The sequence below is a fragment of the Lagopus leucura genome, unplaced genomic scaffold, assembly GCF_019238085.1.
Source record: "Lagopus leucura isolate 7727_CA_CO unplaced genomic scaffold, USGS_WTPT01 Super-Scaffold_100008, whole genome shotgun sequence".
NCBI classification, from domain to species: domain Eukaryota; kingdom Metazoa; phylum Chordata; class Aves; order Galliformes; family Phasianidae; genus Lagopus; species Lagopus leucura.
In genome coordinates, this window is record NW_024962265.1 from 6,701,080 (window position 1) to 6,765,925 (window position 64,846).

A 64,846-nucleotide genomic window follows, 5' to 3' on the forward strand; every position below is an offset into this window, starting at 1 on the left:
AGAGTTGGAAGGGATCTTAAAGGTCATCTAGTCCAACTCCCCTGCAATGAACAGCGACATCACAGCTAGATCAGGTTGCCCAGGGCCTGGTCCAACTTCACCTTGAAAGTCTCCAGGGACGTAGCATCAACCACATCTCTGGCAACTTGTTCCAGTACTTCACCATTCTCACAGTAAAAGATTTTTTTCCTTATATCTAACCTAAATCTCGTTAAGCTTGAAGCCAATTCTCCTTTTTCTACTACAAAAGACCTTGTGAAAGAGTTTGCCTCCTTCTTTCCTGCAGCTTCCATTTAGATACTGAAAGGTTGCTATTGAAGCCTTCTCTTCTCCAAGCTGAACAAGCCCAGCTTCCTCAGCCTTTCTTCATAAAAGAGGTGTTCCAGCCCTCAAATATAAATATAAATATAAATATAAATATAAATATAAATGTAAATGTAAATGTAAATGTAAATGTAAATGTAAATGTAAAATTGAGATTGAGATATGTATAATTAATCTCTATACATATAACTAATGTGTGTAATCTTTCCCTGAGTTTAAAGACAATGTGAGAGATTGCCACCAGTGGAGAACTTCAAAATGAACTGGTGGTACATGTAACAGGTGACAGTCATGAGCCCCAGCAATCAAACCCACCCCTTGGTCTTCTCCATTTGGGATGTTTGGTTTTGGCTTGAGCTCATCACCATAGCTAGCAGTGACGATACGACTCAAGGTTAATTTCATTTCAGCCAATCTCCTTGTAGGCATTAAGCAGTTTGCTAACCCCAAATTTACTTGTGATGAGATATTATTCAGACAAGTGGCAAGACTTGCTTTATTTCTCTTGAATTTGCTCATAACTTACTGATGAGTTAAAATGTGCTGGCTTAATGTCTCAGCAAGCTGAACATTTCAAATGGAGAAAGTGAATTTCAGCCAACTCTTGACCTGTCTTTGTGTCATTCCTGCAAGAGAAAAATTTCCTTCAGGTGGTTGATGGATATTATAATCTTTTCTTAGCAAAAGACATCGAATTATATTTAGCTCAGGCATGCTGTGCTTCCAGCAAGGGCTAAGCAAGTTGATTATTTGGAGAGCCTACTTTGCAGCATGCCATCCTGCTTGCATGTATATTATCCCTTCTTTCCTCACCACTGTGCCTTTACAGTACCACTGATTCTCCAAACATCTCCCAGCGCCCTGTTTGTCTGCTGGGGGTTTCTTGTAGCCTAGTGTTTCCCTGCTGCTCCTCTTTGTCATCATGCTTTAAGCCCTAGCCTGTATCTGCTCCCCCCATGCTAGTTGCAGAAGGAAAATGTTCATTGTGTCAGAGTACGCTTTAAGCTAAATCTGAACTGGTAATGACCAGCACAGCTCCATCATGTTTAAAGCATGGAGATCAGAAATGATGGACTGAATCCTGCTTCCCGCTGACCTTTTTTCATAGCCTGTCCAAAATTTAAACAAAAATCAGCTGAAGTTCTGGCTTCCTCTACTTAATATACCCTGTCTATAGATGCATAACATACATGTTCTATAGAAAACCATGAGTAGGATATGAAAAGAGTGTATCTAAATCACAAAACACAAAACACAGCAGCACAGCAGAACTGAGATGGAGCTTAATGGAGGGCAAATCGGAGAAGAGTTATGCAGATGGCAGAGGACCAGCTCCAAGAGAAGGTTTAAAGGGATACACAGTAAGAAAGCAGTAAGATACAACACTGTTTTTATCTGCAAAGCATAAGGATTGAGCTTAAAAAGATGACTGTGGTAGTCGGAAGATTCCAGGTTTTTTTTATTCTCTTGTATTAGACATCACTGGGGATAAGTGATGAGATTAGAGGGACCATCAGTCTTACAGAGTTATGGAAGTCCCCATATTTCTAAACAAGAAAACAACCTGAGTAGCAAAAAATAAAAAGTTACTTAATTGTAAGCTAGTTTAAAAAAATTCACAGTGACTCCAAAATCTCACTTCTAGGAGGTTGTGAAAAACTCATTCCTTGCTATACTTTAAACCCCATAGGACTAAATGAGGTAGAGACTGAGTATGCTCCTCTCCTTGTGGGACAGAATATGATGTTGAAGGGTTACGACAATGGTTACCCTGTTAAAGGATGTTGGACAATGAGTAGCTGGGGAAAAATAGCTTCCGAAAGCTGCTATGAAGATGAAGGCAGTGAAGGGCTAAACTTAAATCTTTCCCAATGAATTCTGCCCTCCTGCTGCAGCATTTCAAAACAAAGAGCACGATGATAGCAAAAGTCTGATGGGTGCATACATGTACTCTTAATAACAATTGAGAGTCCTTGTTCAGATTTTCTGTTTTCAGCTATGCAAATAATATTCAGACTGAAGTCCTGGGCGTGGGAGCCAGCAGCTCTTGTGAACTGGGTCTTGATGCTGCTGTTGAAATGGGTACAACCAAGATGAGAATGTTTATTTAGCTATCCTCCAGCTGGGCAGTGAGAGCTGGGAAAATCTGAAAGTTGCTTAATACACAAGTTGTGTTTTTTTTTTTTTACAGAAAGCATCCGTAGTTTCTGAGGAATCATATTCTTCAAGTTAACTGTGTAACAGCCAGTTGGCAGGCTTAACAGCAATTGATGTAAAACTTCCATCTGAGCTGAGGTTGTTCTTAAGACAGAAGCAGAATCTCTTCTGTCTGTAGTTTAATGGATTCGGGATTAAAAACTGTGTCATTGTTTGTAAGTAGCCCGTTGTGCAATGCTGACACTCAAAGATTCTGAGCCAAAAAGGTGTTTTCATCTGATGCTTTGTGAATGATCAGGTTCACTTATGATCTACACTGCCCTCTTTTACACAACTGGACTTCAAAATTTCATACATTTACAGCAATTTTCCATTTTTTATTCTCGCCCACTAATATTAATGTGGTGTGATCACACAGCAAATCAGAAGATTATGTAAAACAAAAGCGCAATGACAAAACACTTATTCAGCTTCACTGATCTTATTTTATAGATCTCTTTCAAATTTACCAAGAAGGATGCCAGACTCAGTGCAGCCTTTTTAAAATACTACAGGCCTGCCTCATACTCATTTTTACCTCAAAAGGCAAGTCACATTCAAGGAGTAAAATAAAAGGATTATCTTGTGTCTCATATGCAGCAGGTGCATCCCTGGACCGTCATGGCCTGATCCAGCACCAACCAGTTCACAATACACCTTGCTGGGACTTGATGAGCACTGAATCGTGATCTGCAGAAATACACATTCTTCAGCCAGCTGCAGGGCAGTGCACAGGTTGGCATACAGCTGCAGCAGATTGCCAGAAGCCCTTTTGGAAATGAATGTGCTGACTGCCCAGTGTCCCACTGGGGATTTTCCCCAGCAGCTCTGATGTTCTCAGCTTCTGCACAACTGGCACGTGGGAGGGGGTTTCAGCCTTCCCCTGGCTACTTTGCAGCCATGTTGCAGCTCCCTGCAGCGATGGGCAGGCCCTAGCATCAGCCAAGCAAGCTGTGTTTGGGGCATCATCCTCTGGCTGCCCCTTCCTGCTCTGCTGGCTGAGCCAAACCCCTTCCAGCCACACACCACAGATGGCTAATTAGTATCACGGGGAGAGCAAAGCTGCTCTCTGGCCTTCTGTGCTGGAAAACAACTAGTCATTTTGCAGATGACATCCATTGCCGTTCTGCCTTTGCAGCGTGCAAATCCAAGCAGCACAGACCTGCCCTCGGGCACTGGTGAGCTGAATGGAGGACGCAGATAAATGAGGCGTGCAAAAGAAGAGAGCAATGTCTGGAGTGTCTTGTCACTGAGAGTGTGGGTGAAGGGCCTCGTGGAGGTGCCAATTGCTGCCCTTGCTGGATGTCCTCTCTGGCTCCCATTCACTCTTCTCTTGCTCCACAATTCCTGATGACCCTTGGAGATTTTCCTCCGGCAGGAACAGTTGGTTTCCAGGATTTTTGCATTCCCACTGACCTCTTGTCTGAACCCTACCCAAATCCATCTAAAAAAATACCATCAGAGCTACTTCAAGGCACCATCACAGTCTCTGACCCTTCAAATTGTCTCTTGTTGTTTGACTATGCATATGGGAACTGCTGAGTCACAGCCTGAACCTCTGATCACCTGAGGCAAGCCAGGAGTCAGCCAGAGGAGCACAGGTGAAGGCAATTCTCCTGTGCTGCTGGAAGGGGTGGAGCCTGGCTCCACCTCTCCTAGACCTATTTAAGAGCTGGATAGCAGAGGGGAAGGATCTCTTCTGGAGATCCCTTCTTCTGGTACTTTCTGTAGGTGAGCCTAACATAAATGGGTAAGCCTTCCATTTATTCTCTCTTCTTATCCTAGTCTACTTTGCCTAACTCTCTTGTTCTTCTTGTGATTATAGCATCTTAATATCCAGTGATTATACACTATGTTAATTACAATGTGCCAATTAGCTCTCAGTACAAATTCACCCAATTCCTTTGACTCAGAGCCCTTCACTGACCAAGCCTCCAGGGCCCATAGGTTTGGGAGCTCATCTGTGGATCTGAGAGTCACAGATTTGTATCATACAAGCACAAAATTGCCCTCTGAAGCTGCTGGTGTCTGGAGAATTCCCTTCTTCCCTCACTTAGGCTTGAAAGACACCCTCACAGGATTTTCACACATCGTTCTATGCATTCTGCATACTTGCTGAACAAAACCTGACCTTCATCTCAACAGAGTGACAACTTGTAACTAATAAAAATAAAATCAACTTAAGGGGAACATAATGAGACATTTTTGAAATATGTAATTGCTGTTTGGTTTGTATTTCCCTGCAAACCTCTGGGTGCTTTATATAAGCACTTCAAAAATGCTAACATTTCATTAATATGTTAAAAAATATCATCTGCTTTTCCTCTGTTAAAAAAGGTTCTCTTCCTGGCAAAATAACAACAACAATAGTAATAATAATAACAATAAATCATGGATAAATAAAAAATACCAAAACAATTATCACCTCTCAAAACGATTACTTTGGTAAGTGATCTTTGTTTGGGGAAAGCCAATATTAAAAAGAATCTATATAATGGCCTTGATCAAAGCCAGATGATTACTTCAAACATAGTTCAGAACCATTTTCTGTCTTCAATCTAATTTTGGCTATGTCTGCACACTGCTTGGCTTTCTTCACTTTGCAACATCCATGCTAGATTCTTGGGAAAACGGAGAGCAGAGGCTGTGGCTGTGGCTCTACTGAACCAAGGAACAAGTCCAGCCTCTGACTGCACAAAACTCATCTCATATAGAAGCAAGTGCAACAAAAACTTCATTTACTGAGTCTAGGAGTCATAGCTATCAGCTGTGAGTGAGACCTACATAGTAAAATTTGGGCCCTGATGGCTGGGACGATGCTGACTGCCTATGCAATGTAGGCAGTTTGGGACCAACGTGCTGAAATACACGTGTGTATTCATGCAGTGCACTTGTTTGAGATTTGTTTACAGCGCTGGAAGGAAACACAGATGTGGGGTTTGCTTCTGCCTCTGCAGACATTTTGCTGACTCAGATCCTTGCTTAACCCTCACAGGCCACGATCTAAAGATATAATTGTAATTTTCATAAAAGCAGATTATCAGAACTTTACCCACAGTTACCCACCTACACAAGCTTTAACAGAAGGGTGTCATTTTTACAGACATTTGGATGATGAATGGGCCCATGACAGATCTATTGCCATTGTACCTCCATACCACTTCCACACTCCACGTATCATAATTTGAGTTCCACAATTAAAACATCCTCTTTTTCTTACACCCACAGCTCACAGGTGCAGCTTTCCACTGCTTGACTTGCAGGGCTGGGTTCTGCTGGCTGCAGCTGGCTGCCCAACTGAGCCCAAAATGCGTCTAGCAGCTGTCTTGCTCTCACAGATTGCTCCAATTTCTATGAAAACAGTTTTAAATAGCTGTTTTCCTCTCACTTTCAACTTCACAGTGATATGATCAGGGTCATGACAAACCACAGCATGGGTGTGTTTTGCTCTACCTTTGAAAACAAATATTTGGCAAGAACAGAAGTCACTGGCATGCTCAAGGTGCTTCAAGCTTGGAAAATGTGGCCCTTTATTTACATGCCTCGAATATAAAAATAACAGCCAAATTTCAGCAGCAAGAGTGAAAATCTCATTGCAACTGTGTCTGTCTGCATCAGGTGTGGGTGGCAGAGAAGCAGCTGAGGCTGCTGTGCTGCAGAGGGGACCAATGCCTCCCATCTACACCCAAACACCCTTAAAACTGCTGATCATGGGAGCTGGTCTTATGCAGACAGAGAAGGCAGGCATAGACTGGGGGTATTAAGAATGTGGATTCTAGCAGATAAATAGATGTCAAACTTGGCTGGCCCGAAAATTGCCCAATGCTGGCTCTGCCCGTCCCATGCTCTGAGCTCCCTCCTGGGATTTTAGTTATTTTGGGATAGCTACCAATTTCATAGCTGCATTTTGAGATCCCATGAAATCTCTCAATTTGCAAAAACTCCTTAGAAAGGCTGTGGGGAAGCATTCACTGATAACAGTGTCACATCTAAGGAGCTCTTGGCTCAGCACAGCCACGTGCCTCCAACGCTCCCAATAACACACTACTCCATCTCCACCCATAGGCACAGGCACAGTCAGGTCACATCCCCCCAGGTCCTTTGGACAGAAACTTTTTGTAGTTCTCTTTCCAGCAACAGTAACCATTGCTTCACAACTTCCTCCTATGCTCCACAGTAGGTGTACAAAACGCTTTCTCTCACCATGTGATGCTGGGAGACAGAAAGCCTCTCTTTTGCCAGAGCCTACAAAATGGTGGTCTCAGCAGTAGGGAGAAAACAGCTTTTCAGGCTGCTGAGTTTGCTGGCATCAGCAAATGTTCACTTACAGAATGAGACTGCTCCAGAACGCTGCAGGCTGATGGCAGCTATTTTCTGCATCAGCTAATTGGGTATGGGAGTCCCACCTGGTGCACAACGCATTTCCAGAGTAAACATTTTCCTTCCCCCTATTTTTAAAACTGTAGATGACGTGAGCTCCTTTCTCACTAAATAATTTTGCATAGGAAACCCTACCAAGCCATGGTACAATGGAAATTTTGAGGCTCTGCTGAGCTCATTTGACTCATGGCAGCAGTGAGTTTATCCTCATGTGACACACAGCTCCATGGTCACACCTCAGGCAAATGAACTCATGGCTGAGGACACAAGACAACGTGGAACTCAAAATAAATACATGTTCTTGGCCACAAGGAAAACAGGTTCTTTAAAAACTGCAGGCAATGGGTTTCACTCATTTACTGAAATTTTTTGGCAATGAAATACATATTTGTGTTTTTTGTATGTAGCTTTACCTCACTGCAAAATGATACGGTAACTTTGGATAGGAAATGCAGATTATCTTGCTCAGGTAAACTTGGGAGGAAAATGGAGGTAGGAAGAAAGTTTCAAATAAGTTCTGCTTGGCCAGGTCCCCAAAGTTTATACTCTCCTTCTTTGTGAAGTGCTAGAAAATCGTAACAAGATGGAAGTGATGATGTGCAAAGGCACACGTCTGGAAGACAAGTAACATCAATACCAAAGCACAGCCTTCATTCACTACCAGCTGACACTCAGCCACCCCAAAACTGAGATTTTACACTTCAGACCATAACTCCTACTCAGTTTCTTCCTACTGAGCCACTGTGAAGCTCAGCTCAGGCAGCATGGCCCAGACTGGATGGTGACATTATCTGCTGCAAGTGGAGGGAGATCTGGTCAGAAAGGCAGTTTGATTGATAACTGATAATTACTGAATTAGGAAAAGAAATCTGGTGCTTCTCAGAGGTTCTAGCTGCCACTTTGCTTTTCTTCAGTCTTCGTAGAATGGAAAGTTATGTGCTATATGAAAGATTGCTCCCTTAGTTCCTTTCTCAGGGAGGAGAAATCTGCCCAGTCTTTTCAACAAAGCTGCACCAGTGGGCAGATGGATTCAGCCCTGCAAATAGGTACAAATAAAACAATTGGGCTATAAGAAAAACATACAGCATTAGTGTAAAATCTGTTCATTCATTTGACACATTAATTTCCATGCAGTCCACCTCCTTGTTTAGAGCAGATGTACCCAAATATCTTGCTAATACCTATCTTTTTCTATCCATCTATCTGTCTACTTATGTTTGTGACAAGAAATACTGAAAACTTGCTGAGAAAACAGGTAGGACAGGCTTAATTCAGTGACTTCAACACATCTATCTCATCCAGTGCAGGCTGACTCGACACAGGACCTCCAGCAGATGCACATCCTTCCAGGCCAGCTGGAAGTTCCACAGGGTCTCCTGGGGTGCACTAAATGGCACTAGAGATGCTCAGACTAGTGAATCAAATCTAAGTTTACCAGACAATGCAAGACTGTCAAGGGTCAGAGATGAACCCTTAGCTGTTTTTTTTAATTTGTAACACATTACAAGTTTGGTCATTACTCCTGGGAATACAGGAAAGGCTCTTCCCTCCTGCTTGTGCTACATATGTGCACTCTGATTCTCTTATTCTTTTCCTTGTCTTTGCCAAATCTCAGTAACTTAGCTTTCAGTTACACCTATGAAAAAAAAGGATCTTGCAGTTTGGCCCATCCTCCTAGGAAAACAGAGGCACAATGCCTGCTCACTGGACTGCTCAGGGACTGCATCAGTGCCTATGAAAATTACAGCATCATGAGTTCATTAACCCCAATATACTGAAACAGAAAGCATGCCTACAAGTAACCAGGGGGAAGTTCTTTACAGAGAGAGTGGTGAGGTGCTGGAACAGGCTGCCCAGAGAGGTTTGGATGCCCTGTCCCTGGAGGTGTTCAAGGCCAGGTTGGATGGGGCCCTGGGCAGCCTGGTCTAATATTGAATGTGGAGGTTGTTGGCCTTGCATGTGGCAGGGGGGTTGGAGCTTCGTGATCCTTGAGGTCCCTTCCAATCCTGGCCATTCTGTGATTCTGTGATTTTCTGGTTGTGTGACCATCCATTGTATAAACAGAATAGCAAGGGATTTGAAGAATGCCAACCAAAATAAAATGTATCACAGTAAAAGATTTCTCGATCTTAAATATGAGAGATGAGAGCTCAAATTATATTGAAATCCTCTGAAAACTTCAATTTAGCAGAGTAAGCAGAGGCAGCAAAATCTCTGGCTACCTTTGGATTTTGGCAGAATATAATGCAGGTAGACAGAGATGCATCAAAAGAGTTTAGTGATCTATCAAAAGAGATTAAATAGTTTATGTTTTAATTTCTGATTGCTTCTAAACAGCTTTAGACTGAGTGTATGTGGCAAGATGCTGCAAAGACAACAAACAAAAGAAAACGCAGGATCGTTCAACAGTTATTCCCAAACAAAGACCTGTGGTGTATGAAATAAACCCCACAGTAAATCACAGATACAGATCAGATGAGGCATTCAAGAACTGTGGGGAACTATCTGACCTTCCTGAACCAGCAGGAAAAATTCACGAAATCAAACAGGTCCTCACGTTCCTCAAACCAGTCTGTGCTTATGCTGTATAGCTGCAGAATCTATCACATCATCACTCTGGCATTGGAAATTTTTGTTTTAATTAGAGCATAGCATACATTTATGCCCTACTGATCATCCCATCCGTGACAAAGATTACAAGTGAAACTTGTTATTCTGTCCTTTGTGCACTACAGTCTGGCTTTAAAAACACAGACTCAGACTGTTTTTCCAGGATTTGGCTTTATTCAGTAATAGAAAAAGGTTATCTGCAGCGTCCCTGCCTCTCTCTTTTACCACTAAAATGAAAGAAGGAAAGGCTTTTAGGCAAGCCTTGCTGCTGCCTACGGAAGGTGCAGCCAAATAACTCTGTATGAGATCACAAGCTGATTTTTGCTAAACCTCAGGTTCTGATAGAACTGCATGAAGATACAGGCACGTGCCAGGTTTTGTCAGAACTCACATAGCCACAACCACCAGCAAGCTGCGAATGCAGCCTTGGAACCCTCCTTTCAGCTCCCAACCTAAATCTTAGCAGAGCTCAGAGGCAGCTCATGCAACATGGCTGGAGTGATTTAAACCTGCCTCACGTCAGTAAAACTCGTGCTTGTAAATTACAAACTCTACTGGTGTCGGCCACACTCAAAATCAATGGAGAACCTAATCTCTGCTCCAGTTGGGTATTGATTGAACTCCATTGACTTAAATTCAAATCTACTAAATCAATAGAGCTCCCTAGCACCGACACAAAATCTCAGGTTAGAAGTACTTCTATCAGTGTAGCTTGTCCAAAGAAAAATCATTTTAGCAGGATTAATTTTTTTTTGCCTGGGTTTCCCTGTGGACATGGTTGGACGATTGCAAGTGGGCAAGTTAGTTCCTGAAGGCATTTGAGAGGGAACAGCATCACTGCAAGGAAGAAACCTCCACAAAAGACTGGAAAAAGCAGAAGGCAGGACACCCTGCCTAGTCCTCCAAAGCTTGACCGTCCGTTTGCTGAGTGCTTGTGCATAACAGTGTGTGTGAATGCTGCCAGTTTTCTGCCAGAGTAAAAGGAAAAAATGAAATAACTGAACCGCCTTGCAACAAAGGTTTGATGTTAGAAGCTGAGTCAACCCATCATGGGGGTGGGTTTAGGTCAGCCCAGTGGACCTGGAGAGGAATGCGTTCTGTGCCAGCTCCTAGCAAGAATATCTTACTGGATTCAAGGCAAAGAATAATAATAAGAAAATCAGAAGAGCAGATGCATACAAATAGTGGTGATGCATAGTAAGAGGCAGAGTGTTTCCTAGCAACACAGGCTTTAGGTGGTTAGTTTTGGTTAGCAGTCTCTGGCTAACAGCTGCAATTTTCATCTGCTGCTCACTTGCCCACCCGTGCTGAAAGAGAGAAGAAACAACAGAGAACATAGGATAGGATCCATTTACACTAAAGCTCATTTCTGAAAGTGAGATTCCTGCTTGTGTGGGCTCCTAACTCTGATGGATCGAAAGCAGCTCCAAATACCCATTCCTGCCACATGTGATGAGCTCAGAGCTGGACCTTGTGCTGCAGGACACACAGCTTTCACCTCCACCCTTCTTCCCTACCATCATCCCACAGCACTGGAATCCCCATGGTAAAATCTGTTTTTACTGTCAGCAAGTAGAGACCCTGGACTTCACCAGTAATAGGGCAGAGCCCTCGAGTTTTATTTATTTATGGGATTCTTCTGTGGCTTTACTCATGTTATTAGTGAATAACAGAGGAGAACTGTGTGTGTGTGCGTGTGCCTGTGCAAGTGTGTGCACAGGTCATAGCTAATAGGGACCCTGGCTTATCTATTGCAAGGTAAATAATTCACGATTGCATGTCTGTTAGTAACCTTTTCTGAAGGTGTTTGAAAAAAAAATGTGTTGTAAGGTTACTACAAAGGCAATTCCTAATAAACTCTGCAACCATACCTTCAGACAGTACCTGTGAGTAATATGTGCTTGGTACCAGTGTCTGCTCTGGGTTTTTTACACTGAGGGTTCAGCTCCACACTCAGGCTCACGAGTTCTGCTTTCCCTGTAACAATTTCATTCACTCCTCCCCAGCTTGTCAGAAACCTCAGGTTCAGCCTTGCTCTCCTGGAAAGCTCCATGGATTTTAAGTCCAGTTTCCTTTCTGTAAGAGGAAAGAATGCAAGAGATGCTTTAGAGAGCACGTAAGGCTTCACATTGTCCTTAGCTCCACTTTTCTGCCAAAGAGGAAAGAAATACATAGCTGCTGAAAATTGCTGAAAGGCAGCAAGAGCAGCTGCTGCACCCAAGCAATCTGGGCTTGCAGTCTTCTGCCCTCCAGCCTCCTGTGTTTAAAGTGTTTAAAGCTCAGGACCAGTGCTTTGGTGATCCATGACACTCCTAGAGTTGGTGGCAGCAGCTCCTCTGTCACGTTTATTTTCCCCGTAGCTAGGATTCTCCATAGCTCCTAAAAAGAAGGCCGGAGAACAAATCTTATCAGCCCCAGAGCAATCTCTCAACAGAATCACAAGACGTGCCCAGCCATGAGAAATGCCAACCCTTGTGCATTGCTAAGACAAAAGCAGCAGAACCACAGGACAGGAAGCCATGGGAAATGGGGCTCCATTCACCCCCTGTGCTGGCTGCTTATATGCGACATTCAGGTTTTATCTGCCACCACACACTGTCTGAGTAAGAGGAGAGCAAGTGAGTTTTTGACATATAAAGAAAGCAAAGCCTAATTAACTGAAGGGGAAGAAGAGATTCCATTTATTCAGGTTATTTAAAACTCTGCAGTCGTTGTTAACAGCTGCTCAACTTGAACAAGCAACCTCACTCTCAAGAATTCAGCACCGCTCCAGCTTCATTGAAGAGCTGGGAAAGCGCCCATCCACGTGTGTGAGTCATGCAGACTGCTCTGTCTGGGATGAGAATACAAGCCCCAAACTCTCTTTTTCCTGGCCTGATCCGTAAGTAGATACAAAAAGATTATTTCCCTTTCTCCTTAGGTTTAGAAAGTCAAAAGAACAGAAGGAGTCTGTGGGCAGGGACCCAAGAGGGACAAACAAATGTGACCAGAAAAGACCCCAAAGCCCAGAAATTTGCTTTAAAGCCTCAGCCTACTTACACAATCTGGCGAATATCTGTCCTCTTAAACCTTTCACACATCTTTAAAAAAGGAATATGGTCACCAACTGACTTCAGCAATGATTTTTGCAGGCAAAGAGGGGAATATTTTCAGCACTTTTGAGAGCCCACAGGTGTAGAAGATGCACCCAAAAATCAGGGGCTAATTGATCAGAAATCACCTGCCACAAGGATGGTAATCCCTCATCTGTGGGGTTAAAACATCTCCTGGCAAAGCAGAGAGCACAGAGGTGCCAGAGACCTGTTCGTAAAAAATGCCCATAACACGCAAATCAAGGCTTCTCTATTTCTAGGTGGTATTGAATGATGTTGTTATCATTTTATTTAATTTTGTATCTGTAATAAATCCTGTCGGTAAACTTTGGATTGTGGCAGCTTGTGACATGAATAAACATAATGAATGTGCAATTAAATGAATTAATGCATAAGGTAATGCACCAATGAAATACTCCTCTCTCGTGCTGGAGTGCATCACACAGAAAACAGTGGGGGATTTCTGCTAACTTTTACTGCGTGTGGAAGGCAAACAGACTGCCTGTGGTTTTAATTCAAGGATGAGAGCCTACTGTCTCTACCTGTTTGACCTGCCCCAGGGGGGCCCATGGTGAAGAAGTTCTCTTCAGCACAGGAGTGGGAATTCCTGTTGGTTTGGCTCAGGTCTTTGCTTTTCACTTTTTTTATGGCTATAAGTTCTTCAAGATCTTGTGTTTCTTTCTCTGTTGTAGAACAGAACTCAGAGGAATAATATCTGGACATAAGAACAGCTCTGGGAAATCACCAAATGGCAACCTGGAAAAACAGATACTTGAAAATTCATTTTGATGCATTTCTTCAAAGGGTGGTTCCATGGGAGAGATTGGTGCTACTGATGGTGTGTGCTGTGTGGAAGGGAGAAGACAAAAAGCAGCAAGTGTTCTGCAGCAGCTCTTCTGCAAAAATCTCAGGGCTTGCCCCACACTTCCGAAGAAGTGAGGAGTCCCTGCAGCATCACTGCTTAACATCAGAGCAAGGAGAGATTTTACAGTGTAAATGGTGTGATTGCACAAAGCTCCTGCAGTAGGTCTCACCAAAATAATGAGTACCAACGGTGCAGTCCTCACATCTGCCCTGAAATTGAGTCTTTCAGCCCTCATAAGCATGCACAGCTTTCCACAAATATGAGAGCTATTTTCCTCATGTGCAACTACCTGGACCCAGGTGGGCAATACTAGTGACAAATAACAGGTGCCTGAAATACATCAGCCCTAAAGTTCTCACCAAGGGAGAACACAGCAGTTGTCACCTGATGAGCAGTGCAGTGTCTGCACCCCTTGCCTCTCCCAGTTTCAGTTTGGAAAGGTACAAGGGGTTTCAGTCCATTTATTCAGTCATCAGCTGCTGAACTGACAACAGTTGTGCTAATTTTTTCCTGCTGTAATGTGGTGTTTGGTGTCTCAGCCAATGATCAGGAAAGCTGCTGGAAAGGGTCCCACTGATTTCAAGGACTGTCCAACAACATGGAGCCATACACACTGAAAATTAAGCACTGATCCTCCAGACTCATTTCACACAGGCCACAGGACTGTCCTCTGTTACTAGCAATTATCATTATTATTGTCATTATGGGATTTGAAATAAAGCCCATGAGAGCAGATGGACATTGATTTTTATCTAACAGAAATTCTGCCATTTAAGGAGGACTTTATCAGAACCTAAAACAAAAGAGAATGGTTCCAGATGTTCTTCTGTTCCCTTTCCATCCTCACAGCTGCTGACCAGTTATGGTGTCCATAACAAAATTTGAATTTCTTTCAAGTGAAATGCAAAATCTGGGCGGGGGGCCGCCCCCCCCAAAAAAAGAAAAAGTCTTTACATATTGCAACAAGAAAATAAAAGCCTTAAGTTGAACAGCAGAAACTGATAAAGCTGCCAAAGGAAAATTAGCAAGTTAGCTAAAGACAGGGTTCATTAACACTTTTTAATTTTTTTTTTTTTTAATTAAAAAAAAGAGAGATGATTGCACTGTAGTTTAGAAATAGAACTCTAATTTCATCTTATAGAAAATGGTGGGCTTGTGGGAAAGGAATTTGTTCTGTCAACTCTGTACGGATCCCATTAACACTTTTTTTTATTAAAAGGAGCTCAGAATCTATCAACACTTTCATCTCAATTCAATAAAGCTAATCCTAGAGTCAGTTTTAACATGGGCATTTAATTGTGTTTAATCACCTTCTGCAAAAATCAATTTAGGTGACACGATACTGACCAGGACTGGTCAGTAGAGATAAGGAAGAGTGATGTTCTAGCTACCCCAGCCTATTAAACCCATCTCTAAGCAGGCAACTAATTAATGTAGTTATCCTCATAACACCCTTGGGAGGAAGGGAAAATGCTACACTTGGGGTTTTTTTCAGATGAAGAACTCAAGAAACAGTAAATTTAAATGACTTCCTCAAGGTCACACTGCAAACCTCTGACAGCATGCAAAGTCACCTTCTTGTTTCAAGCTTGTACCCTCATCCCTAAATCAGTTTTTACACCTGAAATTAAGTTACCTGTCACTAACTTGCAGCTGAGTGTGACTTATTTTGGCAATCAGCTCTTCCTACTCTGCTAGATTAGGCACCATTCTGTTTTGTAAGAAAGTGATACTACAGTGTACGAAATTCACCCAGTGCTCAATGAGCACCAGGTTTTCCACACAGAGCACAAAAGCAAATTTCATTCATATTTTACCTTGGAACCAGCTTTGAAGGCTCTGGGATTGCACCATGACATCTCTCATTCACGTTGTCACCCAGGCCTGCATTATTAACCAGTAACATTCTATATTTACAGAGCACTCTCCAAGAAGGACCTCAGCACACTTCCTGCCTATTTAAAAACTTCCGATGTCCCTGTAAAGTGATTCCGGCATCATTTAAGAGATGGAAAAACCGGGACATGGAGAGGAAAATGTCAAAATGTAAAACGGAGTTATCTGAAGATTTTTCTATTATTTTCCATGGGGAGAAAAAAAAATATTGAATGTACATTTAAACATTTAAACATTGCCAGATTTTACCTAGGTAATAAAATTGTTTAACCAACCATGACCATCACAGACGTGCCTGGAGACAACAGCACCTCATGAGACTACAGCAATTCTCAAAACAGCAAAGAGAATATATATTCCTTTCTTTATTAACATGGATTGTGTATGCAGTTATCTGTAGCACAGGCTTGTTATTACTCTAAAGAAAATCATACATATTTGATTTTCATAATTGCAAACAGAGCTTTCTCAAATGTGACCTGTGTGAGTTCTCAATTCTAGCAATGAAATATATTCCCTGTGTTTGTCATTGGTGCCTTCCTCTTCTGCTGAATAGCCTGCAATTGGATGAGCAGTGGCAGAGAACAGTGCCAGAGCAACATGGAAGAGGTTTGTATCATCGGGACAACGTTACTTTCAACCTGAGTAACTGGCAATTTCCCTCAGGAAACTTCAGTGTATGGTTGACAGCTCTTTGCATGAACACTGATCAGAGTCCCAGTCTCTTCCCTCTCTGCACTGTGCTGGTAAGACCACACCTGGAATACCGTGTCCAGCTCTAGGCTCCAGCTCTGGGCTCCAGTTCAAGACAGGAAACTGCTGGACAGTGTCCAGCATAGTGCCACGAATATGACAAGGGACCTGGGGCATCTCCCTTATGAGGAAAGGCTGAAAGACCTTCAGTTTGGAGAAGTCTGAGTCAAGGATCTTATCAGTGCTTAGAAACATCTCACGGGCAGAAGTCAAGAAGGTGGGGCCAGGCTCTTTTCAATAGTGCCCAGTGGCAGAACAAGGGGCAATGGAAACTGGAACATAGCAAGTTCCACACATACATGAGGAAAAAAAATTACTTTGAGGGTAACAGAACATTGGAACAAGCTGCCCAGAGAGGCTGTGCAGTCTCCTTCTCTGGAGATGTTCAAAACCTGCCTGGAAACTTTCCTGTACGACCTACCGTAGGGAACCTGCTTTAGCAGGGTTGTTAGATTAGGTATCTCCACAGGTCCCTTCCAGCCTTTACAACTCTGTGATTCTGAGACTTCCAAACAAATTGATGTTCAATAGGCTTTATGTCATCTGAAGAAAAAATGTATCTTCTTGGGATATTTTCTAATAGGCACTCCAGTGTAAGTTAAAAAAAACAAAACAAAACAAAACAAAAATAGCTTCAATTTTACTGCAAACCTACTGAGCCAAACTGGCTCAGCGCTGTAGATGAGTTGTAACATTGCAATTACATGCTGTGTTGATGCCACCTGCAGGTATTAACATCAGCCTTTCAATAGATTTTCCTGCCAAGCTTTCTATGCACTTCTTCTGCCAATTCTGATTCTGCAATCAGAATCTCAATCCATAAAAACACTCTGTCCAGCTTATTAAACATTAAAACAAGCATTTAATTCACTGATTAATCACAATATTTAATTATTGACCCACTAACTGAACTTGCCTCATCCCTGTCACCTAGCCACTGTGATCATGAAGCAAAGACGACATTGAAATAACTTTACCATGTGCCTTCTGCAATGGATGGAAAGTGTTAAAGCAAACCCAGAACTCATCTGCATCCTCCACTGAAAGCCAACAATTTCAGGAGAGTTGCACAGGTATCCAGGAATCTCAAGCAAGCAGTGCTTTCGCTATAGCCAAATACCGATGGTATAACTGCTTCTGGGGATTTAAGGAAGCTGTTTGAGGAGCTTATCTTATACAAATTTATACATATATATAAGATGGATGCTTTTATGAAAACAAGTGACAGGGGCAGACATCAGTCGGATGTTAGCAACTCCCTGCGCAGTCTCATGTTGTCTGGGGAAGGCTTTTTGAAAACCAAGAGGGAAATGCCACCTAGTGGATCTCTGTCCAGGCCTCCTCACAGCCAAGGTCTCCCCAGAGCTTTCCTTAGCAGCTCCATTGACCCCAGCCTCATCCCCAGGCTGGAGATCACAGTCTTCCAGCTGCCAGATCCTCCTTGGAGCTTAATTTCCTGATAATGAAGTCAGAAAACACATAAGAAAATTAAAAGGAGTTCTCTCATCCTTCCTTTCTCACCCCAAGGGACATTTTAGAGCATATACACTATTTACCAGCCACAAAACAGTCTGTTGTTCAGAGACACTTGCTCCTATTTTAAATACTTAACAGATGTTACTGCTTTCTTTTTTTTTTTTTTTCCTCTTCTATAATCTCCATGATTTTCCTGCTATGGACAGTACTTCGGCACTTAAGCCTTGCAGGCTGCCTGGGAATACAGGCATTATTTTGAGCAAGTTCGTGTCACACTGTGCTGGCAGCTGGCCTCACGGTGGCAGGCCTGGTTTTTGGATGGCTGACAGATGTGCCACAGACTGGGAGAGAATGAGCACGTCTGAGATTCTGACCTTGTTTCAGGCAGAGAAACATTTTGCCACTGATTTGGAAATAATGCTAATATGTTTCAGTAGCATACCAGGCCAAATCTACAGTGTTGTAGCAAAGGAGCGTGGTGGGTACATGTACGTACCTGGGAATGTGTGGGACGTTAAACAGACTGGGGAAAGGGTCTTTATTCTGTTCCTGACCAGTGGAAGATCTTTGCCCAGATCTTGCAAAAAACTATCTTCTAGTTGCATCCTGAGTTCAGACTGCTGCTGGCATCAGGGTTCCCCTCTTTCTTCCTACATTAAGCATATTAAGGCTTTCACTTACTCATAGAACTGCCATAACAAGTAGGGCAACCTTTTCTTTAGAAATGGGTTGTTACCCTATTTCTACATTAACTCCAGCCCAGTGCAACTTCAGTTTCCCACTAGCTAAGGGAAACATAAGAAGCACACAGACAGACAGCTCTTTTTACTCCACTACTACTGGCTGACTACTAACAGCTGATAAGGCATTTCCAGCTGCTCACAGGCAGGTTCATTTACAACTGGAAAGAGTGTTAACTGCTTTAGTTAAGATAAGCAGAACTTCCGTGTTTCTGTCCTGAGGTATCCATGGCATAAGAACACCTGGAAAATAACTGTAGATGTGCTTAGTAGTGTAGGTGATGTTGCTAGTGTGGCCACAAGCACTTTTCCACACACTGTTACATATATCCTTTTAGGTTCTAATCCCATCACCGGTCTTTTCATGTAAATGGTGCTAGTGGCACTAGGATAGAAAGCACAAGAGAAATAAGATTTTTGTTCTCCATGATGACCTCATGAGCACAGAGAGTTGCAAGCTAAGCTCCAGCTACAGAGCTCTTGGTCAGCCTTCAGCAAGCTCTGTTAGTGCAAGGGCAATAGTCCTATGGCTTAGGAAACAAAATTGTCTGTAGTTTCAACTAGTAGCAAAGCTGAGCACGTATCCCAGAGATACACAGGTCAGTGACACAGCCAGTCACAAAAGCTGCCCAGCCAAGAGCTACCTTCAGTAGCACGTACACACAAGACTCACATAAAACACACACAAGCAGGTGTGACCCCTTCCTCTTTATGGCTGTTGCTTACAGAAGTTCACCAGCGCAGGCACACAGTGCACTCTCCACATTCATAAGCACTCGTACATTCACACACCTCAAGTACCAGCATGGCCCAGCAATCCTGCCCAGATCCTGGGCCCCTTACCCACTTGACACATCCCACCCAGACCAGGGACCTACAGCACAGATCCATGCCATTATCTGGCACTGAGGTTCACCCAGCCTCATCCAGAGCTCACCAGTATCTGGTAATTAACCCTTGCAGTTTGCATATACACAGGAGAGAGGGTGCAAAAACAAATAAATTAGTGTAACTGAACAGAGTTGGTTCCCATCACTGCCTCCCCTTCTCATTATCCCTTGTTGCCTTGTAAAAGGTACTTGCCGGGTGCCTTCAAAGGAGCAGACAGTCTCCTCTTACACATCCTTATATCTATCAAGAGAGACCCACTAACACACACCGCCAAAATCACGCTGGAACATGGTTTTTGGTGACTTCCATCTGTGTTTTAGCTCAAGTGTTGCAGCCCACGCACATTCTCCTCCTCTCTTTTCACAAAGCAACCCAACATTTACAGCTGCTAGACCCATAACCCTCCCTAATTCAGTGAAAATGATCTGATGAAGTAGAGCACAATGTATTTTGTAACTTGTCCTTAGAAATAGCTGATTTGAAAAAGTAGAAACACCATACATTTTAGTAGCATATTTTAGAAATAAAGTTGTTGAATTATGTGATTCTCATTTGCAAAATTGCAATAGTTTTCAAATGTTGTGAATAGTATGTATATAGTATTATAGACCAGAAAGCATGTTGCAAGGCTATTCTGTTTTGATAAGAGACTCAGCAAAAGAACAGCAGGCTTATCAAATGTCAAAGAAGCCAGGGACTCCACACAATGCCAAATTGTCTCACTCTGGAATTAGGTTGGGATGCAACAGGGAGGCATGGGGGTACTCCCCTCTATCCTCTTTCCAAGCTTATCCCTATCCAAAGAGGAGCAGATGTTCAGAAATAATGGCCGAGTGCTAAGTGAGCAAATGTTATGATTTTGGCACCTATAATTTACTTATAATTGGTATTCTCTTACTGAGCATGCATCAGTGAAAAAAAGTTATTCTAGAGGATGAGTGAGGAAGACCACTGGATGAAGTAAAAGACTGTCAGTTGGACTGTCACGATGCTAAAAGGTTGCTAGACAGCAGAAGAGATCATGGAATAGAAGACTGGAGACCTCATAAATCACTACCTGATAAAGGACTGTATATGTTAATTGTCCAACACATAATTAATAAATATGCATTACCTGTGGGAATATAGAAGACTGAATTACGTAATCTTTGAAGCACCTATCGTGAAAATATCCCCAGTGCTTCCCAGCGCCGTAATAAATATATCTGTTTTATAACATTATGTGGGTTATAGAGATCAAAAAACAAAAAGCACATCAAAACTCTCCAACATAAGGCAAAATTTCCTCAGAAGGCAGTGAGGCATTGGCAAAGGCTGCCCAGGGAGGGGGTGGAGTCACCACCCCTGGAGGTGTTCAAAAATAAGACAGATGTGGCACTGAGGGATGTGGTTAGTGGCATGGCGGGATGGGTTGATGGTTGGACTACATGCTCTTAGTGGCCTTTTCCAACCTTAGTGGTTCTTTGCCTCAGAAACACAACAGCCAGGATTTTCAGGGGCTGAAAGTGAAGCACTGGGGCAGTGCTGCTGCTGAGGATGTAAGACTTCAGCACGTCAGAAGGCGAGTTCTGCCTGAATAATGTTAAATCTCCCTAAATTTTGGGCAGAGTTAAAAAGCACATTGATTAGTAAAAATAATGACAATAATCTGTGGTAGTGCGGATGGATTTCTCCAGCAGAAGTGGACAGCACGATGTACTTTCAGATGTTGGCCGCGCCTGGTTGGGCTGTGCAGAATCAGCTCTTCAGCGTGACCGCCTCACTGATAATGACGAGACTTGGCTAAAAAAATATTTACACTTTCTGCATGTGCTTCATTAAGTAGCCATAAAACCTCCTTAGCATATGTACGAAATAACTTCATTCATTCTTCTCCGTTTCAACTTCTGTTTTTGTAATTACGTGCCGTTAAATTAACTCCCGGCTCCGCGTACCGCGCCGCCCTCAGCAGCCCTTTCCCGCCAAACGGCCCGGCCCTCACACAAAGTCTGCCGCGTTGCCATGATCAATGACGTCACGCTCACCATTTTTCTTATTGGTCGCTCCGCCGATGACGCCACTCCCAAGCTGCAGGGTCGCAGAGAAGGACGGACTAAATGTGCGCTACGTCGCGATTGGTTTAAAAGGCGGGCTTTGATTGGTGGCTGGGAAGGGAAGGGGGAGCGGGATTGGTTGCGCGGGGCATTGTGGGGTGGCGGACGCGCGTGGCTGATGGCGGCCATCGGCGTTCACCTGGGCGCTACCTGCGCGTGTGCCGCTGTCTACAAGGTGCAGCCCGCGGCGCCGGCAGGATGGCGGTGCGGCCTGGGGGTGCGGGGCTGCGGGGCTGCGCTGCAGGGTGGCTCACGGTGATGCTTCTCTCTGCAGGACGGCCGCGCCGATGTGGTCGCTAACGATGCCGGAGACAGAGTGACTCCTGCGGTTGTGGCTTTCGCAGAGAACGAGGAGGTGAGGCTGCGCTCGGCGGCGGGTCGGGAGGAGCTCTGTCTGGGAATTACTTCTTTTTTTAACTTGTTTCATTCAGGTTGTGGGCTTGGCTGCAAAGCAGAGCAGAATAAGGAACATTTCCAACACTGTGGTGAAAGTAAAGCAGATCCTGGGGAGGAGGTAAGCGATGTAGTGAAGTTAACCGGGCACTGGAAGGCGGGTACCCCCAGCGTTAAAGGTTAATTCGTTGAATCGTTAAAGCTGGAAAAGACCCCTCAGATCATCCTGTGCAACCATTGACCGATCCCCACCACCTCAGTGCCACCTCTGTCCTTCCCTCAGCACATCCCTGGCTGATGACTGCACCACCTCCCTGGGCGTTTCCAGTCCCTCACCGCTAAGAAGAAATTTGTCCCAGTATCCAACCTGAACCTCCCCTGGTACAACTGAAATCCTTTATCTCTTCTCCTCTCACTGTTACCTGGAAGAGGAGGCCAACCCCCACCTTGCCATGGCCTCCTTTCAGGCAGTTATAGGGAGCCATGGAATCTCCCCTGAGCCTCCTGTTCTCCAGACCAAACAATCCCAGTTCCCTTAGCTGCTCCCCATAAGACTTGTGCTCCAGACCCTTCATAGCTTCAGTTGCCCTTCTCTGGACGCAGTCCAGGGCCTCGACGTTTCTCTTGTTGCAAGGGGCCCAAAGCTGAAGACAGTACTCAAGATGCAGCCTCAGCACTGCTGAATAAGAGGGATGATCACTTCTCTAATCCTGCTGGCTACGCTATTAGTAGTTGAAAGAGAGAGGCAGTCAGAACATTTACTTTGTTTTGTTGTTGTTGTTTTTTTTTTTTTCTTTAAATCTCTATGAATGTATCTGCAGCATGACAAGAGGAATTTTGTGTAGAATGTAGCTTGATAAGATGTTGACACTATAAGAAACACTAGCAATATGAATTTCTTACAGTTACTCTCAAGGAAACAACTTATTTTGCTATTCTGTGTTTGTCTTGACAGTTCTGATGACCCCCAAGCAGAGAAATACATTAAAGAAAGCAAATGTTCAGTGAGTATGATTTAGTTTTTTGTTCTCAGAATAACTTGTTTCAGTTTATGCTGTTGTTCTCTGCTGTTTGTGTTCTGTAGTGATCAGCTCTCAGTGTATGAAGTGTTTGCTCTTGTATAGAACATGTTTGTCTCTTTACATAGTGGAGAATGTCATCGCTTCCTGAGATGCGTTGCTGTGATGCAGTCCAACAGAAAAATTCCATGCATCTCTTGACTGCATCAAGAGAAACAGTTCTTTTAATAACATTGTGGTGTTTCTTCGGTCTGGTAGATGATGCTAAGGGTAACACATCTTATGATTACAAAAGCTTTGCCATTTGATTTAATCAGTTTTTAGTTTGGTCAGTACTATGCTAGTTGCTAGAAACTTCCTGGCCTCTTTAATATCTGAGGAGAAAAAAACATTTTGGAACATACCTTCCTTAGGATATGTGCTTTTCCTTGGGATTTTGATTGCTGATATCCATAGATTTATTTCTATTGAATAGAAGCAAGTGAGTAGTTTAGTTGGTGTTATACAGAAAACATTTTGATAGCAAAAGGAAATTTACAGCACTGTGAATGTCACTGTTCTGTCTGTTGGATAATACAGGCTTCTCCTTTTTTATTCCTTAGCTACGTAGAACAGAAGCTAAATTGAGCAATACTTTCAGTAGTAACCAAAGTCTGCATCTAACAAGGGTGTGTTGTCTTTCTTTACAGGTAGTTGAGAAGAATGGAAAACTTCACTATGAGATAGATAATAAACTTATTAGCCCAGAAGATGTGGCAAAGCTAATTTTCAGTAAAATGAAAGGTATATAAGGAAAGTTTTTTAGCTGTCCTCATAGTTTTAAGATATGATACGTTGGTGTTTTGCTTTTAATCAACATGTTCTGCCTGTGTTTATAACCAGAAACTGCTCAGTCTGCATTGGGTTCAGATGTAAATGACGTTGTTATCACTGTCCCATTTGATTTTGGAGAGAACCAGAAAAATGCCCTTGGGTAAGAGGATTAAGATTTCTCTGTTATTTGACATGCCTAAAGCAGACCTTCTGACAGATCAGCAATAGAAGTTCTTCTGCTGGACTTCAGCTTGCAGCTGTCAATCAAGACATTAGGTTCCTGTTTGAAACAGGGAAAATGTGAAGATAGGAAACAAAATCCTGCATAGTATCTTTTCATGGCACTTACCTTTGTGAAATGAAATTCTCAATCAGTTGAACTGAATGGGAGTTTCCATATAATGAGAAACAGGATATCATTTAAGATGTTGGCTCTTCTTTTTGTGGACCGTGCAAGTCTGATAGGTCAGTGTTTTCTGTGACAAAAAAGCTTGCAGCAGATCCAGCTAACTGAAGAAAAAGATTGCAGATGAACTCTTGTATTTTTCTTTTCTGGTCGCTTACAACCAAGTGCTGAATTGGTTGTGTATCTAGTTCTGGTGAAGTCTTGATGTGCAACCTTAGTGATTTCACTGTAGTTAAATGCTGTTATGTGTTATCACAGGGAAGCAGCTGCAGCTGCTGGTTTTAATGTTATGAGATTAATTCATGAACCCTCTGCAGCTCTCCTGGCTTATGGAATTGGCCAAGATTCACCCACTGGGAAAAGGTAAATATTTTACTACTCAAACTTAAGCTGCTGTGGTTTAAACTTATCGAGATTGAACAAATCACGTTCTAGCCTGAGAAATCTTAAATGAGGGAGTGCTGTGTTGCCAAATTTTAAGGTTTGAATGTATAGTGTTTAAAACCTCTTTATTGTTCCAGTTTATCACTTTTTTTAAGACATTGTCGTTAAGATTTGTCACTGGATGCTTTCATGAGCTGACTGGCTTGAAGAAAAATGTTTCCCTTCTACGGTAGATTTACACAGCCAGCTCGGGGAAGTTGGGTTACTTTACATACTTGAAGACTTATGTGTCTTTCAGATGGCTTTCTTTCCTTACTGGCATTTTTTTTTTAATCCTTTGCATATAATTGGGATCGATAACCTTAAACGTAGCACTCAGTTTTGTTGTAGGATTAACATTGCTGACTCTTGCTGTGTAGGACAGAGTAAGTTGTTCTTTAGGAAATATGGTCAAGTAGTGAGTGGTTATAGAATAGGTAAATACAAACAGCTGAAATGAAACTTTCTTGGCAGCACTGATTAAAACCTGCAATTCATTACAATGTAGTGGTGATTTTAGACAGTATGCCAAAGTAAATGTAATTTTAGATGGCTTATTAATGCTACTTTCAATTTTCTTTACCCTGACAGCAATGTGGTGGTTTATAAACTGGGTGGAACATCGCTTTCTATCACAGTTATAGAGGTAAACAGTGGAATATATCGTGTGCTTGCTACAAACACAGATGATGGCATTGGTGGAGTGTGTTTCACAGAAGCTTTAGCACAACACTTAGCATCTGAATTCCAGAGGTAGGTTTTGAATGCCAAGTATGTTGTTGACAGGACATTCATTATCTGATGCTTGTTTTCAAAAAAAGAATTCATATTAACTTGTCAGATGTAGCAGATTGAGTCATCTTACTCACAAAGATAGGGAAGAAACAGTAAGCTGTTGGAGCTGAGAATCAGTTCAGAGTCTTAAATCTTTGTACTAAATATTAATGTCTGAGTGAAGGGGAGTGGCTCCACACAGTGTTCTTTAGTTAGAAATGGAATAGATGCTCTCATTCTCTGTGAATTTTCAGTAGTCATTGTAGGTAATGCTAAAATGTCTACAGACAAATGTTAACAGCTCTGAGTAATTTTTATTTTTATTTATTTATTTTTTTTTTTTCAGCAAGTTAATGTTGCCATTCAAATGCTTGCCTTTTTAAACAGCTTTTTTTTTTTTTTTAATGTAGGTCTTGTAAGCATGATATCAGAGGAAATCCCAGGGCTATGATGAAGTTAATGAACAGTGCTGATGTTGCGAAGCACTCATTATCAACGTTGGGAAGTGCAAACTGTTTTGTAGATTCACTGTATGATGGATTGGATTTTGATTGTAATGTATCCAGGTAAAACAAACCTTGAAGCTACTACTGTTACGTGAAAGCGTGCTGTAAGATTTTCTGTTTTGTATTTAGAATGTTAATAAGCTTTGGGATTTGGCAATGCTAGTTTTTTGAAAACAGATGTAAGACAGGAGGTCAACTTGTGGTTTCTTCTGTTTTTTTCTTTTGAGCTGTCTTTCATATTGATTCTGTCATGCCGTGATCTGTAGTAGCTGAGCAGTAACACTAGAAATGTTTGTGTAATGGATTAAAAAAATACACTGAAAAGGTCAATGGAGATCCCATTTTTGGAGTCTGGTCTGTGATGAAAGACAAACAGATACTAAATTACTCGAGATGTTTCTCCCCATTCTTCTTTTTGTTGCTGTGTTTTTTTTCTTACAGAAAAGCATTTTGGGACTCTTAGCTAAAAGAGCATTAGAATGATAGGAGTCATGGAAATCTTGATGTCTTTTTTGACAGCTGTCACGAAAAAAGTTTTTTATCAGCTTGTTTATTCTGTGTCCTGCTCTAAGTACTTTTTGGGAGTGATCTTTTAGTGCAGTGTTTAGTAACTCTTTATCGTTCTTTCAGTCACCAGCAGCTTTGGCAAAGTGAAATTGGGCTTTAGTTTTCTTTTTTCAAAGCTGTGCATGCATTATAGCAGCAGTTAGATCTGGTGAAGTCAGGCTCAGTGTCTCAAAGCAGGAGAAGCTCTGCTATGTAGCACATTTGGCTTGATTGGGGTAATGATACTTGCGTCACAGTTTGACTTACTGTGTTTTTGTGGAGTGAAAGATCCTATTCAGGTTTGAAAGAGCCTGAATTAACCACTGGTTGCTTTGTAATTTTACAAGTACCTACCCTTCAGGAAGCTTGATTGCCTCTGGAAGTTTAAGTTCAAATATTGTTGCTTTTTTATTATTGTTTTCATGAGGCTTGTTTTTTTTTCTTCAAGAGTACACAAAGAAAAATGAATCTGAATTTCCTAAAGGTGTTAATGTCTGTACTATCTATTCTATCACTATATTAACAAAAGTAATTTCTTTCCAATTAATAAATTGGAAATAAGATCTTGGCTGCTTAAAAATGGCATAAAATTGAGGTATAGCTAGAGAAGTGAAGTATATTCTAAGAATGTTTTGGGTGTTTGTTGCTGAAGAACGACGTTACACAGTGTTTGTTTGTTTGTTTTCTTTTTAGGGCCAGATTTGAACTTATCTGTTCTTCACTTTTTAGTAAGTGTGTAGAAGCAATTAAAAAGCTCTTGGAGCAAGTTGGATTTACAGCTGAGGATATCAATAAGGTAATAATAGTTGTCTGTGTTAAGCCTTATAGCTCCACAAAAAAAAATCAGGGGACCTGTTTTCCTCACACTGAGTGATTTTTGGATGTGTTTATGCATTTTTAGCTCCAATGCAACAATGTGTACACAGGTTTTTAAAGGGTACTTAAACTGAAGTGTAAGGTAAATTCAGTCCATTATTTTTTGTTGATGCCTACTGACTGCATGGTAGAGATTTGTCTCTGTTCGGTGTGTTAGTGTAACTCTCAGTAGATCTGAGGAGTGCTTTCTGTAAGTTCAGTGTGTAGATTTTGCTTTCGCTGCATTTTGGATTGGGTTAGCTGGCATTTCATGAAAGCCCAAGTTTCAGCTTGTTTTCATGACTTAAACAAGGTGCTGAATGTCTGTTTGATGCCACTGTTTCTCCTCCGTTCCTCCTTGTTAAGACATTAGATGTGAAATCAGTGCTTTAATGTCAAATATGTCAAGTGAAAAAATAGTAAATATTATTAGTTGCTTCAGATGTCCTTTTGGCTTTGGTACAAGAGAGTAACTTGATCCTAACTGCTGGGCAACTATCTGTAGGGAATATTGCTGTACTCATTACTCATGGAATTGGTGGAAGAAGTTTAAGAGCAGTTTGCCTTTGCAGCATAGAAGGTCAATCCCATGCTGGAGTGTAGTAACAGGAGCATTGTCATGAGTATTGAGAAGTTTTTCCTTCCCACTCTGACAACTGCATCTGGGTGGTCATTTCTGTAGTTCACAGAAATACTGAAACTTGTGCGGCAGAAAGGCTGAATCACAAGATGTTCAAAGAGGGACCAGGAGAAAGGTGCCTTCTTGGCTGTTAGAAGGCTCAGGGATAGACCTTTGTGTTGCCTGCAGTTGCCTGGTTGGAAGGCATAAGTAAGACAAAATGTGACTTATTTGTGTAAGTGCATGACGGAGTAGCAACCAGCACAACTTGTGATGGGAGGAAACAGGAGAAGGTTATAGTGTGAGGGCAATCAGACAATGAAAGTAGGGCCTGCAGAGAGGTTTTGGAATCTATATCTGTATAGCTGCCTGTTGATGAGCTCTGAGCAGGAGACTGGACCTCTAGAGGTCTCTCCAAGCCTAACCAGACTTCATGATGGATTCCTCAACTTTAAAATGCTGCTGCTTCTTGTTAGTGCTTCTTATGAGAAACTTTTTCAAGATGCTTTTTCAAACTTGCGAGCTATTTCCTTTCACTTGAAATGCAAAAGGAAGAGAACTAAGATAACATCAGAGTTGTTGGTTTTTTTTTGTTTGTTTGTTTGTTTTTTAACAGCTATGGATACTAAAGGATCCCAGAGCAGTTTATGGTTCTCTATTGCAGGCTGTTGCCTGTCTGTTGTTGTTGTTGTTTGTTAATTCCTTTCTGAAAAGAGATTTGAAAACACTGTCATATCTTCCAGGTAGTTTTGTGTGGTGGATCTGCTCGAATCCCAAAACTGCAGCAGCTGATCAAAGACATCTTCCCAAATGTGGAACTACTGAGCTCAATACCTCCAGATGAAGTTATTCCCATCGGTGCAGCAATAGAGGCAGGAATCCTACTAGGGAAAGAAAACCCTTCTCTAGAAGAGGAAGCATTGTTTATCGAGTGTTCTGCCAAGGATATTCTTCTTAAGGTAAGGGTAAAACTACTTGAAAATGTTACTGCTGCAGTGATTGTGAAGTACTGCTTATGCATTGATGTTAAAGAAATAATATTGTTTTAATAAATTACCACTTAACACCTGACCAGTTTGTGTATTGGTATTGATAGAGCAGTTCCTCTAGACTCTCAAGAAGATGGATTGTGAGCTTGCTATTTCCTTAACAGTTGCTGTGTCCTTTTAATTGCTGGATTTTTTTCACTTCCAGAAACTTCTTATTAATGGAATTATTGTGATGGTAAATACAGCAGAGGGAATGTATCTGGCATTTCTTTTCTCTTGGAGCACTGTTACAAAGCTTCTGGTTCACTAAAATACTTAGAAAGGCATGAACTGTTTTTCTTTCTTTTTAAAGGGTGTAGATGAGACGGGGGCTGACAAATTCACAGTGCTGTTTCCATCAGGGACACCATTACCAGCTCGAAGGCAGCACACCTTGCATGCTCCTGGAAACACTTCTTCTGTATGCCTTGAACTGTATGAGTCGTTAGGGAAAAGTCCTATGAATGAAGAAAACAAATTTGCACAAGTGAGTGTATACATGTGCATGTCTGCTTGCAGTATAGCCTACTTGGAAATCACGTGGTTCTAGGAGGGTAAAAAATTAAATCAAAAGCAGCGACACTTCTACTGTAACTTGTTACAAAGTTAAAATGAAATGCATTTCTCTGGAAACTGTACTTGAATGTTCTTCTATAAACATATTGTGAATTACTGAGTGCTTTAAAAAAAAAAATTCAGGTTTCCCTCTTGAGTTTATAAAAGTCTGTCTGGTTTTAAGGTGTGGCACTACTGTGGTGCATGCAACTTGTCTGGGATGGGACACCATAATCAGTCCCTCTTGTACCTACTTAGAAATAGAGGTAATGAAGAATCATAGAATCACCAAGGTTGGAAAAGACCTAAAAGATCATCCAGTCCAACTGTTCACCTATTACCAATAGCTCCCACTAAACAATGTCCCTCAACACAACAGCTGGTATCTGTACTGTAACTCCTTTATGACTTTCCTAGATTAGATAGGATGTTGGTATTAAAACCGGTTCAGGTCAAGTGAAAATGTAATCATATTAACACCATGAAAAATGAAAAGATAACACTTGGAAGTCAGCCTCTTGAGAGGCTTGTTTCAAACACTGATCTTAGCTTTCCTTCAGTGTACTTTTACGGCATCAAAAAGACTTGTGGCTGAAACTGACAGAGTTTTAGGGTAACTTTTTTTTCTTTCCACCCTGGTCCTGCCACAGGGTCTTGAAGGATAGAGGAAGGAAGTTCTCCAGTAAGTATAGAGTTGATATAAGTTCTCCAGCTATCTTGCTGATGGGCTCTGAAACATAAAAACACTGAAACAGTCGTGCAGATGTTAATTTTTTTTAAAAAGGGAGACTTTTATTACAGGTGTGTGCAGTTTAGTGGGACGTGCTTTAATGTTGAATATTAATACCACATGTTAAACAGAATAAATTGCATACCTCAGTTACTGTGTGCATTGTTTTTCCTTTAGATTGCTGTGCAAGAAAGATCTTATACTTTTTTTATTAAGCTCTGTTTTTCCTTCTAGATTGTGCTCCAGGATTTAGATAAAAAGGAAGATGGCCTACATGATCTATTGACTGTTCTTACTATGAAAAGGTACACAAAATATTTATTGTTCTGCCATTTAACTTGCTTCATCACACTTCTAACAAATGGTGTAACTATACCTGAGAGCAGTCACGTTTTTGGGTGTCTTAAAAAATGTCTTAAAAAGTTGAGTATTTGGTCTGATGTGAAATACTTGTAATAGTTTATAAAGATATCCAAAGGTGGAATTCCAAGTAATGAGAGCATGTTTGTCTTCTGAGGGTTCTCTTGAAATCAGTGCTGCTTTTCTAAATAATAAGAAAGTTCTTTAGGTGTTGCTGGGAAACTAAATCCCTACTTGCTATTTGAGTACAAAATACATTCATTTTCTTACATTAACGATCAAGCATATTTAATTCTATTTGAATAGACATAAATACTTCAGTCTTGCAGTGAGTATGAGGTTTGTGTTGGTAAGAGATATATCTTAGGATCCATATTCGTAGTTGTGAGGTAAAAACTTAATAATTATTTTAAGAGCTTACCATTTCTTGTAAGTAATGTTAATATTTTTCTAGGCATTACTTAGAATTGGAGAACTCTTAAAAATAATTTAAGTTTAAAATATTAAAACCTTAAAATAATTTAAGTATTCAAAGAAACGCATCAGTGAAAGTTCACAAGAACACATTTCTGTCTGAATCTTGCGTGTGGCTGTTTTATGCCTAGATTAAACAGGATTTGATATAAACTTTTTTCTAGGAAGTCTTATTTCTTTGAAGGAGATTGTTTGAAGACTGTTCTGTAGCAGTCCTCGTCCTTTAAGGAAGATGCACTTATCTGTTGATTGCCATTACTCGTTTTTCAGTATGGCTACTTTGAATATTGCATTTCCAAATCTGCACTAAGTTAGTTAAACAGCAATACAAATATATAAGCTGCGTTCCTGAATCAATTCTGTTATATTTGGGGGGAGGCAAAAGGTTTAATGGAGAATAAGAAGTATGTATCTAAATACTCAACACAGTAAAGAAAACTGGAATGAAGTTTAAATAAGCGTATTCTTCCCTGCATGCTCTGCTAATCTTGTTTCCTTCCATTTGCACAAGACTGCTGTTTCTCTGGGACTTGCATACTAAATGCTGTGCTGAGATGGTCCTCTCTAATTTTTCTTTTAGGGATGGATCCTTGCATGTTACCTGCACAGATCAAGATACTGGAAAGTGTGAAGTCATCACTGTTGAAGTGGCATCATAATCTCATTTGAAAGGCAGCACCTTTCGGAGTTAGTTTTTTCTCTTGCTGGCTTGTCCCCTGAAGTGATGACTGAAACATGTTTAATGGATCACAGAGAACTGTAATAAAAAGTAAAAGATTTGTCGCCAAGTCTGTTTGCATTGGAAAACATGATGTGGAATGTCAGGCTAGAGGGTAGGCAACAGCATTGAATTATCAACACCCTTTAAAAAAAAAAAAAAGGGGCATATCTCAGGTGTGTGGCTCAGCAACAAGCATGTTATGTAGTCTGGCAAAATGATTTTAGACTAATCGGGTCCTATACGTTTTCAGAGTATACCTGTATACCACATAGCACTGAACCAACAAGAGCTAGATATGTGAAAATCCACTCTCAAGTAATTGTGTGAATTATACTGAAAACTTGTGTGGGCTTGATGTTGCCTGAAACCACGGAGGTTGTGCCCATTTGGGCTGGCCCTTTGAGCAGGATTTTTCTGGAGTTACTTTCAGGTGGTTTTGTCATGTTACCTGGAAAAATGTGTATAAGGGTTATATGTGCTTATTTATGTGTTTATTAATAAAAATTTTATCCAGATGCTGTCATCCTCTATGCTGTGGCACTGTTCTCATCTCTAAATCACTAGATAGTTGGATATCACTAGATACTCTTAACTTTGGGTAGAGGAGTAATAACAAGAAGGTGGGATGGGTGAGTATAGTTACAGGCTTTGTGGGTCTCAGTCTAACGCTTAGAGAGGCTGCAGTTCAGCCCTTATAGCCCCATAGTGAAAGTGACCAAGTAGTTGCTCAGAAACAGGCATAAATAGATAATAAAAATAAATGCCAGTTTGGACTTGAAGCAACTTGGATTCAATTATTGTTTTCAGATTTTTGTCTCATGCTCCTCCACCACCTGCTTGTGGGTTGTATGTTTTAATATTCTATCTTACAAAAGCAATTTTATACAGGTAAAAATCTCTGCATTCTAAACAAATCTCTGTGTGCTCTCTGGTTTACCAGACTAAACATGGCTTTGAATTTGTAATGCTTGTGGCCAAAGTACTCAGAGTTCTGCCTCCCATATCCCTGCCTCTGTGGTCTTTTAACTTTAAGTGAATAACACGGCAGTATATCTTTTAAAGATGTTTTTCTTTTAGAAGAAATCTTGGAAAACCCGAAGCCTGGTTCTGTCGGGCAGTGCTGTCCCCTATCCCAGTACGGTCGCGTCTTTCTTTGGGCTTTCTACCAGGCTGACGAGCACCAGCTAGTGGCCGAACGTGCCTAATGGCTGTAAGTTTTACTATGCTTCACAGTACAGCTCCGTGGGGCTTATGGGGTTTTGGATTGAATTGAAAGCTATTTGAGCCGCGAGCAGCTCTTCTGAGAAGCGTACTGTGACGAGGGAACGCTTTTGTTTGTTTAAAGCGTCTGAAATCTCTCTGCGACTCTGCACTGTGTCGGGGCAGTGTGGGAGCGGGGCCTCCTGGCTGCCTTTGGCGGGCTTTTGTCCCCTTGCCCGTGTGCTGCTGCTGAAGTGGTGCCGTAAACGGACAAAGAGCGGGCGCGTGGGGATCGTTCTACCTGGCACGTGATAGAACAGCGAGCTTAATGTAAAAGTGCCTTTTAGCCGCTTGAAATGTGCGCTACCACCGCTCTTTCGGTATCGTTTACTTAAGATTTTTTTTTCTTGCTGCTTTCACTCAACGGGAAGGCAAGGACCGAGCGCCGAGGTGCGCCGCGCTCACAGTCGACGAGGGACCAGCCCGCCGTGAGGAAGAGCCGCGCGGGCGCCGGGAGGCGGCCGTTACCACAGCACCGCCCTCCCCCCTCCTCCCTCTCCCGCCGCCTGCGGCCCTGCGCGGCCCCTCCAAGATGGAGGGCTGGCGAGGAGGTGAGGGCGCGGCGGCGGCGGCGGTTCGGGCCGCGGCACGGGATGGTGGACGGCGCCGCCGGCGGCGCCTCGCCCCGATCTCTCCTCCCTTCTCCTCGCGCTGGGCGGGCCGAGCGGGAGCGCGAGGGGAGGCCGCGGAACCGCCAGCGAGCTCCGCGGGACCGTTACCGCCGCCCGCTTCGCGCCGGGGGACGGCCGGGGGCCTCGCGCGCTCCCTGGGCCGGGCCGGGCCGGGGGGGGGCGGGGGCGCCTGAGGTGAAGACGCGGCGCGCGAGGGGCGGCCGGGGCGAGGCCTGATCCTTCCCTGCCCGCTCGCCCTCCGGGGCGCTTCCATTACACGGTAGTTATCCCGTCCCGTTCCTCGTGCGGTTTCCATTTGCAGAAGTCTGGTGCTGCGGCGTCTGCCCTCCGGTAGCGTTGTTTTTTTGTGTGTATCGCTACGCGCACATCCGTGCCCGAGGAAGGCTCAGGGAGGGAGCCGTTGTGTTTGGCTTTGCCCCTTAGAGCAGCGCGCAGTGAGACGTGTGGCTGCGCACGGGGCGGTAACGTGGGGACTCCGGGGTGAGGCGAAGCAGTGCGGGATGGTTTCCGTTCAGCCGAGACATTAAAGAGGATTCTTTACCGGTTTTCTTATTGTAGCTTGGTATGTGCCATGTCTAGCTTCACATGAGACCCTCCAAGAATTATGTAGGAAGGAAAATCTGAGATGTAAATCCATTGGAATCACCAACAAGAGTCTAAAGAGTTATGAGGTGGAATATTTGTGTGACTACAAGGTAGAAGAGGTAAGAGAAACACTTAGACCGACCTGATTGCTCAATTTCAGCTGCAATTCGGAAGCCAGACCGAGGTGGCTGTACTCGTGATGTAAAGCAGCAGGCTGCCAGCACGAGGCTGTTGATGACACCGAACAAAATACCTTCTGAACTTTGCAAACAGAAAGTGGCGTAGCTGAGCATGTTCAGCATGCTGGAGGAAGCCTTTCTGTTCTGAAATTATGGAGATTTTGGAGCATAAAATGTTTTGCCTTGTATCTAGAAGTAAAGCAAAACGCTGACGCTTTTAGGTTGTAACTTGTTATGTATTATGATGCTTCTGTTTGCAGCTAACTGTGTATATTTTTCTCTGCAGTGTTGTAGTCTGTTTGAAAAGTTAGGGCTGTGTGCTGCAACTGGATTCCTGCGGTTTGCTCTTGCCATTGAAATTCAGCATCAGGATTTGACCTTTTTACAGTTATTACAGTGGGCCCTTCTAAAATGAATACCAAGCATGTGCTTCTTGACTGTCAATACAGCATTAAGCATTTTGAACAGATTGCTTCTTTAGGAGCACAGTTGATAGAGGACAAACAGCGTTAGGTGTTAGATAAGTTTAGGATTTGTTGGGTTTTTTTGTGTGATACAACTCTATTCTTCCTATGCTTGTAATTTCATACAGCCAGATAGCATAACTTAACTGCTTTAAGACACTAGCATTCCCCTGCGTAACCGTTTGTGACGAGATCTTCACAGCTGTGTATTTCTGTGCCCCTTGAGCTGACACGTAAAGTGCACAAAATTGTGCTCTAAATTAACTTGCAAACAGAAAAGTTGTTTTTTCCTTTTCTCCCAGTTGTAATTGTTATGTGGACATCTAGACCTTTCTGTACCGTACTCTAGCACTCTACGATGTTGTATTTTGGTGAATTGAATCATGGCTAAATCTGTTATCTGTTTCTGTGTTTAAAGGGCAAAGAATACTATCTTGTGAAATGGAAAGGATGGCCAGAATCTTCAAATACTTGGGAACCTCAGAAAAATCTGAAATGCCCAAAACTTCTTGAAAACTTTCTTAGTGACAAGGATGAATACTTATCTCGGATGAAAGAAGGCAAAGCACTGAAAGTGAGAAACAGTGTTAAAGCTTTGAAACCTGCAGTTGCAGATTACATTGTAAAGAAGGCTAAACAAAGAATAGCTCTGCAGAGATGGAAAGAAGAACTCAACAGGAAAAAGAATCATAAAGGAATGATTCTGGTAGAAAACACTGTGGATCTTGAAGGTCCTCCTATAGACTTCTATTACATTAATGAGTATAAGCCTGCTCCGGGGATAAATGTAATAAATGGAATAACAACTGGCTGTGAATGCTCAGACTGCCCTGCTGAGAAGTGCTGTCCAAAGGAAGCTGGTTTTATTTTGGCTTACAATAAACGAAAGAAGCTGAAAATCCAGCCTGGCTTGCCCATCTATGAATGCAATTCATTTTGCAGGTGTGGTCCTGACTGCCCTAATAGGATAGTACAGAAAGGCACACAATATTCTCTTTGCATCTTCAGAACTAACAACGGCCGAGGCTGGGGAGTGAAAACCCTCCAGAAAATTAAGACCAACAGTTTTGTGATGGAATATGTTGGAGAGGTATGTATTTATCTCATACAGGTTATTTTGAAGGAGAAAACAGGAGAAAATCTTGATGAGCTTTCTCTCAGTTTCATCACTTCCTGACTTCAGCTGTATAAGTCTACTTTTGAGTAGAAGAATACACTGAATAGACATTTGTGCTGGCAGTAAAATCATACTGTCCAAAACGTCCTCCATTCCAGAGGCTGGATAAGAAGAGAACACATCTTTTGTGTCAGTAAATAAGTACTTTTGATAATTATTTCAAAATTTCAGCATTTCTAAAAGTGGATCCTCCTTTTCGTTCTTGGCAGTCGCATTCTTCATTCTTTCCATATCTTTATTGTAGTTCTTGCTGTTCCCCAGGCACAGTTGTTACCAGACTCTGCACCCAGTCTGTCAGTCCCATTTCTGTTCTGTCTGCACAGCCTCTCTCATGCTATTTCAGAACAGAATTTAGTGCTGTAAAATACAGAGCTCGAGTTCCTCTTATTGCTTTGTGTTACCTGGTTCAGCCTCTGTTATGCTTCAGGGCCCTTTGCATCAGCTGCTCCTGGCAGCCTCTCCAATCCTGTCTGTTGCTTTTCTGCCGCGTATCTGCTTTGCTGATACGATGACTCAAAACAATTCATTCTGTCCCTGCTACAAATTCTTATGGTCTTCACTGTATTACCTCCATGCTTCCTGCCCCAAGTCTCCCAGCTTGTCAGGTTTGTACCCTTTAAATTAATTCCTGTGAGCATGCAGGAGGCTGCTGTGATTGCAGAACTGCGTTGCTTAAAGCAAAGATGTGGCCTGTCAGAAAAATCAAATATTTTTCTCCCTTACTTTTTATGTCTGTCCTGCTGCCAAACTGTGATTTCTTTGCTGATTGTGCACAATGGGATACCTTTAACACAGTGGGCTGCAGACAAAGTTTTTAAAGCTGTGGCTTCTGTCAAACATTGCTCTAGTTCTTCTGCTCCTTTGGGGATCCTCTGGATTTCCACCTCTGGTTAGCATTTACCAACATCCAAATATTTAACGCGGGTGATGATATTTTTGTTTGTTCCTGAGTCACAGTGCTGTGCATCAGCCATAGACAAATTACATCCAGAGAAGCTGCAGTCACTAATTAATTAATTTAGCTCTCTACATGTATTCTTCATTATATACAGAATACTATTTCAACTTGAAAAAAAGCAAATGTGGTATTTTTCCTAAGCAAAATTCTTCTAACTCGTGATTTTAACTTTTATTTTAATTTAGTAATAGTTAATAATATGATGCAGGTTTCTCTTTGTTTTTATATTTTTGTAGGTGATTACAAGTGAGGAAGCAGAGAGACGAGGCCAATTCTATGACAACCAGGGAAATACATACTTGTTTGATTTGGACTATGACTCAGATGAGTTTACAGTAGATGCAGCTCGATATGGAAACGTGTCCCACTTCGTGAATCACAGTGTAAGGCCTCGGTTTATATCCTAAGTACTTAGAGCATTATCCTAATTGGGCCAGAAACATCTTCTCCTACTGCTAATATTTACACAGTGTGTTCAGTGGTGTGTTCACGATTCTTTCTGAAGTTTTTCATGCCAACGCAGTGCAGGCAGTAGCACAGTGTAATGAGTAGAATGCAGTACTTTTACTCAGAGTGAGAGTACATACAAATGTCTAGGAACGTCAGGGTGCACAACGTGAGCCTGTGGTGGTTGTAGGGCAGTCACTGAATCTGCTGGTTCTAGACAACCAAAATAGGGTTGGTTTGTTTGTTGAAGTGACTGAAAGGCCTAATGTGAGAAATTCTTAATCAAATTAGTGAGGAGTCAGAGATGATGGAACTGCTCCATTGTTTTGCAGCAGAGCAGGGTTTCTAGGGATGTGAAATGTCATCCATCAAACATTAGTAGCTCGAAAAAAGAAAAATTCCTATGCATTCTTCGGTATTTCTCTTCTGTGAGCAACTTTTTTCCTTCTCAGTATGAAAGGTAAACTGCCAGGGTACATCAAAGTTGGTTTTAGACAAGAAATTTTTTGTTGTGTTTTATTTGCTGTTGAACTGAAGTACATGAAAAAATGAAAGCTGCACTGCGTTAGTAAAGAAATTCTAGTGATGTTTAGTTCAGTAGTGCTGTGCTTGTTACTGATGTATGCAGTCTCTGTTCTACAAATACAGTACACTCGCATCTTCAGATCTGTGAGGCGATGCCATCATTGGTATTTCATGCAGGCTTGGTGGGGAAAAGCATGAAAAGTTTTAGGTACGGCCTGCTCTTCGCTTTTGGGAATGGAAATGAAGTGTTCTTGCACTTGTAAAGTTAGAAGTCTAACTTCAAGGTTGGCTTTGTAATATGGGATGTGTTTTTCTTTTAAAAAGCACGTGTGCAGTTTAACAAGTGTTTTAGTGACTGCTGTCTTCTGAAACTTCATCTGTCAAAAATGAGAAAGCAGCTTATAGCTCGTGCTTAGTTTGCCTGACACTGCTCCTCCTGCCTTAATGGATCATTCAAAGCTCAGATTAGCAATTAAAAATAGTTACCTGCAGTATGAGAATATTATTTCTGGCCTAGAAGCAATGTTTACACTCATTATTTTGCATTTATGTTTGTGTGGCTTAAGGTGCTAGGTTGTTTCTTCTTTCAGCTTATTATTGGTTTTATTATAAGGCTTATTAATTATTTTTGTGGATTTAATAAGTAGATCTTAACCTTGGTCTTATTTGTTGCCATATTTTGGAGTTAAAATTATTTTACATAGGCTGTCAGGTATTATTATAGCCTTTGTACTGTGTGGAAGTTGCCTTCGAAAGTGCTCTGCTTTAAGCTCTGAATGTTCTGCTTTAATGCTACTTCAGAACTGTTGATTTCAGAAGATAGATGACTAGATTTTTAGACTTCTGTCACTAAGAACCATTTCTCCTTCTGCTGAATACTTCAGTGAAACTTACTGTGCATTTTTTTAACAGAAACTACATTAATTTTTGCTTCACAGTGTGATCCCAATCTTCAAGTCTTCAATGTATTTATCGATAACCTTGACCTGCGTCTTCCTCGAATAGCACTGTTTTCCACAAGAACCATCAAGGCTGGAGAAGAGCTGACCTTTGACTACCAGATGAAAGGTCTGCAGGTTTTACGTTGCTCTTGAGGGAAGTAGGGGGCACTGGCTAATTTTGTTGCAGTCTGACTAATGTCAATGTTTTAGGTCAGGCATTGCATCTCACTAGAACAGATGTCCCTCACTGACAGCGCAGACAGCGCACAACCAGAAGCTTTGTGTGCACCTCTAGTGCATTACTTCCTTCAGCACTCCTGGTTCAGAGCAAGGGGTTGTGGTTGGAACCTCTGACAAGGTAGCTTGCTTTAAAGATTTGTCACAGGGCTGCTCAAAATAACGGTCAAGACAAAAAACGTATTTGGAGATGTTTAGAAAAGCTTCCCCTTGTTGAAGCTGGCATTTCAGGTAAACCACTTTTTAAAGAATCTCCTGAGAAGCAGCTGCTTCTAACTGACAGTTATGAAGGCAGTTGTAACAGTGAGTGATGTAAGGTACCATAGGTGTGTACAGGGATTGTTATGCAGAGACTTCAGGAAGAAATATTCTTGGTGAAATATTACCAGCTTCTTTGATAACTGATTTTCCATTCAGTAATTCCTTTTTTTTCCTTTTTTTTCCCAGTGCAGTATAAAACATTTGAATCTGGTTGGCAGTGGTGTTCTGTGTGTCAAGTTTGCATGCTTGCAAACCACTAAGCCACAACGTATTGTTTTCCCAGCTATTTAATTTCCAAAGAAGTATTTTTATGCTCCAGAGCTGTACCACATTCTTGCAGAAGCTCTCTTTCAATACTGACCAAGTTCTTTTATTGAAATCTCTTTTAAAACTCCCCTTTTCTTTTTGTGGTGCCTGTGACAGTGATGTTCAAGGCAGACTGCAGTCTCAGCTGACCAGCATATGCTGATAGGCTTGAGCCTAAAGGGCCTGAGTTCATTGAACTTTGGATCCTGACATGTGTGACAAGTGTTGGATAAGCAGTTGTAATGTGGGTGTTGGTAGAATTCAGCATAGCTTCACACACAATTTTTTTAAGAGCTGGGGTGGTAGAAGGCTTCTTGAAGCCATTTCTCTGTCTTGAATTCCTAGCTCAATTTCAGTCTTCCCATTAAAATGTCCTTATTTGTGTTTGTCTGTGTCACAGGTTCTATAGATCTGACTTCAGACTCTGCTGATGGTCTGAGCCCATCCAGAAAGAGGATCAGAACAGTCTGTAAATGTGGAGCTGTGTGTTGCAGAGGTTATCTCAACTGAGTTTGAGTACCCAAAGTCACAAATACTTTGTTCTCTTCTAAAAGAGTTTTAAGGAGACTCTTCTTTCATACATACATTATTCTTACAGCTTATGTAAACAGATACAACGAAAACAAGATGTTATGTTTGTAATTGAAATGGCATTGGCCAAAGAAAGAGATCTAGTGTTTCAGGTTGAAACTGATAATGTGGATTAAAATTTAATTTTTCTATCATCGTTATTTAGGAAGCAGTAAACTATATGGTAAGAAAACTCTTTAACATGTACCTTGATTTGAATATTAAGTGTAAGCTCACAGCGGTAGGCCTTCTAGGAGCTGATTTCAGTGAGATAAAGTGGCGTTGCATATTTTCTGTACCTTGCAAAGAAGGTATTAGAAGGCATTCAATTTGAGTCCTAAATCATAGCAGACAGTTTTTTTTTTTTTTTTTTTTTTTGTGCCAGTGTGTAAAAGAAGGGCTGAGAGAGTAAAAAAGAGAGAGTAGCAATAACATCTGTGGCACCACGATGAGAGGCATCCGACCACGACTGGAAGGCAGCTCAGAGGGGTGCAAACTGGAAAAGCTCCATTGAATTCCACACAATAAAATCGTCGGTGTTAGTTGAGTCTGGGGGTCTTAAACATCTTCACCTGATGTCATGTTGTTTAGAAGCTTTATGAATAGCATTCTTAAATGCATAACCAAGATGTTGTAATTGCAATATAATCAAAAGAGTAAGGCAAAAGCAAACAAGGATCACAAAAGAGAATAAGTAGAAGAGCTTACCCTTGGGTTGAGCTCACCAGAAGATACCAAAAGAGGGGATCTCCAGAAGAGATCCTTCCTCTCTGGTAGCCAGCTCTTAAATAGGTCCAGGAGGGGTGGAGCCTGGCTCCACCCCTTCCGGCAGCACAGGTGAATTGCCTTCAGCTGTGCTCCTCTGGCTGACTCAAGGCTCACCTCAGGTGATCAATCAGAGGTTCAGGCCGTGACTCAGCAGTTCCCATACACTTAAATCGTTACGTTCTGACTTTTAGTTCAGATTCTGTAGGAGGTCTTCTTTTCTGCACAGTATTTGTAAATATTGGGTTATTATTGGTAACACACACTGTTTTGTTTTCATTGCAGAAATTTGGCAGTCGTTGCTGAAAAAAAAAATACTGGCTACAGTTTGGGAATAGAAAACAAAGTAATTTAAGGAAAGCAGCCTATTGCCCATCAACACTGATGCATTCTGCAGATATACTTAGTTATCTGTTAGGTGTAGAAATAGCCTGGGAATTGATTTGTACTAACAGTTGTTTTTGCTTAAGTTTTTACATACTGTGACTTTTTTTTTTTTTTTAAATCTAGTGACAGATTTTTAAGATATTAGCCCTATTTTTCTCGTGTTGCAAAAAATATTAACTTCAGTGAAGTTAGGCTAGGGTTGAGCTACCCATTTGCTGTAGTCATTTGTAACATGTTCTTGAATGTAAAGGCTGAGAAGAATACTGTTCTTCAGCTGCTTGAATCATTTTATTATTATTACCTTAAAGTTGTTTTGATCTGTTGGTAATATGTGCTACGTTTTGCTTGGCTTCAAAGACACTGAAGAGCACTTGAGTTTGGTTATGAGTGGAGTTACAGCCAAGGTCCATGCTCTGGGGATATTTGAAGGGCTTTATTCTCATGGATAAAAAAGCTTGTAAAACTTGCATGTTGCTTACAAATACTTGCTTACAAAATGTTGACAGTCAGGCAGAATGTTGTTGCTCCCTAAATGGATGCTAGCTATGTATCATAGGTCAGCTAGTTGCCTTTATAAGGTGCACAGCTGTTGTCTCAGGTGAATGAAGTCAAGTACCCAGCATGTATCAGTTTCCTTAATTTGTTAGCAAATGCCTTAAACTTCACGCTAGTTCCCAGCACTCCAAGAAGAGTGTTTCAGAGGATAACACAGGTTGTCTGCTGACTAAGAAGCACTGTTGCATTGGCACTGAACATCTGGCTCTTTGGCAGGAAGTGTCATTTTTTTTATGCTGGGAGACACTGAAATCAGTTTCACGGTTGGAGCGAAGAGCGTGGGCCACTGCAAGTCCTGTCTGAGTTTTGTAATCTACAACACAAAGAGATATGTGTGAAATTACTGTTTTACATGAGCAGGAGGAAACTTGCTTATGTTTAAAAGTATTTGACATTAACAGCCTCAGCTGTATCCACACACTTGGATAAATGCTCAATCTAATCAATTTATAAAATGCCACTTCTCCAGCAGTTTTTAATTTATTGATGTGGAATGTTGGAGCTTTAACAAACTCTAGATTATCTGCTGCCGTTTGGAGTTGTTTGCTTTCTCTTGCATGTAGCCCAGTTTAGAAACGCATTCCACACGGATGGAATCTGCGACCTCCAGCTCCTGAATCTGCTGCAGTCTGCAGCCTTTCCTCGGCACAGGAGTGCAAGAGTTCTGCAGCAAGACAGATTCCTTACCACATTGGTTTCTCTGGCCTCTGCTGTGCAAGTTGACAGAATGGTTTACCACCCTCTTTGATTTAAAAATCACCAATAAATACACGTTCAAAGAGAAAAGTCTTACCAGTTGTACTTGAGTTCCGTGTCTGCCTTTTTCCCAAGGCAGTATCTGTTATCACCAGCATTGAAGTGACAAACACTGTTGTTCTATAAGGATATGTATGTTACCTCTTGTGTGTGAAATAAAGGACCTTTAATTTATGTTCTGGGAGGTAACAGTATTTTGTATTTATTTGAAGTAAAATCACATATCCGGTTTCTAATTTAGAATACTGAACAGTGTTTATGTCTACATATTCAGTGCATTTGCAGTTGGTAACTGAGCTTAACGGAATACTGCATCACTTTTAAAACTCCTTCTGCTGTTTCTATGAGTTCAGGGGGGAAATTGCCAGATTGGAAAAGAAGAAGAAAGGTGTTTTCCATTTCTTAAGGAGCCTAAACCAGCCTAGCTTCTGCCTTTGTTTCGCTTTGTGGTCTGTTGGCATCTTCACGGCCACCACTTCAGTGGTGTATGTGTACTTCTTAAGAGTCAGGTAACCTGTGCTCTGTCATCTGGCTTATTGTTTTTGTTGGGTTTATTTTCTGAGGTAGCAGAATAATGCTGCAAGATTATCTGTAAGATTGTCTATTTATTTAATCTCAAAGTTAAGTCAATCTTTGGGTTATTTCTAATGTATGTCTTAGGACTGTGTACTTTAGCATATGCAGTTTGTAAGCTCAGGAACATTTTCTTCTCATGATGTGTGATCTCTAGTATTGCTATCTTCCTACAGTTTTTGACAAAATAAATTAAATTTAGTTTTTTTTCTTGCTGTTGTCATTTTTGGGGAAGAAAACATCTTACGCTGTCAGCTGTTAGAGTGCAGTTTGTTGCTGTCCCATACACGAATGTTTTAGCACTGAGAGGACTGTAGTTGAGCAATCGTGAGGAAATCAAGTGTTTCCTATTCAGTTCATGGCAGATTGGAACTGCTATAATTAAGTGGGGCTCCCATCTACTGAAGCACACTGTAAACTCAGCCCTGATCTGAAATTTATCCTACAGTTAAGGAATCAAGCCAACAGACACAATTCTGCTCTCTGTGACTCTATTCAAAGGTAGAAACGACAGCAGTGTGACTCATTTTAGCCTGCTTAAAAAAAAGTTGACAGATCTGGACTTTACACAAATCCCAGGAACAGAAAGTAGGCAAAGTGACAGTGGAAAAAACACATGGATTTGAATACAGTTCAAATCATACATAGATTATAGCCGTTTTTTTCTCTGCAACTGCAGTAGCAGGATGCTGCTTTTTTTAACATTTGCATTGCACTCCAGATACCAGAAAAACAAATGTATGCAGTGTGGGGAGCTGTCACACTGAAAGTCTTTTTAATTATTTAGGCTTTAAGCCTCGTGGATTGGGAAACTCAGAGGTTACTTCTGTTGTTTGGGTCTTTTTTCCTAAAAGGATTGAAGCTCAACAAAAACCCAAAGCTGCAATGCCAAACCAAAACAAAGGAACTAACAAGTTGGTGGTTGTGTGTAAGATGTAAACCACAGGCACTGACATACGTTATCTGCTCAGTTTAAAGAGAGATGAGTTTGATTTTACAGGAACAGTGCTGTCATTGGCTCATCTGTTCTTTACAATAACCACAGCGATAAGTTGGGGTTTCAGGAAGTTGAAGTGCAGCTCATTTCAGTGTTTGCATGGCCATTAGGGAAGATGCCATATTCTTCCCCCATAGTTAAACATGTGGTATTGTATTAAAGCTTGAGATCACGTGTAGAAGGCAAACTCTTAGAGCTCCTGATAAAAGAAAACACTAAATTCAATTTAGTGTTCCACCTCCAGCTTTGTTTGGTCTATTTTCTATCTAGTTACAGCCTTGGAGAACCAAACCTTAGGAGGTAGAATGCTTTTATAGTCCTTTTCAGAAAGTTTCAATATTTCATGGAAAGAACAATAAAGTTATACAGACTGCAGAAGTCTATTTGTAATTGTAGTACAAAAATTGCATAGATTAGCATAAATGCAAATAACAGCAATAAAAGAAAGAACAGTTTCATATTTAAAGAACAAATTTCATTATTATCATGATATAATCAGTTCTACCTCTTTTCAGGAGACTTTTTTCTCATTAAGCTTTCACCTGCTGCTAGCTTCTTATATAAGTAGTGCAGTTTATCTTGTTGAGGTATTTCAGCATCTGGAGTTAAGGGAATTTCAAAGTCAGAGGAGCTCTGAGAGTCCCTCTTCAGTTCTAGATCAGGAGTCCTGGAGCTGTCACTTATTTCCACCAGCAGATCTTGAGCTGGAGCAGTGCCAGCTTCTGCATCTTCGTCACAGTCCTCACTTTTCAAGTCACAGATGACGTCAGAAGCACAGGATGGATTCTGGCCAAGTGGTTTCCACCTGCTGTCGTCAGCTTGGCTGTCCTTGGGGGTTTCGTGAGATGGCAGAGCTGTTCTGCTGCCACATCTGCTGAAGCAGCTGAAGTCAGCAGCATTTCTCTCTTGGGAGGTAATGAGTACAGTGTCCATTTGGCTATCCCAGCCCTGGCTCCCTTGTTCTGATATGTGTGTCGACTGAGAAGAATTTTGGGAGGAGATGTGAGTTGAGTCACTCACTCCATCCGAATCACTGAAGAGTGACTGGGACCCACCAGCATCTGCTGAAGATGGGAAGTTGTCCTCATTTTCAGAGCTTTCATCTACTTTGTTACACTTAAAAAACATATCCCAGCGAGGGATATCAGCATTAGACTGCTGCTGCTTGCCAGGTATGCCATTGCAGCTTGCTATGGGACTGGCATCTGGCTCATGGGAAAGAACCTGAGCTGCGTTTTTTTCAGAATCATCTTCTTTGTCATCGTCATCGTCATCATCATTGGACTCCTCACAATCCACGAAGTCTACCTTGAGAGAGGTGTAAGTTGTGTTTGCTCTGTAGCTTTCTGTGCTCTCATCTGTGTTTCTGTCAGTGTTTTCAGACGGTGCAGTTTTGGATGGCTTACTTCCTTCTCCCTGATATTTTGCAATCTTAGGCCTTGCAGAGGTTAGTTCTGTATCAAAGAGCTCATCTTCGTCTGACAAGGAAATTTAAAAACACAACAAAACAAACAAAAAAAAACCAGAAAATTTTGTTGAGAGCAAAGTCTGGACACAAGATAATTTGATAAAGTTATTTAACTCAAAAGGAAGCTTAGCAGGACTTCAGTGAGCATGCTCACCTTGCCTAAAACCCTACAATCTACAGTAGTTAATTCTACCATTTTGGTTTCCATTACTGACAGTGTTACTGAATTCCATCAGAGCCTTCTTCATTGACAAGAGGCCTTACGTTCTAGCATTCTGTTGGAACAGTGACTGCACTGGTAAAGGAGACTTCTTAAACAGTAACCCTCAGAGCCATTACTTGCCAAATCAGATACTTAAAAGGAGAAGAAATACATCAGCAAAAGGTACTGTTTAAAGGAAGTAGGCTGCATGTTATTAGCAAAGTTATTTCTGCTTGCTAGACATAAACACAAAAACCAGAACTCTTTATACTAGAATGAGGAAAAATTTAATCATAGAAATAAAGAGGTCTCTAGGGCTGTCAAACAACTATGAAATTCTTGTTGCTGAAGGAACTAATGTAATCTCTTTCATGTTTTGAACAAGGGCTGACTCAAACATAAAGCCAACAGGTCAACAGTTACAAGCTGGTAGGGCAGGTTCAGCTCTGGCCTTCATGTGCATGGTGCAGATCACACACACTGCTAGTGGATACTGATCTAGATTTGTTTATCAGACCTCAGTCATGTTTTGCCAGGATTACATCAACCTTGCACAGCTGGCACTTCAAAAACAGCTGAAAAGAATACAGCAGGCCCAAAGTCATCCTCTAGTTATGGGGGTTTCCAGAGGCTTCATGGAGCACCCACTGCTGTATATAGCAACCACCAGGGTTTCAAAAAGATACGAGGTGCTGAAAAGCCAGCTGTTCAGGATAATGAAGAGGACCAATTCTTCAGTGTGAAATACCACACTGTCCTTCCACAACACAGGATGTGATGCACAGAAGTTTAAAACTAGCCTTATTAGTGATAGTCTAGGATCGTGGAACAGAATGCTAAAAACGTACAGGCTGTTAAGTACATTTTAGAACTGCAATTCAGTGCATTTTACTATCACCCTCCTGAAACCTGATTTCATTTAATTTCCATTTATCTTTTCCAGCTGCACTTTTTTTCTTGCTTTGTACACAAACCAGTGAGCACCGTGGCTTTTGGCACCTCTAGTCTCTGACTTTCATTTAGGGACAGTACCACTATCAGAACTTCTCACCTGTATCAGATAAGGTTCTTTTGCAGGCTCTCTTCAGTGTTCCTAAAGGCTTGTACCTGGGTTCTGAGTTTCTCCTGTATGATCTGCATAACGGCTGTAATCTGAGGTAAATGAAGAAATCAGTACTGAGAACTCAGCAGATATTTTCAGGCACAAAAGCAACTCTTTTGACATTCATGCCTTTCACAGGCACTGCAGCAGAAATGTGAAAGCAAATGCAGCAATAGGTGGGGAAAAGGTTGCCACTCTGGTGAGCTGAGACAGCTTAAAATGCTAGAAAAAAGATCTGACATTCTGATTTATTTACCTGAACGTGTACAGCATTTGTAAACTACATTTTAGGCCCTTGTTTAGAGAAGATAAGATGACAGAGTTGAAAATCTGACTGCAGGTTTATTCAATTATTGCAAAGTATCTCCTTTCCTATTAAGGAAAAAACAAAAAGGAGCAAGAAACAAGCCCTCATTTTGTTCATGTTGTTCAGTATCACTGCTATTCTACTCCATAACACAACTAAGCTGCCACGACTTTTAACAGCATCTGACTACAGGCCTATGTGATATTGTACATGGGTGCCTGCACAGAGACTGGGAGTTCAAAGTGCCCAAGGAAATTCCTTCTTAGAAACTTCTCAGAAAATAGTACTGACAAACAGAAACAGGTCAATAGGTAAAGAAAGTGGGATAAATGAATATTCAGATGCCACCCAAACACAGTTATCAAAAAAGCCTCTATACATAGATATAACTATAAGAACGAAGTTTAGAGAGTTGAATATAGATTAACAGAACTGCATTATCAGTAGAGCTAAGCAAAAGGCACTGGCCTGCTTGAAAGGCTGGGATTCAGGAAAGTTGTGATCCTTACAAGGGCACGGATTAGGTAACCTTCACTCACAGGTCAGCTTACTGTCACTTACATTTCCATAACTTTGTCTTCTGACCCACCCACTGGTAGTACGTTGGGATACACATTCACGGGACAGATATAGCTCAAAAAATCCTTAATCTAAATTGAAGAGAAGGAGGAACAGTTTAAGAAGTTGCATCAACAGTTAATAATTCCACTTAAAAACTGCACAGACACAGTAAGTACTCTCCAGTTGTCTGATACAAAGAATGATATGACCCATAAGTCAAACACTATGGAAGTGTAACAAGACAGGTCTGAAAGGATGCTAAGAATTCAGTCTCACCTAACCACCACACAGTATCACCAACTACACAGACAATCACCAGCTCTGAAAGAAAACATCTGATAAGCCAGTGCTGATGACTCCAGCAAGTTCCCTGGGAACATGATTCAGTGCTTCACCATCCTCACTACTGCAGATCTTATCAGCCTTGCTTTCTTCCTACCGGACTTTGAGTCTTTACTTTTTGCAGATGAGAACATCCCTTTCAGTCTACTCAGTACTGCAAGTATACAAACCTCACTGTATGAAGAGTGGAAAGAGAAACAAGCTCTGTATGTACTCTCTCCAGTCCTACAAAAAGAAAAATAAGAGGCACATAAATTAGCTGGTTTTCAAGCTCACTTAATAGGCAAGATTAATTTAATCCATAACAGTCCATTCTGAGATTCAGTTATATAAAACTTAGGCAAGACACACTCCTAAAACAGATTTCTGTATGGCCTAATGCTCACAGAATCACAGAATGGCCTGGGTTGAAAAGGACCACAATGATCATCCAGTTCCAACCCCCTGCTGTGTGCAGGGTCGCCAACCACCAGACCAGGCTGCCCAGAGCCACATCCAGCCTGGCCTTGAATGCCTGCAGGGATGGGGCATCCACAGCCTCCTTGGGCAACCTGTTCCAGTGCTTCATCACCATCTGTGTGAAAAACTTCCTCCTAATATCAACCTAAACCTCCCCTGTCTCAGTTTAAAACCACTCCCCCTGTCCTATCACTCTCCACCCTCGTAAACAGCCATTCCCCTTCATGTTTACATGCTCCCTTCAAGTACTGGAAAGCCACAATGAGGTCTCCCCAAAGCCTGCTCTTTTTCAAGCTAAACAAGCCCAGTTCCCTCAACCTTTCTTTATAGGAATGCACACCTCACTATTACATTGGCTTTCTTGATCCTTTCTCCAAACCACATAGTGGAGGGTTTGATGCTAATTACATGCAAGGGAGTTCCATTTTGGCAAGTGATTCCACAGGGCAGTCTGTTTCCTCTAAAATAGTCATCATCCTGTCAAATACAAAATCAAATTAAGTCCAATCTTGATATTTTCCCCAAGAAATTAAGCCACACAGTACTAGCCAAGCCAAATTTTCACTTCCAGTTCTTCTGAATACCATCTCTTCTCTGTTGCATTCTGCTTTCAGAGCTGACAAAGCAAAATGAAGAGTAATGCCCCAGTGCCATCTACAGTTCTACTTGCCACTCTGAAGCCTTCAGCTTCAGACACGTTGGAAAGGGAGGGCCATGAATTACAAGCACACAGTGCGTGGCTGCAGGAGGCATCATACAGACTGGTTTTGATATATGAAAATGAACAGTACCTGACTGATTCAGTCTGCTGTTTGTCTAACTTCATTTAACGAGTTTCAAAATGCAGTTCAACTATTTCTAGCATCAGCCATTATATTTTCTAATTAAAAGAAAAAAAAAAAAAGCCTTAACCTGCTAAAATTCTCATTTTCTACTGCATCAAACAACTATTTGGGCCAAGTTTGCTCTAGGATAGCAACAAAACATCTACAATCAGTTCTTCACAGCAAGGTTAGCAAAGGCTTTCCAAAATGATGCACACCTTAGGATGTCGACAGGCATGAATCTGAGTGTATCGGTCTGTAGTTATATGGCAGAGGATTTCTGGCATATTTTTGAACATATCAAGCCTATTCACGTGCACCTAAAAAAAAAAAAGGCAAAGTTTACTCTTAATCAGCTGGCTGTGTTTGCCAAACTGCAGCTAGAGCACAGACATGGTTCTGCTCTCAACAAATGCCAGTAAGGATTTATTAATGGGTAATTTGTAAATATGCAAGTGGGGAAGTGTCTTGGATAGATAGAACAGGCAGAATGAACCTCCTGTGCTACAAAGGGCTGAGCACAGATCAGAGAAAAGTAGAATGCATCTGCTATTTATGTTGTGCAAATGAGAAGAATTTTACAAGGTATAAAGGAGAGAGGTAAACGCTGAGCTGAAAAATGGGGATTAACTTCTCCCTTGAGAGTCTAGATGTTCCAGTAGATGTCACACTCTGAAACCAAATAGTTAGCTCACTTCTAAGCACAACTGTAGGCTTTTTTTAAGCACGGTGTGCACGCCATTCACATACAGTAGTTCTCTGAACGGCCATTTCCAGTTCAGTTCACAGTTATTACGCAGCATCTGTTCTAAAACAGTTACCTTGATTCCAAGCTCCTCACTGAGGTTTATGAACAAATACTCATATCCATAAGCAGCTTTGCAGTTCAGCCACACAACATGACAGCGACTGAGCGAGGTCCAGCTCCGCACTAACTCTAAGATCCCATTTAAACACTCCTCCTGAAAGGTGTAGAAAAGCACTGTGATTTGTCTCACAAGCTATCTGTAAAGTGCTATGATTTGATAGGCAACATCATATTTTCAAGATTTAACTAAAACAAAAAAAGGCTCATTAACTTATCAGTGGCTTTAGGACCTTTCACAGCCTATTTAGACTTACCCTGCTTGGTATATGATAAAATCTAGGATCACAAAAAGTGGTGTCCAAATAAACACTCTGGATGTCTTTTACTCTGAAAGAGAAATGTGGTATCAGAGTGAGCAATGCATTGCAGCACTAAGATATACTACTTCCTCTCTCCTCAAAAAGGATGTAATTCTTCCTCTTCATTACAAAGAACAAGTCAATAGAAGCGTGCAACTGAACTCCTTACTGCAAATATATTTAATAAATACATACATATATGAAATAATTCCCAAATTGCCCGTGTTCACATGACCTTTCATTCATTTTAAATCCCACAGATAGACTAAACTCACCAAGAACTGAATTAAAATGCTACTGTTTTTTCTCATACCTGGTCCCTGAATGCAAAAGCTCCATTCTGGCTGCTTCTCCTTTTGCAAGCCTGAAATCCCCTGTATACAGCACAGTGCCATTTTCACCTTGAAACAGAAACCTACAAAGAGAAACACTTCCATCAAACTTAATAAACAGCATTAACTGTCAAGTGTCGATTTGTTACTTTGCTCACATATGTCTGTGTGAGCAGAATATGGCATAACAGAAACACGGGGCTCAATTTTGTCCTCGAGTAATTTCAGGCAAACCCTGATAATAATTCAGTCAGTGTGGGTGGGATAACCCAGCTATTCACTGCATCCACAAGCACACTATTTACTGAGAACTTTGTAGGACAAATCTCCCAGCAGAAACACTTAGAATATTGAATAGGACATACATGACTGATCCTGGACAGTGGCCAGCTGGCAGGAGTGTCACCTCTATATCTTCTTTCTGCAACAGAGGGGTTAGCATTATTTTCACACTGGAATGAATACTACTGATACTTTTTCTGACAAAGTGCAAGCAATTCTCCACAGCCACCTGCATCACTTCACAGTGATTTTGAATGAAAAGACAATCTCTTCACATTCCAGCCAGCACTGGAGAGCAACAACCATCCTTTCATGGCAGAAGAGATGACTGAACGTTGGTGCTGATGAGAGTCAGCCAGAAGACAGCCCTATTTCTTTGGTTCCTAGCAAACAAACATGGAAACATCCTGGGATATGCTTTGCCTGGAGATGATCTACCAGACCTACAAGTTCTACACTTAAATATGTGGTGAAAAGTCACAGAAACAGTGCGTGAACTTGAGATCCCTAATACAGAGGAAAGACATTATCAGAAAAAGCACTCTGATAATAAAAGTGGAGAAGAACTCATGTGGTTACACACTGTGGAGGAAAGATGGAGAACATGTATTTTAAAATAGCTTGTCACTTCTGATGTTACAGATAAACTTTACTATCCATTACAAACATACATTTTTTCTTTTTCTGTAACTTACTTCACCAGTTGTTTCATCTACTAAAGAAATCTGAGTAGGAGTTTCAACCTCCAGTGCAACCTGTAATAGTGAATAAATGCATTACAGGATTTAATGAACATCGTGCTTCACATTTGAATAAAATTTCATTATGTAAACACCTAAGTAGCCAATACCTAAATAGTAAAATTAAGCTGACTTCCTGTAGAAAGTCATACATTTCTGTTTCCAGTGGATAAAAAGGTTCATTTCTAAAAATGGAACACAGATACCTCAATCACTGTGTGCACACTTAAAAAGTATGTTGGACTCTCAACAGTAAGCAGCCACAGTTCTCTGGTGGGATCACGTGCCTTGTTTTTAAATAACTGTAATGCTCAGCTCCCCAGTCCCAGAGCACACCAGTGATCTTGCAAGGTTAGGACTCCGTGCTGCGGCACAACTTCTCCTCACTGTTCCCTATTACCAGAAGCACCAACTGCACGCAGCAAGCCTTCCTGTGCTTGTATAGAGGAGACTAATTTACAGATGGCAATTAATCTCCCTATTTTGGCATGCCCTATCTTAACTCTGAGTCCTCCAACATACATGCTCTGTGCCTCTCCCACCATATTTGTATACAGCTGTTTTGCCAAGAAAAAGCCAAAGTGAAAGACTCCTGTCATCACCCCTCTAGGTCTGACCTCCAGCTTCTCAGCTGAGCAGCCCGCTCAGAGCAGGTTTACTGGGTTTTACTGCATGACTGGATTCACAGAACACCCCATCCCAAATTTCTAGGCAGTTCCAAGTGATCCATCCAGCAGGTACGCACAAAAGCTGAGAACGTATGGCTTCTCCACCACAAACAAAAATGCTAATCGATCAGACAACTGTCAGACTCCCAGACTGCTCCAAAACACAGATATACACATCAAAAAATATTTTATACTAAGAATTCAAACCATTTGGAATTTGAAAATTAAAAAAGAAAACTTACTATGTGATTCTCCCAAAACTCATATTTCGAGTTAGTCAGTAGCAATTCCTTAGTTACTGGAGAGCAATATAACTTAACTTTCAAGCTGTAAGGAGAAGGAAGAAAGAAAAAAAAAAAAAAGATGAGTGCTTTTGTTTGTGTTCTTTTTAAGCAGAGGCAAGGAGCAATCTAAAGATGCATCAGCAGCCAGCACCAAGCACACCAAAACACACACACAGGCCCCCCTGTCACCCAAAAAAGACCCGCAGAGCAGCAAGCCAGCAGTAGCTGTGCTGCACCAACCTGAAGTGGGATCAGGAGGAGCTGCTGCACCTTTGCAGAGCAGGCTTTTTTTCAATGCAGCAGACCCAAAATCTTACCTACGTGTGTCTGTGCACGTGTGTTTTTAAGCAGGCATGAATAAAGCGTGTTGTAGGCAGTCACATGTGTGGATATCACTGCTTGTTTGCACACACACCAAGGTCTGCTCCAGATGTATATGCTTTCCCTGGAATGCACTGGAACAGGCTGCCCAAGGAGGCTGTGGATGCCCCATCCCTGGAGGCATTCAAGGCCAGGCTGGATGTGGCTCTGGCAGCCTGGTCTGCTGGTTGGTGACCCTGCACACAGCAGGGGGTTGAAACTAGATGACCACTGTGCCATTCTATGACTCTATGATTAGGCACCTGGGACAGTTTGCAGCCAGCAGAATGGAAACAGAATGGATCCTACAAAGCTCTGGCTTTTGCACAGCACACAAAGAGAGCTGGTGATCAAAGTGATTCTTCGCTTGCATTTGAGGAGATGCAACATGCGCTCTAATAGCTGAGCACCCCGGGCACTGAGACTCCGTTATCTCCGCGTTCAGCAGCTGCTTTCACTGCTGCGCTGCTGCTCCATACTAGCTCTCTCCCATACAATTCAATACCTGCTCTGCAGCCTTCTCCTCAGGGCGGGCGCCCTCAGCCCCTTCATGTGATCTGAGGAGAAACGGCACGGCGGTCAGGGCGGGGATGGCGGCAGGGTGGGGGAGATACCCTAAAGACGGGCGGGAAGGAGGGGCGGCTCACCCTTGTGGCAGTGCGACAGGAAGTAGGCACGCGCGCGCAGGTTGTCGTGGTCGAAGCGGTCGATGGACAGCTGAGGGTATTCGCGCAGCCGGCCCCCGAACCGGCTCATGGCGGCCGCTTCCGCCTCGTTGCGCCCGCACCGCATCGGCCAATCGGGAGGAGAGTTCGCCTCCTGCCAGCCAATCAGAAGCACGCGGAAGGAGAGGCGGGAGCAAGGGCTTAAAAGGGCAACGGCGGGAGGCGGTTGCTTGGAAACGGCGCGGCGCGGCGGCCATTGGTGCTGTGAGGAGGCGCTGCCGTCCCGTCCCGTCCCGTCCCGAGGTCTCTGAGGACAGGGGCGTGGATGTGCGAGCGGGCTGTGTGGTGGTGGTAGGACTGAGCGTCATGGTGATGACACGGGGATGAAGTCGTTCGTGGTGGTGGTGGCGGTAGAGGGGCTGGTGTTGGTGTGGTGGCTGTGGGGTTGTTTTGGGGGTGCTGTGTGGAGACCTTCCTTAGGTGGGATGTGGCAGGAATTGCGTCATTTGGGGCTTGGCTGCCTTTAGGCCTCGGGCTTCAGAGCAGGGTTTGGATCTCATGGTTGGGTGGTGGGAGCCTTGCTCTGCCTTCATGCTGAGCTCTGCCTTAGGAGCTGTGGATGCAAGGTATATTCTGAGCAGTTTGTCTTTACTGTTGGTGGCGGTGACTGTTTAAGTGCAATCTTCTGTTGTGCAAGTTCTGTTCTTTTCCATTGTGAATTTTAAGGAAACGGAAGAAACTTGGGGAAAGAAGCGGCATTGAAAAGTAACTGATTTAATGAGAGGCAAATACACAGCTTCAGTCACTTGAAAGAAGTACGTAGTCAGTTACTTCTCGTTTCTCCACTTTTGGTAGTGCTTAATATTGTTAAGCCAGGCACCAAAGACTTCAAATCAGGGAGTTCTTCTGTTCCAGTGCCTCAGAAGCAGCCTGCTATGTTTCATTTTCCAGTAGGTAGCTGGTATGAGAGTAATATTCCAGTTAGTGTGCCCGTTCTCACATGCACACGGCCTGAAAGTGTGCACAGACTGAAAATAGTGCATTTACTGGCACCCATGTAAATATAAACAGCACTTATATAAACGTGAATTATGCAGGCCATTGGTCAGATTTTCCCTCTTCAGCTGATCAGGACTGAGGTTCACTTATGAAGTGTCCACACTTTGTTATAAATATGCGTGCATTCACAAATCTTTCAAATATTAGCTTTTTACACTGGTATCTGTCTCGTCTGGCAATTTCCTATATGTCCAATAGTTCTTTCATGTTCTGGATGAGAAAGAAAAGAAAAAGAAAAGAAGAAAAAACTCTGCAAATGATTATTTAAAAAAAAAGAAAAAAAAAAAAAAGAAAACTTTACTATGCAGGTGACAGAGCGCTGGCACAGCTTGTCTGGAGAATTTATGGATTCTCTTTCCTAGGAGATCTTTAGAAGCTGCTTGGATGTGATTTGGGGTGCCCTGCTCTGGGTGTCCCTACTTGAGTGGGGGCTGGACCAGATAGACCCAGAGGTCACTGCCAACCTCATCCATTCTTGGATTTTGTTCAGTCAGGGTAGTATCAGGCTAGGGCCTAGATGCCTGCCTGAATACCTTGGAAAATTCAAAGGTTCTCGTGTGAAGTCTGTTGAAATCATTGGACATTTCTCAGCAACTTCTAGGGCCCTAGATTGGCCCTGTGAGTGCTGACTTATGAAAGCATTAAGGAAATAACACACACAGGCCCAGGCTGGTTTGGATACCATTGAAATTAAGCTGTCATTGACCTAAAAAAACAAACAAACAAAACAAACAAACAAAAAACCTCAAAGCTGAAACAGAAGTCTGTGGAATCTCACCATTTCCTCTGAATTAAGAGTAGGCAAACATTGTTTTAGCAAAGTTCACTTCACTGTTCAATTACACTCTGTATAAAAAGCACTAGTATTTTGCTGGATTACATTTTCTTACCACTGTCCTGCATTCTTTCACTTACCTACAGCTGTCTGCTGCCTTTTGTTTTTTTTTCCCTAAACTGTGAACTGTCTGGAGTGTGGCTCATCTTGTGCTCTTGTACAATGAGACCAGCTCTGTGCTTGGAACTCAGAGGCACCACAGTAGGCAAAGAGTGCCATTTGTAAAAGGTTGAAATATCAGCCTAAAAATACCAGGATTTATTTATGTTTTTGATTATTGAAGTCACCAAGCTGACACTTTATGTGATGCTTACATGTGTTTTGAGCAGGAAGACCTGTGGGAAGCAATCCAAAATAATGGTGAGTCAGGAAATGCCAAGTGCGTCGAGATGTCTTGAAGAACCGCATTCATCAGATGAATTCAGCACATCCTCTAAAGAAGTACTTAAGCCCAGTAACATGTAAGTTATCATAAGATGCTTAATAAGTGCTGAACTACTATTAATTTAAGAGCTAATGCCATTACTTACAGTATGGTCTTTCTCATGTCCCAGATTGACAGTGGCTCTCTAACATAAACAGCATATGCAAAATTCTGTAATGCTACAAAAGGGCCCTTTGCAGCAAGAGATCAAAGAATTATCTTGAGATAGCAATACTACACTACGGACTTGCAATAAGGATATATGCTGAGCATCTAATTTGTATCTGACACCTCATAAGTGGGTGTGAAAATTACTTTTTTTCTTTAATTATTATTACTAAATGGCTGCCTTCAATTATGAAACACCAGTAAGAGCTGCAGAGCCCTTAGTGCTTAATGTTTGGAGTGCTGAGCTGCAAGAAATAGATCAGTGTTGCTAGAAGAGAGACTTTGTGCATATTTTTTATTGATCTTTAATGAAGCATATGCAGTCAGGGATGAAAGGCCTGTTCTTCTTTCCCAGTGGCTCATATGTTATATGACAAAGATGCAGATTTCCACATTATGGTAGCAATTCTGCAGTTTTTTCTCTACTGCTCTTTTTAACTGGCTAATTTGATAAGCCACCAGCTTTCAACTTTTGAAACTCTCAGTTGACATTGGAACTTGCTAAGTAAGGAAATTCTACCTTGTTTGCAAAAGGGTTTTGTGTGGGAGAGAGTCGGAAGCATCAGTAAGATTTTGGTTGGGCAAGCACTGACTAAGATGAATGTTGGTAGATTTTGTGCTTTTCTTTCTTACCCCATCCAACTGATTCCTTAGAACCAGTTCTTTGGCATCTTCACTGTGGCCATATGACTGGCAGTGCATTCCTTCCTTCTGTTCCTCACCTGTCCTGAATGTTTCATTTTGTGCTTGCCATTTTGGTGTTCCTTCAGCAGAAGGAAAGAAAAACCTGAAAAATTGCCTGTCTCAAAGGAGCAGTGACTGTGGAGATGTGAAATTTGAAACAATTAATGGGTTTTCTTTGTTATTTTATGCATCTCTGTGCACCAGTAAATTTTAGGCAGCGCTCTTAACTCAGGGTGGCAAAAATATCATAACAGTTTCCTAGATAGAGAAGTATGGGTGTCATGGGTTTGTTTGAGATCGACTGGTGCATTTCTGATTACATTTCTGGTTGTTTATAATCATTATTTGCCCAAGGAGGCTGTGGATGCCCCATCCCTGCAGGCATTCAAGGCCAGGCTGGATGTGGCTCTGGGCAGCCTGGTCTGGTGAATGGTGACCCTGCACACAGCAGGGGGTTGAAACCAGATGATCTTTGTGGTCCTTTTCATCCCAGGCCATGTTTTTTTTTTTCTTTTTCTTTTTTAACCTCAGACTTGGAGAGGAAGACATTGTATTGTTTGTATGTTATTGTTTCAATTTTGTTCTACCCATCCCTGTTTCATCCTAACAAGAACCCTTCCTTTTGTCTTCTCTACTTCCTTCTCAAAAATCTAATTTCAGGAAAATGTCAGAAGTTTCTGCAGCCATGTCTAAAGCTCACATCAAGCCAAAATCTATATGTCATGCCAAACAGTGGTCAGATGAGATAGAGAACTTATACAGGTTCCAGCAAGCTGGGTACAGAGATGAAGTTGAATATAAACAAGTGAAACAAGTTGATACGGTAAGATTTAAAACTCTGCAGTTCTTACACTGAATTCCTCTCTGATGTTAAATTATTAAATAAAACTGAATGTGCCTCTTGTTTCCTGTAGTTATGCTAGTTTCCAATACAGTTTTTTCTCCCAGATCTGACTTGAATTCTCGTGCAGTTGTTAGCTGTGCAGAATAATTTATTTTACAGAAGCAAAATAGAAACACAAGCCAGCCTGGTTTTGTTCCCCAGGTCTTACACATTTACAAATATCACCTAGATTTCTTTGAAGAGATGTAGCTGTTGTCTGAAAGACTAATTCAATTTTGAGGGAAGGAATATATGAAAGGTAATTCTCTGCAAAGTCTCCCCACAACTCTGCCAATGGCCCTGAGAGGAAACGCATTCACTGTGCAGGAGCTCAGTCCTGTGCTATTGCATAGCAGCATAATCAAATGTCATGCACACTCCAAATTTGGTTTCTATTGAATCTGACCAAAGTAGGAATATCTGAAGGCAGTTGTGTTACAGGGAGTTGTGTTACAGGCATTTGTCAACAGAGCACATCTAGGACTTGGTCTTCTGCTCATTGCAGTTGATGGCAAAACTCCCTAGCACATCAGATGAGATACGTAGTGGTTTCCTGAGATTCAAAAGAGCAAATAATATGTTACCTGCATTGAATTTCTGTAATTGGTCTTCCAAAGCAACGTATATAATATGAAACATGCAATTTTAAAAGATCTTAACCTCCTGTGTACATAAATGCTGCAATTAGTGTGGTAGGATGAGTCCATTCAAGATTTATGGCAGTGTGTAACCACACGCAATTAAATCCTCATAAAAGCTGAAGAGCATCACTTATGCTGATTTAAAATGTGTGTTCGGTTGAAGCTTGCCAGGATCTGGTGGTTCTTTTCCAGCTTACACATTTTGAAATGTTGTATTTACTCCATATTATGCTTCCTGACTGCAGTTATGATTAATGATGCAATTACAATGTAGTTGTAACAAATGTTAAAGCTCTTATCTTCAGACAGAGGATGCACATAATTCAACTGTATGCCAAAGTAATGCAGAATTAAGCTACTGCTTCTGGAACTCTCCATTCAGAGAATGCTGTACTTTAATCTCCTATTCTCAGCTCTGCCTGGAAGAGATGGGATTCTTATTACTTGATTTTTAAGGATCGGGCTGATCAGAAGTAATCACAGTTGTTCAAACTGGAGGTAGCTGTCAAAACCATAAAGCTCTCAAACTAATGGCACAAGCACTTGTATGTTCAGAGCTTCACAAAATGAATAATGAACAGCACCGTGATGGTGCTCGTGTCCTGCAGGACTGATCCTGCTTATTCCGAGACTTCTCTGATCAAAAAATTATTTATATTAGATCAGAAAACTGTTTCCTAACATCTGGTTCTCAATCTTTTTTAATACTTAAGGAAGCTAATGCAAAGTCTGTTCAGAAACACTTGTTTTCCCACAGAACTGTACCCTATATTCTCTACAACATGGGGCACAAGCATCACTCAGTGCAAACTTGTTCCAGTGAATGAATATCCTCTTATTTTCTTTGTAGGTAGAGTGTTGGCCAGAAACTGGATTTGTGAAGAAGCTTCAGAGAAAGGACAACACCTTCTATTATTACAATAAGCAAAGAGAATGTGAAGACAAAGATGTTCATAAAGTGAAAGTTTATGTATACTAATTTTGCTACTTTCCAAAGTTTGTACATTTTTAAATAAATCTTTTTGTTAGTTATGATTTGCAAGAGAATGAGATTTGTATAACCCAGCATTCAAAGCATAAATGTCATTCTCAGGTAGAATGGAGAATACAGAACGTGTTCCAAATAATTTGATATCAAAAAGATAAAAAGCTGCAAGGGGACTCTGCATATTTGGCTTGACTGTGCAAAGTCCATTGTAAGTAGGCTCATTAATCTTTACTCTGAACAACATAATCTTGTCGATATCAGCTAATGTCAGCTGCAGTCTCTTGGTGTAATTGAGGGCTGTGAGGCTCCCAGTAAGTCCAAAAGGAGAATTGTAGTAATTGTAGTGCCGTGGAGAGGAGGAACAACGAGCAGAAATCTTTATTGTTTTAGTCTACTGTTTATTTAGTTACTGTTGTGTCAGATCTGTTCCCCAGTATGTTTGCTTAGCGTTTCCCTTTCTGCCCTCAGCAGCCCAATTTAGGAGTCCTCCATCAAACGGCTCTACTCAAATAAACTTTCTCACACTCTGTGCTTATCACTGAGACTAACCTGGTCTGTTTCTTTTGATTGTTTCCTCATTTGGAAGTTCTTGATCAGATAACCCTGCTGGAATAAACATTCCCACTTCTTGTTAATGAGGGCAACCCACCAAGTTTGTTTCTGGTCACTGTCTTTGTTAACCCCAATGGGTCAGGGTTTCTGTCTGTAAGTGCTTGTTCTTTTTGTTTGCCTCATCATCCCAATGTTGTGAGGCCTTTACCCAGTTGTACATCAAATAAACTGTCTCACACACCACATATCCCGACAGCATTCATTGATTTGGAAGGTTATGGTGTTTTATGGAGGAAAGAAAAAAAAGAATTGTGGATTTACATACAGTGGGATCAGGGAGTACAAAACTGCAGAGAGCTTGGAAGGCATCTCAAGTAATATTTCAGTTTAGGTAACCTACTTAAATGAAAAGGGGGGTTTCTGGGCAGAATTCGTCTTGCTTACCTTCAGATATCACCTTGTCAGTATCTACAGCTTCTCATTATACAGCCTTTGTTCTGAACAGAGGACAGCACAATGCAATTCTTGTCAATGTTGCTCTGCAGCACCAGCCTGTTGCTCTGCTGTCAGCTGCGCACAAGCTGCCCACAAGCGTTCCTACACTGGGGCAGCTGGTAAATGTGAGGTACCTCATAGTTACCTTCACTTGAAGTATAATGCTTGAATCCACCCAAACTGTGGGTAAGTGACCTGCTGAAGCTGACTCATCTGAACCAGTGCTGTGTTCATGCTAGTTACAAATAATATGTTATCAATTCCTTCTGTCTCTAGACTAAAGCTCAGGATGATCATCTCGACCAAGTTTTAGGCATGGATGTAGATGCTGGCAGGAGGACATTATGTGTGGCAGTGTACATTTTAATATCTAAGGGTTATTCTTCACTTGAAAGTAAGGCATAGGCCAGCTCAACATGCAAAGTAAAGGGTCGCAGTAAGCAGCATAGATACAACGTTCAAAAGATCTTCTTGTCAACAGGTGGCAGTGTTCCAGTCACCTTATTGAGATGGCTTGGAGATTTTTAGCCTAGAATTGTATTGACTGTGTTAGAGAAACAACTGGAAGGTACTCAGAAGCAGCTGTGAAGCTTTTTGCTCCAGGAAGGTCATTGTGTTGTACAAACAGAGTTCTGCAGCGACAGCCACAAAGCATTACTGCAGTAAATTTTAGTTCTCTTCCATTCTCTTTTTTCTTTTTCCTTTTGTTTGCTTTGTGCATACTTTGTAAGAGAGGCCTTTTTTTGTGCTTTGCAAACAAACAGCAGGAACAGAACAATTACAATCCATCCATTTTTTCACTTTACGACTGAGGTTCTCCCTTTTTCCACAGAATCCAAAACAAGAAATCTTCCAGTGGAGATGGAAAGAGACATTTCCAGGTAGACATTTACAGGTAGATAAACTTACCAGCAGAAATGACTGAATTATTGCCATCAGCACGCACACAGTAAGTGAGAATTAATTTGGTGCTATCAATCTATAATAAAGACAGAGTTGGGCATTGGAGCAGAATTAAAACAGCAGGAAAGTTTTTAAAGCTTAATTATTATTATTATTTTTTTTTTTTAAATAAAAGCCTTTTTAAATTGAAACAAATGTAAAAGGTTATTCTGTGTTTCCCTCATTTTATCTGCTGGCACCAAATGTTTTTGCAGTGCAGCAAATTTTTTTCTGCATTATGCTTTAAAACAGTGAGCACACATTTCATACAGCCCACGAGGGCTGCTTTTCGGCTCAGACAAGTAGGACAGCAATTCACACATTCCACTTTGGAAATGCTTTTTTTTTTTGTATGAGTTGGCAGATTCCTCATGCTTAAAGAGAGCGAGCAGCCTAGATTTCATTACTAACATTTTTTCTGTTCTGTGTGTGTTGAATCTCACTGTCATATTTAAAAGATTAAGGGAAAGAAAAGCCCTGTCATCAGTGCAATTTTTTGGCATAGCTTTAATCAGCCCCGATGCCACATTTGAAAGTTCACTCACTCCATTACCAAAAAAGCAGGTCTGGTATTGATGGTGACAGTTTCAGCTAGACTTGTCCTTTGGCATCCAGATTGTATTCATATTGCAGTACAATTTGTGCCAAATTTAAGGTTATTGAAACCATTTTGAAGACCTCAGCTGTGGAACGCCCTAGCTGTGAAGCCAAACAGTTTCTTTTCTGCTGAAAGAGAAATAGATATTGGGGCTCTTGCTGAATTCAGCTTTGTCTGTGATCACAAGATGACATTAATCTAGTGTAAGGCTGCTTGCTTGAGCTATTTGTCCTGAAGTGGATTTGGTATTCAGCTCTGCTTGCTGAGGAGGACACAAGGAGCAGCATAACCCAGGTGCAAGGCTGCCTGTCAGCAAACCCAACCAGCTGCCCAAAGTCCGAGGTACTCAGGCTCATTCTAATTCACTTTGTGGCTGTGTAGCAGACAAAGATGGATGCTCCCTGTGTTTGCTGAAGCTCAGAAGAGGTGCTAAAACAAACCTTTCCAACACCTACTTTTCGGGCTTTTTGTTTGACAGTTTCAGATGAAATGGCCAGGGTGCAAGCCCTCAGGTCACACTGAGGAAATAAAGCTGTGTTTTTGTATTTTAGGCTGTTTTTCAACATTTTCAGCCTTTCCTTGAATTCATTATGCAGCCGTATTGTCTGAAAGTGATTCTACAGCTGATTGCCTTACAGTCACAGCAGCTTGGCTTCCACACCAACTACCAGTGGAAGCATTTCACTGTTCATTTCAGTGGACAGTTCCAGTTCTGAAGGCTTTCGAGCCTCAACCTTTTCCACTCATAAACATCATTTCCTACCTTCAAGTTGTTGGAAATAGCTTCAAACTTTGTCAAAGAGAACTTTAACTCAGCAGCTGCCGATGTCACTGTGCCTCACGTTGAAAAAAGTGAAGCCCACCTGGAGGCAGTTTGAATGGAACTGCTGTATTTTCTTTGCAGGTTCTCCCATATTTCCCTGGTTCCACAGCACTCTTCCATACGCTGCAGCTATTTGTGTTAGGTGCTGCCAGATCATAGGTCGTTTTGTGAACTCAACCATGGAATCATAGAACGTGTCAAGTTGGAAGGGACACACCAAAGGTCATTGAGTCCAATTCCCAGCTCCACACAAGACCATCCAACATTCAAACCCTATGTCTGAGAACATTTGTTCAAACACCCCCTGAACTCAGGCAGGTCGGGGCTGTGCCCACTGCCTTGGGCAGCCTGTTCCATGCCCACTGACCTCTAGTGAAGAAACTCCCTCAAATATCATAAAATAACCCATAATATTCATGCTAATCATGTTAACAGTTATAAACAAAGGCTGGATTAATTCTTTTCACTGCAACCATTTTCAACCAAATACACCACAAATGCTTTCATTGCAAAGCATTTTCAACCACATCAACCAGGAATTCTGGCTTTCGTACTTATCTCTGTTATCACTTGCCTGTTAATATTTGTGTGCATGCTTAGTTTAGCATTATCCTGGTATTTGTTATTTCTGTGATTCTGAATTGCCCTTAACCAACATCCCATTGGCCCAGGGCATGGAGACAAAAGGAAAGGAATGTCTAAAAAGAAGAGGTCAAGGGAGGGAAGGATAAGCATGTGTAGGGAGCTAGCCACAAGATGCACAGAGTTTTGGTGAGGCCTTGGCCCAGGCTGCCCAGAGAGGTGTGGATGCCCCATCCCTGGAGGTGCGGAAGGCCAGGGCCCCCCTTGGGCAGCCTGATCTGGTGGGGAGCAACCAGCCCACAGCAGGGGATTGGAGCAGGATCTGCTTTAAGCCCCCTCCCAATCCAAGTCATTCTGTAACTCTGTGATTCTATGATCTGGTACCCACACAAACCTCCTCCCACACTGGCAGTAGTTCCACTCTGGCTGGCTGGGAGGCGGTCCTGGCTCCTTGCTGCAGATGTTAGTCAGGAGCCTTGGCAGGAACACCCAAACGCCTCGTCCAAAGGCACAGCGCCCTGCCTGGGCTGCTCTGTTGGCAGGGGACAGGGCATGAAGCAGGGCATCGCGTGCGGCTGCTTCTTTGGGTTTGCTCAGTGTGCCCAGGAGGTGTCAGATCGCTAAGGAACATCGTTGCACCTGCAATACAGAGACAGATTTGTGTAAGAGTCACTGGATTCATACTTTGTCAGGGCAGAACACTATTTCAACAGAGAAGGGAGATTTATGTATCTGGAGGATGAGTTCAGATACAGGATCAGAGAATCATTAAGGTTGGAAAAGACCACTAAAATCATGCAGCCCAACCATCAGCCCACCCCCACCGTGCCCACTGACCTCATGTGGCCACAGTGCCACATCTGCACGTTTCTTGAACACCTCCAAGGATGGTGATTCCACCACCTCTCTGCGCAGCCTGTGCCAATGCCTCACCGCTCTTCCTGAGAAGAAATTCTTCCTCATGTCCAACCTGAACCTCCCCTGGCACAACCTGAGGCCATTCCCTCTCATCCTGTGGCTGTTACCTGTGGAAGAAGCTGGTGTGGGCTGGAGCACCTCCCCCTGCTCTTCACAGGGAAGCTCACAGCCATGCCTCTGCTCATAGCCTGCCAGGAAAATGAAGAAAGAGAAGAGCTGGATGCTGCTGCATTGCTTGTGCATGTATCGCATGTGAAAGAGGGAAAATTTCATTATTCATATTTACATTTAATGAAGTATTTCTCTGTCTGAAGATATTCCTCCCCCCCCCCCAAAATAAAGTGATTTCTGTCGATCTGCCTTCAAATGCTGTGACTT

At 41.9% G+C, this 64,846-nt stretch overlaps 4 protein-coding genes across 10 annotated transcripts; 3 read left to right on the forward strand and 1 right to left on the reverse strand.

The window, feature by feature from the left end:
* Positions 1-21,406: 21,406 nt before the first annotated feature.
* HSPA14 (heat shock protein family A (Hsp70) member 14) lies at positions 21,407-32,068 on the forward strand. Of its 2 annotated transcripts, XM_042872878.1 has the most exons (14): positions 21,407-21,491; positions 21,591-21,671; positions 21,748-21,830; positions 22,665-22,713; positions 23,418-23,511; positions 23,611-23,701; positions 24,206-24,310; positions 24,962-25,123; positions 25,555-25,710; positions 26,890-26,992; positions 28,414-28,629; positions 29,012-29,185; positions 30,218-30,288; positions 31,398-32,068. In XM_042872878.1, the coding sequence occupies exons 1-14, from the start codon at positions 21,435-21,437 to the stop codon at positions 31,474-31,476; spliced, it is 1,521 nt and encodes a 506-aa protein (XP_042728812.1). In that variant the 5' UTR covers positions 21,407-21,434; the 3' UTR covers positions 31,477-32,068. The 2 variants fall into 2 exon arrangements, with proteins under 2 accessions (XP_042728812.1, XP_042728813.1); XM_042872879.1 differs by lacking the exon at positions 23,611-23,701 and having other exon boundaries at positions 24,265-24,310.
* Positions 32,069-33,279: 1,211 nt separating this feature from the next.
* Positions 33,280-40,458, forward strand: SUV39H2 (suppressor of variegation 3-9 homolog 2). 3 transcript variants are annotated; one of them, XR_006179265.1, is made up of 7 exons: positions 33,280-33,349; positions 33,989-34,134; positions 35,077-35,748; positions 37,030-37,176; positions 38,704-38,833; positions 38,917-39,064; positions 39,911-39,997. XR_006179265.1 is itself a non-coding variant. In XM_042872938.1 (6 exons), exons 1-6 carry the CDS (start codon positions 33,331-33,333, stop codon positions 40,018-40,020), a joined length of 1,224 nt encoding a protein of 407 aa, XP_042728872.1. In that variant the 5' UTR covers positions 33,280-33,330; the 3' UTR covers positions 40,021-40,458. The 3 variants fall into 3 exon arrangements, 2 of the variants coding, with proteins under 2 accessions (XP_042728872.1, XP_042728873.1); XM_042872938.1 differs by lacking the exon at positions 38,917-39,064 and having other exon boundaries at positions 39,911-40,458; XM_042872939.1 differs by having other exon boundaries at positions 38,917-40,003.
* A 3,132-nt stretch (positions 40,459-43,590) lies between these two features.
* On the reverse strand, positions 43,591-53,983 carry DCLRE1C (DNA cross-link repair 1C). The gene is made up of 14 exons (XM_042872489.1): positions 53,859-53,983; positions 53,717-53,768; positions 52,810-52,894; positions 51,855-51,914; positions 51,243-51,298; positions 50,859-50,960; positions 50,501-50,573; positions 50,200-50,340; positions 49,597-49,698; positions 48,895-49,031; positions 48,266-48,320; positions 47,754-47,842; positions 46,835-46,935; positions 43,591-45,591 (listed from the first exon to the last, which is right to left on the reverse strand). Exons 1-14 carry the CDS (start codon positions 53,965-53,967, stop codon positions 44,615-44,617), a joined length of 2,139 nt encoding a protein of 712 aa, XP_042728423.1. The 5' UTR covers positions 53,968-53,983; the 3' UTR covers positions 43,591-44,614.
* A 135-nt stretch (positions 53,984-54,118) lies between these two features.
* MEIG1 (meiosis/spermiogenesis associated 1) lies at positions 54,119-60,372 on the forward strand. 4 transcript variants are annotated; one of them, XM_042872493.1, is made up of 5 exons: positions 54,119-54,179; positions 54,603-54,691; positions 56,100-56,231; positions 57,707-57,869; positions 59,421-60,372. In XM_042872493.1, the coding sequence occupies exons 3-5, from the start codon at positions 56,128-56,130 to the stop codon at positions 59,547-59,549; spliced, it is 396 nt and encodes a 131-aa protein (XP_042728427.1). In that variant the 5' UTR covers positions 54,119-54,179; positions 54,603-54,691; positions 56,100-56,127; the 3' UTR covers positions 59,550-60,372. The 4 variants fall into 4 exon arrangements, with proteins under 4 accessions (XP_042728427.1, XP_042728424.1, XP_042728425.1 ...); XM_042872491.1 differs by having other exon boundaries at positions 54,147-54,227; XM_042872492.1 differs by having other exon boundaries at positions 54,164-54,245.
* Positions 60,373-64,846: the final 4,474 nt, after the last annotated feature.

What these genes read in the sequence shown, in the direction of transcription:
- HSPA14 (XM_042872878.1), top strand. Translation starts at nt 21,435, where the DNA reads ATGGCGGCCATCGGCGTTCACCTGGGCGCTACCTGCGCGTGTGCCGCT. An exon ending in CGTGTGCCGCTGTCTACAAG is followed by an intron (nt 21,492 to 21,590) that starts GTGCAGCCCGCG and finishes TTCTCTCTGCAG; the next exon opens with GACGGCCGCGCCGATGTGGT. An exon ending in CCAAGGATATTCTTCTTAAG is followed by an intron (nt 28,630 to 29,011) that starts GTAAGGGTAAAA and finishes TTCTTTTTAAAG; the next exon opens with GGTGTAGATGAGACGGGGGC.
- SUV39H2 (XM_042872938.1), top strand. An exon ending in GTGACTACAAGGTAGAAGAG is followed by an intron (nt 34,135 to 35,076) that starts GTAAGAGAAACA and finishes CTGTGTTTAAAG; the next exon opens with GGCAAAGAATACTATCTTGT. An exon ending in TGATGGAATATGTTGGAGAG is followed by an intron (nt 35,749 to 37,029) that starts GTATGTATTTAT and finishes ATATTTTTGTAG; the next exon opens with GTGATTACAAGTGAGGAAGC.
- MEIG1 (XM_042872490.1), top strand. Translation starts at nt 54,202, where the DNA reads ATGTGCGAGCGGGCTGTGTGGTGGTG. An exon ending in GAGCGGGCTGTGTGGTGGTG is followed by an intron (nt 54,228 to 56,099) that starts GTAGGACTGAGC and finishes TGTTTTGAGCAG; the next exon opens with GAAGACCTGTGGGAAGCAAT. An exon ending in GTACTTAAGCCCAGTAACAT is followed by an intron (nt 56,232 to 57,706) that starts GTAAGTTATCAT and finishes ATCTAATTTCAG; the next exon opens with GAAAATGTCAGAAGTTTCTG.
- DCLRE1C (XM_042872489.1), bottom strand. Translation starts at nt 53,967, where the DNA reads ATGAGCCGGTTCGGGGGCCGGCTGCGCGAATACCCTCAGCTGTCCATC. An exon ending in AGGAGAAGGCTGCAGAGCAG is followed by an intron (nt 52,895 to 53,716) that starts GTATTGAATTGT and finishes TTCTCCTTACAG; the next exon opens with CTTGAAAGTTAAGTTATATT. An exon ending in ATGCCTGTCGACATCCTAAG is followed by an intron (nt 49,032 to 49,596) that starts GTGTGCATCATT and finishes TGTATTTGACAG; the next exon opens with GATGATGACTATTTTAGAGG.